Genomic DNA, 71,178 nt, shown 5'->3' on the forward strand with positions numbered 1-71,178 from the left:
TGACACGGGGACAACTCCTTTAAGGCGAAACTCCCTGAGACTCCCTTGCGCTCCTTTAGACCAAGGAAGTTCAAGGTAGTTCCGAGTCGGCTGTGTGACAGGGATATTAAGTAATGCGAAAGGACGGATGCTGCATTTGGTTATGCCCTAAATTGTGTTCGGTAGGACGCATAAGAAAACAACCTTTCCGCATGAGACAGGCTTCGTTCTTGGCATTTTCGTCGTGCCACACCAGCCACAACCCAAACACGGCATAAGGACAAAGTCTTTAGGATAAAGGTGCTTTGGTTTTCCTGTAACTGTGCCGTTGTGCTGCACTGGCGCCATTTGTGTTCCATGCGGCTGTCGGCTGTTTACTCGTCTGGCAACGCGAATGACGTGTTGCCACTTTTGAAACGTCCTTCCTGCGGTGCTTGCGGCGTGCCTTGTGCGGCAAATGCATTGTTGCGGAGGTACCCTTCGCAGTGGCAAAGTGATGCCTGCTCCCCGCGAAGTCATTGCGGGTACAACTTGGTTAGTTCTAGTGCTCGACGAGGCCTTGTGAACGATGAACATGACGTACTAAACCTCGTATTCTTTCGGCGAAGGTGTGGCGATAAGCGCCGGCGGCGGTGGTTCGCGCCTCTCCAGCATGGAGTACGCGTGGTGGCTTTCGTTGAGCGTGTTCATCGTGTCGGTGCTGCTTCTGTTCTACCTTTTCGTGTGCAACATTCGGCGTCTAAGGACGCGCAAGAACATCGGTGCTGCGGGTAGAGTGCTGCTCGTCATCGCCCATCCCGACGACGAGTGCATGTTTTTCGGCCCGACGGTGCTCGGTTTACTGCAGCGGAAATGTGACCTGTACGTCCTGTGCCTGTCGAACGGTGAGCGTGCGCACCGGTGTGCTGCGTTTTCTGTGCGCAGATTGTGCGCAAGTGTTCACCGCAGGGCAGTGCTTCTATTTCAGCCAAGGTTAAATGGCTGCCGATATCCGAAACCTGCGAGATCGGTATGACGGGCGCAGTGCACAACACCGCACAACCATGCTGAACTCGACACTTGCGCTAAAATGACAGGGAGTGTTTGTTTCCTGAATCGTATATTCTCTGTTTCGTGAATCGTAGTCTGCATTGAAGTAACCGCGCCGGCTGGCAGCCTGCAGCTCGGGTAGTTATAACGCTGACGAGCATAAAGCGCTCCTCACGTTCATAATTGTAAAACAGCGCGAACAACGGTAGACAAGAACGAGAGAGACACGGGACAGCGCTCGTTCCGTGTCTTTCTCGTTCTTGTCTACCGTTGTTCGCGCTGTTTTACAATTACGAACGTCTACCCACTTGCCCAAATGAACATTCTGCTCCTCACGTGCTCTCTGTTTGGTACGTAGCACATACGTTTGTGACATTCTTGAAAATTACACGGGGAATTTCAAATTTCAGTGACACGCTAAGTCTCTGACCGAGGTTAAAAAAAAAAAAAAATGAAAAGCGTTTCGACGCGGCATCTCCACCTCGCGGATGCCAAGTTTCGAAGCGTCTTATAACCTGCAGTGGTTTCAAATACCGGTGCCAGCGACGAGCACGTCGCTCGGGCCACGTAACGAATCGAGCTAGCAAGTTCGTTCACTCTCGCTGCTGCAGCAGTTTTCATCTCGCTACAGGCCCCTTCGTATTTCGCTACTGCACGTCACTGACGTAGCGTAAGCCAAATACGCGATGATTGTCGGTGATATACACAGCAGCTTCAATGAGATTTCACTTAGTTCTGAATTGGACTTCATAGTTGCTGTGAGAAAGTGTAATAATAGTACACATGGGAAGTGAAGTTGGCATTCTTTCCTTTATATTATTGCCATCCTCTCTTATGTGAAGGGTATGTTAATCACGCTTGTGATATATGTGGCAAAGAGCAATAGTCTGAGACTACCTTGAACGCCATTATCTCAGGTGAATGCCAGTGGCATTGCATTTGTAGAGCAAGCGTTTTTGTGAAAACCTTCCACTGAATATTCAGCCATGTTGCTGGAGCAACACTTTTATTTACTAGTTAATTTGTTGTTTGTAAAACATGCTTAGCATTATAATTTGGTTGGTAGTCAGTGATAGTATGTCTTAAGTGTTTCTTTTGGATTCTTTTGCACTATGTGTTCTGCACTCTCAGTATGTTACAGTAGGCTGGCAAAGGCGAGCACAAGTTTGGGGGATGCCTGTATACCCCTTGAAAAGCCAGTGAGTTCCTGACAGAAACCTTGGAACTTTCTGCATGCAACGTTAACAACAACAGCTTTCTCAACAAGTTACCTGAAATTTTGGGGTATTTTTCTAAAGTATAATACGTGCATGTGCAAAGCATGCATCTTCTAGTCCTTTCAGTTGCAGTGCTAGAACTTATATCTTGAACCCTTTGCAATCATGTATTTAGGCAGATGAAACCAATGCAGAAAACTGGTTTTAAAATCGATGCATCAACATTTTTACATAAGTGCCGACTTGTGGCTCTGGAGAAAGAGTTTTTGTACGCTTGTTTTGCGTGAATCGGTGCTTGGTGTGTATGTAGTGCGTATGTAGTCATTGGTGTGTATTTAGTCAGAAAAGCATTGACTGTTAAACAAAAAAGAATCAAAAGCAATTTGTTTGTATGTTAGGAATAGAAAATTGCAATTATTGAAAGCGTTCGATCCTAAAAACATGCTCCAAAGCAAAATTAGAATGCTCTGAAACTCTCCTTTTACTGCTCCAAAGCTGCTTCAAAACTGCATTATTACTGCTCCCTGAGCTGCTTCAAAGTTCTCTAGCCTGCTTCCACCCCTGCAATATTTTAAGTGTCTTCACTGATTAGCAGATTTTCATTGGCTACCGCAGTGATAAGGTTGAGTGTCACAAAAGTAAAGAATATGAGCATATATATATATATATTGCCCTAGGCTTACCTTGTGACTATGTTGTCAGCAGCTAAAGCTATTTATCCATTTCTGAGAAGCCCAGAAAACAAAATAGAAGGGGAAAAGAAATTTTGCAGTGTTCTTCAGTGCACCTTTAAAAAACCTCGTGTAAGCCTGTTTCCTCAGTGTCTATTTCTGCCATAAATGAGCCAAACGAAGCATAGTTCAGACCCTGAAAGCAGTGCAGCATTGAGACGTAGACTTATGATGAACTGACAAATGCATAAATTACTGATCTCAGGAATGGAACTTTCTTTTCCTGTTCCTTACAAAAACCTGAAATGTTACCTCCTCCCACTGGATAATTTGTGACTGAAGAGGATGAGAAAGATGATTTCAGTTTCTATTACATTTTTCAGGCAACTACTACCGGCAGGGAAGTGAAAGGAAGGAGGAACTCCGAAATAGCTGCTGTTCTTTGGGCATCCCAAGTGAAAACCTCTTCATTGTACAACACAGGTTTGTGGCATTGGTGGCATTTGCATGGCTTTTGCGAGGAAAAATGTCACAAAAGCTCCACTAAATAGGAACTGTGGTAGGACCAGCTCTAGGTTGGGAAGGGGTCTTGCCAGCTTCCCGCCTTCTGGTCACTAAGCCTGCGCCATGTGATCGTCAGAGAAAGAACACTAGCAGACTATGGAAAAGAATGAGGAGGACACACACATCCTTGTCCGTCGTCTGCTAGCGTTCTTTCTCTAACAATGGTTAACCAATTCGCCTAGCAACATACCTTGCCATGTAATTGCTTTTATTACCCTAATTAAAATAAAAGGTGGAAACCTGTTGCCAAGGCAAGAGTGAGTAGAGAGCTCATGGCATTTTACAGGACACATACAGGTGCCTGTAAAAGGTTTTGGAAAGCAGAAATCTCAGACACACACACAAAAATCAATAAAAAAAGACCCTGAGTGCTTGATACATTGGTCGGGCTGTGAGATGTGATTTTTATGATTTCTATGCTGTGCAAACCGTTATGGGCATTTATGCTTGCAAATAGCAGAATGAAGCATAAACCAGTAACTGTTCTGCTGTGTAGGTGCTCTCCCCCTTCCTCCTCTATTTTTATTTTTTGCATGAAGAAGTGCCCTGGCATAACGACTGAATGGTTTGGGTATTTGACTGCTAAGGTCAAGGGCGTGGCTTCAATCCTGACCACGGCGGCCGAATTTCGCTAAAGGCAAAACACAAGACACCTGTGTGCTGTGCAATGTCGGTGCACAATAAAAGGGTAGAGAGGCACATCAAATCTTTATTACTGCATTTCTGCTTTAGAGTTATGTAGAAGACATTAGTAAACACGCATCTTCATGTGAAATTCACCTACACACTGTAATTAATTTATAATTGCATTTCTTTTGCCACACAGTTTCAGTTCGAGGTTGCTGAACAAAGATTTCGATGTTACAGTCTGGTAGGAAATCGTAAAAGGCCCATAAAAACTGTAAAATAATAGCTCTTCGTCCAGTTGCCGTAATTCGGGTTTTTGGAGCAGCTTAGCATGGGATTCTGCATGAATTAAACCTATAAAGCAGTGAATATATCGAAGGTATTGTATGCGTATGCGATCCCATACTAGCTTGTGACGTCGGGAAACTCGTTCAACATCCTCAAAATGAAACTTAAACAGTGGGGCAGAAGAAATGTTTTTGTTATTTACTGAGCGTAGGCGAATTCCACGCAGTGACACATATTTACCAATGCCTTAAGCATCATTCTAAAGCAGAAATGCAGTAGGACAAATGTGATGTCTCTACCCTTTTAAAGAGCTCCAGACGGTTAAGATTCCTGAAGCCTCCACTGTGGCTTCACGCATAGCCGATGTCACTTTGGGACATATGGCCAGAAAATGGTTTTTGTTTGTTTTCATTGGTTGTGTGCCTCGTTTTCTATGCTGTACCGACGTTTCATAGCCGAAATCGACTGGGAAGTGCTCTGAAAAAAATAAGGTCTTAACCTGTAGCACACCAATAGAAATGCAATGAATGTGGAACCAGCCTTCTGCACAGGCTTTGTGCAAGAAATAGCATAGAAATGTATTGTAGAAAAAAAATTCTTGAGATATAACCATGAAACTTTGTAAGATTAGTCACAAACTTATTTCCAATAAACCTGAGGTTTGTGCGAATCAAACAAAAGCAGCAAAATTTTCCAAGAGCCGCATCTCTGCTTAAATCTCATTAACTATACTGTACCAGCATGAAGAAGTAGTATTTCTAGACATCTCTTGTACCGTGTTTTTTAGCTTTTTTTCATCTCATTTGCCACATGTGTGCTTTTACTAATTCTTTTTTTTTTAATCATTGAGATCAAAGGCTGCTTTACTTATGTGTGCAATGAATGCAGTAAAAACCTGCCCTGTTTCATATGAAGCATTTCCTCTGGTATAACCACATTATCTCCTGTCTTTACAACAGAAGAAGCTAAAGAAAGGCAAAGTGTAAATAGAACTAGAACACCTCCCCTCCACTCCCTCAAGAGAATTGCTCATGAATATGCCTGTGTTGTTTTCATTGGTTTTGTACTGATGTGTGTCTTTTGTTTTAGCAACATGCCAGACGATCCAGAATGCATGTGGAACTCGAACCTCGTGGGTAGGATTGTGCAGAAATACGTGAAGTGCCTCTGTGTGGACTCCGTAAGTGAAACTTGCTCATGGCAGAGGAAGTTATTTATCTCTGGCTGCATAAAACTTGTGTTTAACTATGTGTGCCTTTTTCTTTTCCTGCAGGTCATCACATTTGACCAGTCGGGAGTTAGTGGCCACCTGAATCACATAGCTATCCACAAGGGAGTTGTGTAGGTCGCATGTGCAACCTACATGTGCATGTGCAGAGTTTGTCCCACTACATGGTTGTAATGCCAGAAACTTTCTCTCCTCGCAGGGGCATACTCAAGAAGGACCTCGCTCCAGCCGGTACGTACCGAGAAGAGTACCATGTTGCTGGCTTGCGAGGGCAAACCGTTTGAGCTACTTTGTCTTAAGTTTTACTTTCTTTGTCCTTATGCGAAGGTTGCAGGCTGTTTGTACTCGAGTCGGTAAACAAGCTGCGGAAGTATGTCGGCTTGCTGGACGTGCCTCTAAGCTACCTTCTATCAGAGCACGCCTATGTGCTCCCATGGAGCATGGTGTCCCTTGTCAAGGTGAGTTTGTGTGCTGGCGAGGCGAGGAACACTGGATAAAAACCTTGCTAAAAAATTGTGTGTCTGTGTGTGCAGGGAAAAATTCTAAGAGGCATGACTGGGCCTTGCTGCACATGCGTAGCATACATATTTGTAGTGTGGGATTTTGCAATGGCTCGGCAACTATTAGTGCCAGAAAGTGTGATGTAATTAACAGAACGCAGCATGCCAGTTTCATCCCGAGGGTCGCCTTTGGCAGCGAGAAGAAGGGAGAGGAATCGTTTATTGAATAATTTTTATTCAGTTATGACACAAGCTGTTGCTTGTATTGTCAGGAAAAAAAAAAGTGGTGGCTTACCTACTTTTACATTTGGCAGTAGATCCCAAGTTTGCAGGTTTGACCACAACGACAGCAGCCATGTTTTGACGGAAGAAAAATACGAGAACTCTATATGCTCTGCAATGTCAATGCATATTAAAGAACCAACCGCAGGTGGTCTAGATTAATCCAGAGCTCGATAAATTTGTCACCCCTCATAGCCCATGTGGTGCATCAGGACTTAAATCCGACAATAAAAAACGTTTATTACTTCCTTCCCCCCCCCCCCCCCCTCTTCCCCCCTAAAAAAAAAATAATTCCATGCAAACACTTGTTCCATGTCTGCAGTTGCAGCCCACAGTGGTGGTTTTTGTCAGGAGATATGGTTTTGCAGCAAATTCGGCTGGTTCTCTCCACAGCGCTTGCTTGGACGTACAGTTTCCTTTCTTGTACTGAAAATAAGGCTACATTTTATGCACATATGCAAGTGGGGGTCATGTTATTGGACAAAAACCCAAACTGTCCAAATTTTGAAGCACTTTTTGGATGTGGAATGCAAGAACTGAGGAGAAACTTTTCCTCTATTTAGATTGCGCTACCGGAAAAGATAGCAGTCAGAAGTCCATCCTTTGTTGATGCCATTCTGTCCATTAAGATTGGCTAAACCCAAAAGAGAGGGATGTAGTGCAAAGGGTATTCCTTATCTTCCTGCCAGATAAAGAGAAAGAGGCATTCTGACCACATAAGAAGAATTCCAACATAAGCCGAAAAGGAAGACACTTTTTGTTGCTTTTCAAATGCAGAAGTATTTGGAGCAACATGAAAGTGAGAACTGTCCACTGTGTGTGGACGTTTGGCCTCTGCCACCTGCCCCGTGGCAAGAGCTGCCTGCCAACTACCCACGGTTGGCATGCAAAAGGGTCACCTGCCACAGACGACAGGGGTTGTAAAGGAGACAGTTATAGGTTTCCCCTCCTCCTCTTGTAGGGGAGAGGTAGGAGAGATGACTCGGATGTAACGAAAGTCTTCATTGTGCTCCTTATTGCTACATATGTGGAATCAAAAAGGCGTATGCTTTCACATTTCTTCTGCATCAGTCAAACTAAGTGCCCTAAATTTATTTGTATGCTTTAATGTTGTTTTTCTACAGCCTCATTTTCATTTTTTTTTTTTTTTGTGCCAACACCAAAGCAGAAAAATACCTAAACAGAGGTACAGTGATGTGCATTATCTGCACTTGTTGCACTGTTTTGCACTGTTCACTTTAGAACGCTAAACCTACATTTTATAGGACACTTTCAGTAGCTACATTGCATGACTGCCTTCTGCAGTACCCTTAGAAATGCCCTGCTCCACTTTAATGCTGTGCTCTGCCTTATACATACTAGCTGCTTCAGTCTCCCTAAATCGCAAGTGAGCACTTCCCCTGAGGAGACCTTAAGCAACAGGTTCTGAAAGAAGCGAGCAGATTTAATTAAGTTGGATTGAATTTAATGCGCTGCAGCATTACGGGGTGCCTTAGTGACACATTGCAGCTCATGCAGCTAAGGTTGCTGCTTTTTGTCAGATTTTGTCAGTTTTTTTACTTTACTTAATATTTATTTTTCTTGCATTTCATTTCTTTTTAGGTTGCGCTTTACAAGCACAAGAGTCAGATGCTGTGGTTTCGCCATCTGTACAGCTTTTTCTCGCGCTACATGGTCATAAACACGCTGTCTGAAGTTGTCGTTGAAGAGAGCAAGGACGACTGATTTGTGGACTTTCTCCTTCCGGCCAACCTGATCAAAAACGTTTTCCGTCCCTTTTACACCTTGGCCGTCTTTACTGCGGCAAATTACGACTGGATTGCATTGCAAGTCCAGCTAATTGTAGAAAATAGCTGCTCAAAGCGCTAAGTCATTATTGTGTTTTGTTTATCGGTGATGCTGCCACGCATTAGCATTACTTTAGTCTCTCCAGGTGCCCTACTTCTATATTTGGTTGGACATTTTGAAGAGACTTTTTTTTTTTTTTTAATAAAAAATTTGATGTTATTTGTACGTTTTGAATGTGTCTTTCCTTATTGTGTAAGTCTTGTAGAATGTGAATAAAGGAAGTTATGATAAGTTGACTGAAAAAAACTCTAGTTGTGTAGTTATGTGCATGTTGTATGACCACAGCTGTCACGCACGGAATTTTAAACACTGGAGAACTGCACACAAATATCTGCAGCTTACCATAAGCTAACCATAGAATATCTAAGAGGACTGCACAGTGGTCACAGTACAAGGGAAAAAGATCAAGAAAATGGGAATCAAAAAGACTGCGGAACAAGACGACCCAATTTCTCTTTCTTTTTTATACTAAGCACTATTCCTTTATAATCGCACTGTTAAAACTATAAGGGTTCGATGTAAAGCTTAAAAGAGAAAGTTTAATGCCCTGGTAAACTGGTGTGTTAAAAACTTTTAGTAGTGTCAAATATTGTGCACTCAATACTGAGACATGCCATTTATTGTGGAATTCAAAGCTTGAAACTGAAGCTCTGTAGTCAAAACTACAAAGTAGAAATAGTTTGGAGAGTATCCCTTGCACTATTCACAATTTTATTTTCTTTCTGGTGGACCACGTACAGACTTCATTCGGTTTGGTTGCCCCATTTCCTACCAGTCCATCCAGATCCTGACTAGTGCATAGCTTGGCCGCACAGCTGGATGGCACTACTTTTGATCAGCATAGTAACTGCAGTGTTGTACTTGGGAGAACGAATAAACGTTGAAGTGCAAATCTTATTCACAAGCCTATGCCGTATTGCTTGGCAGATTATTACGAGAAATAAGATGCGACATGGAACAAACCCTCGTCAATGCCACGGTTCATCAGTGTGGATGATGCCACCCTCCTCGCAAGAAAGAAATGCATCTGGCGCCGTACACATGTTCCTGTCTCAATGTGTGCCTTAGCCCTACCCTGCCATCTTGTCTGCGCAGCGCTGGAGCGCTTCGGAGCTTCCAGATCGAGTTTTCCCTCACTCCTGCTGTCACTAAGCCACGGCCTCAAATTTCGGCACTTGTATCCCTGCCCAGGGTGCTCTGCCTGCCATTCTGAAAACACTGAGGCAGGTATTGGCCACATGTTGTGGGTTTGCCCAGCACGGAAGCCAACAAGAATTCGGTATCTGGCAGCAGCAGGCCTCCCGCCAAACAATCTATCCTCCTATATTGCCTGGAAGCATGGGCCTCATTGCCGCTCCCTGCTTGACTTCATTCGATCAGCTAACCTTTTTTCTTTCATTTATTATTACCTCCTTTTTCTTCCTTTTTAGATATACCTTTATGCGCTGAGGCAGTAAACAGAGTTACAAAAAAGAAATGAAATGATTTGGCATCTGGAACTTATTGTAGAAGTATGAAAAGTGTTTGCAATGCATAACTATTTGCGTCCACATTTACCTGTGGTCTCTTCATCACTTTATATTGCCATCTGGCGGTTTGAGGCAGTGCTTGAAAGACGAAGAAGTGGTAGACTCTCGCGTGCTTCGGCTAGCTAAGATTGTGGACTCTTGAGCCTGTGTCTACGTTACCGTTTCCCGTGAACTCCTGTTTTGACTGTGTGTCTCTACCCCTGTTGCTGTTGCCCATAAATCCCTGTCTTCATGACAATATGTTATTCCTAAATGTGGTGACCTTGAACTTTAGGACACCACTAAAATATTGAAACATTTTTCTGGAGTCTGAAGATAGCAGAGTGAACATAACATGGAAAAGTGGCTACTGTGGCAGTTCACATATATTTGTACTGGACAGTAAAGGTAGGAAACCCCGCCGGGGTGGCGCAGTGGTTACGGCGCTCGACTACTGTTCCCAGGGATTCAATCCTGGCCAGATTGATTAGCTAGTCATTAAGTAGGTAATTAAATGATTGGTCATTAATTAGTCATTCATTCATTAATAATTAATTTGACATTAACTAGTAATTGATTATTGATTGGCATATGGCCATATAAGGCACGCATTCACACATACTGTGGTGGTGCTTTGTGATTGGTCAAGACCTTTATGACGTCATCCCGCCTCGCCCAATCAGAGTCGCCGCAAAAGCGGAACACATTTTGTCCACGACACCATCAGCCATTAAAGGCTTTCGCCTTAAAGTTGGATTCCAAGAGAAGGAAAGCGTAGCAAGGGGCAGCAGAAAATTAGGTGGGCGGATGAAGTTTGCAGGGGTCAAGTAGATGCAGCTGGCACAGGACCGGGTTGATTGGAGGAATATAGTAGAGGCTTTTGCTCTGCAGTGGGTATAGTCCGGCTCATGACGATGATTACGACTCGTTACATGGAGTTTGGATGCACATTCTTTCTGCACATTCTCGGCAGCTTGTGCTTTACAGGCAAATGTTTGGAATCTTTGTGAGCAAGCTGCATTGAAAGGCAGCACAAATTGAAGACTTCTAACCACAATACAACAATGTCTTATTTTCTGAAAAAATGAGAATACTAGGAGGACATTTGAAAAAATTTCAGAGGTTTAATGAGGCTAAGCCTAATATAACATGCAAGAACACTAATTTTGCACAGTTCATCTTGGTAGGCGTAGATGATGATGTTGCTGTATTCTCGGCACTGTTCATGCCGCTAAACTGGAGGGGCACTTACACTCCACTTGAGGGTACGACACAACAGCATTAATGGCTCCCATTCACCGGTTCCCTTTGTGGATCGACATTTCACGTACATGCACTTCGCTACTAATCTTTTATTTATGCCTCTAGTTCTACCACTCACATACTGAATGCAGTAGTAAGTTACCAGGTTATATGAAAGACCACCTGACGTAGTTACGTGTACAGGTAACGGCAAAACTTTAACCAAGCTATACAAACATGCCTGCATGGCTTATGTCCAACTTGGGACCCGAGGGTCCTGGAAGACTGCCTTTTGATGTCATCTTCTCAACTGAATGGCAAATCTAGAGTTGGCAGCACCTGCTAAAAGGGCAAGGCTTCACTAACACCCCCCATGAAGTAGTGCTTTCACACTAAAACAAATTTACTGCGTCTGGACGTCTTGAGTTTGAGACTTTCATCGGGGTCTTTCACATAACTCAGACTAGCTATCCCAAATTTGACTAAATTCTAGTCCTTGCTAAATCGATGACATACTCTCAGTTTTTTTATCACTAGCAATATTTTGACATTGGCTTATAAAATAAATAATGTAGCCAGATTAATATAGAGGCAACAATTTTTCCTTTTATTCCTTGATAATTTTGGCATTAAATGGTTAATTGGATGCCATGAGCTCCCCCTGAAATATGCGTTCCCTCTATTCCCTATGGGTCCAAACAGAGTGTGTGCTTGATATGCAGGAGATGCACGTTTTACAGGGCACTGTTTCTACCTACCACGTTGGATTTTTCTCAATGGCTTCTTTCATGTTGCGTTTTGTTCAGCTGCATTATGCAGAACCTGTAAATGTTCCTTTGGAATATATTAGTGCCTTCTTGCATTAAAAAAGTGAAAGCTGCAGAGGAGTGTGTTCAGCTTTCATTAGTGTTTCAAACGACACAAGCCAGTCTTTTACAAAAGCCACACAAAACATTTGTGTATGGCTTTACATAGAAAAAGAGGCGGACTAGGTCACTTCATACATTTATTCCTTTAGCAGCTCTCTGTTGTAAGCCTCAAATTTTTCCACGAGATGCTCGGGAATGTCAACGGCTTTGAGGTTTTCCATGCCAGGCTCCGGCTCGTCGCTAATAAGGATGTCGACGAGATTTTCGCATGCCACTACGACAGGGCGGCAGCTTTCTGTCTTGTGCAGCTCTCGCAGCACGTAATAGGCTCCTGAGTTCTTGATCCGTTGCCTGCACTGCTTGGTGGCACACAGCTGCAGTGCATAAAAAAGAGGCATTGCCACGGTGTGCTTTACCAAAAAAAAAACTGCAAAAATATTCTTTGCATTAGTGACCTTATGAGCCATAGTAAATATAAACTGCTGCTGCAAGACAAACATACTAGGGGTGTACAAATCAAATACAAATATGGGAAAAAAATGCTTCTGACTATCAAATCAAATATCTGATCATGGAAAAAAAAAGAAAGAAACTGGAAATTACTCATCTTGTTTATTTAAGAATGCGTATGGTACTTGCAGATAAAATTAAACAAGAAGTGTATATCCTAATAAAAGCTTCAGTATAAATTTTATACCGAATTCCATATGCCATATGCACAAGAAGGACCTGTGTGAAACCGGGTGGAGCTGACCAGAAAGAAATGTATGAATCAACCAAAAGCTCGAATTATCGAATGGACCTGAAAGACTGCCGGAAACTGTTTGCATTGCAGTAATTTTATTTGATGGACACGTGCACAATGTTTGTTTGCATCTGAGATGAAACCGAAGTGACGACAATGTTTTTCCTAGTTTCGTAAAGTTGCTTCGTCTTGCGTACACCGTAAGGAAGGCCCTTCTCACGAAATAGCCCCACTGTACAGTTACCATGGTCAAGCACTGCGATGAAACTGAGCTAAATTCAAAAATTTGCGGCGGTGTATTCCGTAATTTTCGAATATTAAAAAAATTTCGAATATCAGTCTTTTGAACAAGAATCGAATAACAAACATACCCGATCTGTATTCGAAATTTCGAATATTTACACACCCCTAAAACATGCACATCATTACGTAGACATACATATATACCCATTAAATTTTTTCTTACAGCTTTTCTCTGACTGAAACTTTTTAGGATTTGATAGTATATACTGCACGACTTCCGGCCACAGTGCTTCAATTTCACAATCATCTCCTTCACATGTAGTTCAACTCTGTCAAGGGTATTTTCAACAATGATAACATACTAAGTGTTCTTCTAGGAACTCGTGCCTGAAGTCATGAAAAGAAGCAGCAGAAGCAGAATTCAACAGCCTTGTTAATACTTACCAAATGTTAACTGAAAAGAGCCTTCTACAGCGTTCCAGCTGGAGATGGCACTTAGCTCTGCACTTAGAACGTTCTGCTTTTTGGTGCTTCAAACTCTTTCATAACCGCGAGAAAATGGCCGTTTTTCATAGGTCTCGGAAGATATTTTTTTGCCAATACAAATAATACTGCAGCACACATTGCAGCGTACATAACTGCACATAAAGGAATGCTCTTTCGAAAAACATAAGTTACAAAGCAAAAAGTTTATTAGGGAAGAGACAAAAAATGAGAAAATTTGCATTTTTGCAGAGAGTTGATAAAAATAAGATAGGCACGATATCTAAAGAAAATTTAGAATATACCTTTTGAAGATGAATGACCCAAGAATACTGTGTAAAAAAATAAACTATCTGTACAACGTCATTCTTCAGCTACATAAACTATTCGCCCCATGCACCCCCTATTCGGCTGCTCACGTGTTGCTGCGAGGAACGCAGTCACGTTCTGATATTAATAACCGAAGCGTAAATAAGTGCCCTGATGTTTGATGTTTAAAGCGTCCCTAACGGGAGCCAGGTCTGCACGAGCACCGTGCATCATTCTGGAGGTTTTTTTTCTTTTTCTTTTTTAGGTCAGGATAGACCATCTTGCGACTCGGACTTTGTTTTCTTTTCTTTTTATTGTTATTATTACTATTTTTATTTCACTATTTAAAAAAAAAATTTCTTTTTGTTTTAATCCTGAGCTTTTTTTCCCTTTTATTTATTTTTAATTGGCTTCAAGTCTGGCAAACTTTTGCAGGTACGGGCTCGCTTTTTTTTGTTTTTAGTTGTGCGAGACAACAAATAAAATGAGTAAAAGGGGCTTAGCCATAACGATGGATTGGATCGCGGCGATGACATGTTTTATAGCATAAACAGACGGGAATGCGTGAAACGCGACAAGAAGGACAAAAAAGAGCATTTACAATCTTTGCTTCATGAAGCTTCTGCACTTAGGTAAAAGGACAAAATGTTCTGAAATGCTGCTGTAAGCAAACACCGCTTATAGGCCATTAGATGCATGCACCGTGCGCTTGGAGCACTATGCTTAATTCATTAAATTTCGTACCTGACGCTCATCATATCAGTCTTTAGTTTGCACTCAGGAACTATTAATTGCTTCAAAAATTAAGTGCCATAAAAATATGCAGCACTGCACTAAGTAAATGAACTATTAAAGGTTTACTCAGTATCCAACATATATTATTTTTCTTGTACCTAAACGCAAATAATAGCAATGTTCAGAAAATTCACGATGCGCCGATATTGTTTGGATTGCTTTCATATCGAAGTATGAGACAGGGCTGACAAGCGACTTGTTAACGCGAAGTGAACTCGAATAGTACACTCTAGGCCGTATTGCTTGCCGAGCTGGGACGTGCAATACAATCTCCAGCGCATTTTTATAGCTTTCGGACATTTACCAAAGCAAAATATATCGCTGGAGATGCCCCGTAGTTAGTGTCGCGGTGCATTGGCAGCGAATGCTGTTGACGCAACAATGCAAGTACAGCGGAAAAAAAAAATTGGTGACGCTTAGACTGCATAGAAGCAGACGGCTAGCAGAAGACGCGGCTGGCTCCGCTCCCGGATTTACTTTCAACTTCGCCACCAGTGGTGTGGCTGTCGCTTTGCACGGGTCGTATAGATGTAAATAGCCTCATCTCTCATGCTATGCAGTGAAGCTGTTCCTGGTTTTCTTGGGGCACCAAGCCAAAACTTCTGCAAACTGGCTGTAAAGGCCGAGTATAGATGTTGGACACGCGGCGGACCTTCAGGAAAGCGTTTTCATGGAATAAAACCACCCAGACTCAGAGTCAAAACTCACCAGTGAATAGCTAGCGCCTTTTTTGGGTAATTAACACTCAACATCGTCAAATAACGAAGCCAAGAATATGATTCAATATTTAACTTGCTGGAAGTCTTTCGATCACAAAAATTTAATGTTAATATTGCATTACCATGAGTGGCAGGCTTGTTCTTTTTTTTTTCAAGCGCGGCTGCCACACCCTTTTTCACAGCAACACATGCACATTAGTTTTCAAAAAGGTCCATCAAAAATCAGAACATCACCAGAGCAAGAAAATCTAAACTGGTTCTACAAGTGCAGTGCACCTAGACTAACCTCTGGGTGGCGCTAGGTGCATGAGAAATGATTCCAACGTGTCGAAAGTGGCGCTTGAAAGCAACAATCACTAGTGATTGATTTGAATAGGCGTGGTAACGAACGAGTTAATGTGCCCGTGTTTCACGAGAGTATCCAGAAATCATTGGCCTCAGCAAGACCTGGATGAGGAATCCACGTGCCTCACCTACGATCAGTCATCTCCTGGTGCTGCTGTATGCCAGAGAGCTCTGTCTGCTCGATGAAGGTTTTCAACTGCGCACTGTGTCTCTGCTCAAAGCATGCATCTCATATCGCAGTCAAGTGTCAGCTACCTAGAAAGATGTAGTGCAATTCGCCATCACAACAGTGAAGGGCTCTGTACCTGAGTGATTGCTTCGATGAGCATCTGGCGAATTTCGGGGTTCCCTTCCCGCTGCTTGTCGCTGCCCAGATATTGGAGTTCCAGTGGCAATTTCTCCATCTCATCATCGTCTAGTTCCTCGGGACCCAAAAGGGGATACAGCAACCGAGGCAGGATGTCTACATCGGGACCCAAGAGCCACTCGTTGCTCTCTGCAAGGAGGGATTGCTTTCCATAAGGCTGTTTCCTGGGCTAGATGGTGCAGTTTGCTCATTTTAGCAAAGCCTGAAGCATAATAAAGACAGGGATGTGAGAGAGACACTGCGTCTGGAGAATGGAGGCATTTCAGAGTTACGGTGTTGATGCACTTGCCGGAGAGACAAGTACTGTTTCTAGTATTTCAAAGTAGCTTTCAGAGCATGACTCTGGTTTATAAAACCAAAGTTAACAATAACGGCGACGTGCAAAAGCTGTAATTTAAACTGTACAAAGGCTTTCTTTAATCCTTCAGGCATTTCTTTATTTTTCGTTTGCTACTGAGAAAACATTTAAAGCTTTTTACCCTCGTAATCCCACTGACTTATTATGAAAGCCTAAGAAAAAAACTAACTTCAAGTGCGTCCTGGGTAAGGTGGTCGTAAGAGCTGCATTTCAATGTAAGCAAAATGTAAAAATGTACCATATACAGTACATGCCAGTATGTACTGAATTCCAGACAGCTGAGATTAATCTGTAGTCCTCCACTACAACGATTCTTGTATCCCATGGTCTCAAACATCAAACAGAGCATGGTGCCATGGAACTTTATACAGTTGTACAGAGTTTATACAGAAGTGAAGTAAAGTATAATTTAAGCTAATAATTTAGTACTATGAAGTTTGCAGGCTTCTTACCATAACCAGTTGCACAGACTGTCTCCACATGGCCACTAAGAGCCAGGAAAGAGATGAAGCCACATGTGCAAGCATTATGCTGCAGGAAAGGCCCTTTTTTCCATCAGCACTTGGGTAAGTTCTAGCAGAACGCCATGAAGTTCACAACAAACATGAAATGCTAGACATAGCTTCGATCGCTTTCAAACAGAACAATTTCTACCTCTCAAAAACTGCAAAGATTTTAAATGTTTGCATAGCTGCCTAGCGTGTCTTGATTATACGGCCTTTATTCTGTGGTAGCATATTGGGCTTGTGGTGCCGAAAAGCCATCACCATACTCTAGCTTAAAGAAACACTTGAAAAACACGTCAGAAAAATGGCAGAGGTGTAATCCTACTGAAACCTGGTTTTAACGAGCAAAAGCACCTGTAGCAATGGCTGAGTGGTTAAGGCGCCTGGCTACTGCTGTTCATTGTAAGTAGAGGTGTTCGCCAAGACGTGACACCGATACTGCCTTCCTTTTCTCCAAAAGCCAAACCAACTAAAGACATTTAACACCTTGCCAACTCTCTGTCAATCTCATCTACTGTTAGGGCAAAGCTTATGTGTCATCCAATTTTGTTTTTGTTTTTTTCTGATGAAATACTAGCCCATTTCAATTTACTTTCATTTCAACCAGTAGAAAATGAACACCCTTATTACTGTAACAGGCTATTAATGTTCAAATACAGCCTTCCAGACTTCTTTAGTCATATTGTGCGAGCGTCAGCTGCAGATGAAGAAAAAAAGAATGCATTTAAAAGCCAAGGGCACGTCCACAATTCCTTCTACTGAAGTGAGTGCTGTCTGGCAGGCTGTTTTAATTAATGCAAAGCACCCCCTGCTAATCGTTAGATGTTATGCATCAAAGCCCCCAGTAGCAGCAACTGATTTTTTTTTTGCTGAACATAGTGCAGGTGACAACAAAAGAACAAATTTGTGATAAACAGCCTAGTATGCCCAAGGAATCACTTGCAATTGGCACTTGTGGATACTAATTGTGGAGGACCCTCAATATCGGAGCAACTAGCTATAAGGGAATGATTACTAATTAGCATCCACCCACATGCAGCCATTCAGCTACAAAGGTAAGCTGTATGGCTTTCACGCAAACTTCACACTTGAAGAAAAATTCGTCCTGTTGTGGGGTTCAAAACCAGGATCACCACCTATCCGCGGCAATCCTTCTACCAACTGAGCTGACCAGGAAGGCCAGTAGATCAGATGTTGTTGTGACCGCAAACTGACCAACAACTTGAAGTGGGAATGGTATTCCAAAGTTTAATAGAATCTACCCAGATAGAGCAGATTTGTAATAAGGAGTGATAAGTAACATTAAATAAAACAAAACTCTGTGGAGACTGCCCGTGAATATAACAAAAGCCTACCATTGTGCGTGCAATGCAACGTGCTTGCAAAGCTATGAGTTTCAACGAATCCACGAAAGCATGCTCTCAAAACTCTGCCATAAAATTTGCTTTTGCAGTGGTTGCTTCACAAAAGGAGAACAGCCAGGCATATGAAGCACCCTACAGCAGAATGACCGATGCACATGCAAGTTTTATCTCCCGATTTTCACTCTGCTTGAGCTCAGCACTGCTGCACCTGGAAATCAACGCTTGCGTAATTATTATTAAAAATTCTCTCCACGTTCACACCAATGTGGACGGAATGCTTGGACCCTGCTTGGACACTGAAAAGGGTCTGCAGTATGTACTAAATAAATAAATAAATAAATAAAACTGCACAGCAGTGCAGGGCAGATATGTGGTGGTGCTGCATTAAAGGTCTATTCACACTTGCGACTAGATGAGGTCGCGCGACTACCAGTCGTGCGACCAGAGGAGAGGAGCTCGCCACTACCGATGTTCACACTTGCGACTGTCGCCTTCTCGAAAAACGAGTTGGGAGTAGGAGAGCTGCTGGGCGATGACAGCAAACGTCGGTAGCACCCGCTTGCCAGACACTTCAGCTTTTTCAGGCGAGCCCGTGCGCATGCCGCGCTCTCGTGTTTCCAGGAGAACGCCGACGACGAATTGACTGTGTCAATATAAAATGTTGCGCCTGCGTGAAAAGCCCATTTCTCAAAAGTTCATGGTACTTACCGGATAGTTCGAATATCTTTCCAATCTCCTCCCAGGCCATATATCCTTCTCCCTGCCTTTAAATTCTGGGTGCCGTTTGTTGAAAAGGTAGGGGTACTCTTTAATTGCATTGAGATGGTGCTCGATCGAGTACTCCGGGACCTCGCTTCGCTGATTGGTGAAATGGCTTGCGACTAGTAGTCGCGCGACTGAAAATTCGAGCAGTGCCCGATCGGTCCGTGGCAGTCGCTTTTCGACCGATGCAACCATTTGCGACTGTCGCTTTTCGACCAAAACGGTCGCGCGACCACTGCTGGTCGCAAGTGTGAACGGGCCTTAACTCTGACAGCTAAAATCAATTCTTCACAAAAAGCAAGCCTTTCAGTATTTCATAATTTTAATGACACTTTGTTTACAAGGTGACTATCCCCCTTGTACTAATGACTCCCAAGAGTCACAAATACTACTAACAGCACTATTAACCAAATGGAGCCTGCTAGTATAAATCTACCCTTTTACATAAGAGCACAGCAAAAGTAAGCTGAAGTTGCCGTAGTGGATTAGTAGATGTACATTTTAGCAATGGCGGTGCTTCAGCAAAGAAAACTTTTTATTTCCTGTTCTATTGCATCATATACCAGATGTTTTATTGAAGGTGAACCAGAATTTTCGAAGGTAGCTTTTGAGGTATGAAGACTGCTTCTGTGGCACAATCGCACCAGTCTTAGTGGGCAATACATAGTAGGATACAATTTAAAGAAAACATCAGTTGATAACTACAGGCAATGGTACAGTGGTGTGTGTACAACACCGCTAAACATTGAAATCGGCAGAAATGTTTTAACAGAGAGAAATTACATGCAGTAGTTACTGCAGGCTTGAGTTGTATCGAACCACAGTTGCAATTACAGACTTGTAGCCAGCCATTAGAAACAGCCGTATCAGCTTTTCGAATCTTGAAAGCGCGATTTACCTCGGTATCATGTATTCACAAACTTTGGCTAGTTCATGCCAGAAACCATGCGCTTTCAAGAAACCTACGCTCTAAACACCGCCGCAGTGCCCTCACTTATGACACAAGTACGACATAGCCTTCCTTCCCAAGTGGGCTGGAGAAGCAGCAAGTAGCGGCACGTACCACAGTGCAGATGGCACCAAGAACTGGTACTGTGGTATCGCTCTCTCTAAAAAGTGGAGAGAAAACAGTGTGCGCCCCAGTACAATGACACTATATAGTGAATGCAAGGAAACATAACAAAAAAGAGAGGGAAATAACTAACCCTTGAAGACAATAAAGCCTGGAAATTAGTGCGCCAGCACTACTTCAATTGCACTGCTGCACAGGGACCTGTCACTTCTGGGGCAAAGGTAATCTATACCTTGCTCTTATCCTGAGCAATTTTTGTTGGGGTTGCTTTTTGTTCGCTCGCGGTGTTTGTGTTTCGCAGTCTAACAGGCACCATGCAATTAGACTCAATGACAGAGAAATAGAAGTTCAGTTGGTAGTCAGTGCTGTGTCCGTCTGTTTTTTTACCTTAAGTGCGTGTTCTAGTTTTGTGTTGTTCACATTCTCCACACACCTTTTCAGCTGCTTCCAGGATTCTGGCCGTACACTGTGTTTATGGTTGAATTCTGTGGTGACTGTCCATTTTTATGGCAGCCATGGGATCAGTTTGTTCGTCCTCAACAATGTAAGAAAACTTTGCAATGAGAGTATTCGGGCGAGTGTCCTCTCCAAAAATTAACCTTTCTTTTCTCCAACTTGTACAGTAATACAAATTCATGAATGGCAAATTACTACTAACAATAAAACAGATAATATTCCACAGACAGTGTTATACAAACAGTAAAACAGGAACCAATATTGCACAACTACAATAAAACTAGTTGTAAGAATGATGAGTGAAAAAAAAAGAAAGCAGCAAGCAGCAGAAGGATGCATGTAAGCGCAAAGAAATGATTGGACGGCAATAATAGTTATTCTACCAAGGCAGTGACTGCAGTTTTGCGCAGGTAAAAAAAAAAAAGAATATAGCTATTCAATAAAGGTTACCACATAAAGTTTTCTTGTTTCTCTCCTTGCTTTGTTCCTTTATGAATGCCGCAATGTATAATTCCAAAGCTGCACTGACATTTCCATTCTTTATCCGTGTAAATAATTATTTAATTATTGAATGTGAACGAATATTTTTCTAAGCCCATTCCCAAGGCACTTCCTTATCCTCAAAAGTGCCATTCTGACAAGGTAGCCCCAAGAAACTTCTGAACCACTTGCTCTCATTTTTAAGAAGCTTGTACTTTTCTCATGCTTTGAAACGTAATACCGAAACAAAACTTAAGTTTTGATCTTAAATACACTGATTACGCAGATAGCTCGATCCATGACTACGTATACCCACACGTGCTTGTAAAACCGGCAACTGCAATGCAGAACTGTGCACTCGTCCATGAAACCATGAGTAAACTTGAGAAGACACAGTTAATGATCCATGACCAAAGCCCATTAAGTGGCAGCTATATTTGTCCACACCATGTCAACGGTGCGAGTCTAAACGGGCACACTGTGAGACCAGGAGAGAGGGCCCTGAAGTGTTTTAGAACAGCTCTGCCCGCAAGCCACGCGAGCTCTAGTCCCCAAAGGTGAAAGCACAAGGCTGCCTGGGCTTCCCCTTTTCAGCTCTCCGACACGGGCAAATCAGGTCAGTCTCATCCTGTCTTTATAGAATCAGTGTATAACAATCACCTGTTTTTGTAGCAACAAGCAGCACAGCTCTATATCCCATTGTCCTTTTCGGAATAGTCATGAAGCATATATTGACAGCATAATAAGGACATTTTCCTTTTTTTTTTTCTTTTTAAGTACAATCATTGCCCACATAATTTAGCAGTGCTACATACTTTTCATGAATGCAATGCGATTTGTTCACCACACAGATAAAGTTTTGAGTATTCTCAAAATGACTCTACCAAAGCATTTTTGCAGTACTGAAGTTATGGTGGAACTTATTCTCGAGCATTTGCTATCTCATTAAGAGTCATGCTGTACATTGAAAGACCAAGTATCATGGGGTCAAGCTTGCCTCCACTGCAGGTTGCCTGCAAACACTTAGCGTGGCAGCTTTCATGGTCCTGAAACTTCATCAGATCCAACTCAGTGACCAGTGCATTGGTCTACAGGAAGTGCAAACAATATTATTTAAGACACTAAACAGATAGTTGGCAAGTAGAAAATGTAACTTATTAATCACCAAACTTAGTCCACATGTGTGAAGGTTATGAAGAGAATAAAAGGTCTGCTGAATGCAAGACATACATAAGCTCAAACAAACCTGTCTCAAAGCAGCAGTTGCGCAATACTCCAGCAGCACCATGCTTTCGGACTGTCGAAGCTTCCAGAGTGAGGAATGGAAAAACCTTCTGAATCCTTTTGGCTGCTTGATTCAGAAACCACCTTTAATAATCAAGACAATTTTTATTAATATCAGGACACAGTATTAAGAAGACACCACCAGGAATCACATAGACAGGTTAGAGCAAAACTCCTAGCAAGACAAGGATTTAATGCAAATTTTTAGCTTTATCTTGAAAAGTACCAATGTTTACCAGCTAACTACACTTCTTGGCAAACCACAGTATAAATTAGACAAAACTGAGCCCGAAAACGAGAAAACAACAAACTCATACTTGGTTCATTGCATTTTTATGTTTTTTTCCAAAGTCCACACAGCAAAAGTAACTCAACAGCTCTAGGTTTCATTTCCTCAATATTTTTCCACTTTAAAAATTACCGGATTGTACTTAAGCTTGCTTAACAGGGGAAATGGCAAAAGCTACTTTACAGGACTGTTTTCACTAAATGCACTGTCATTGTCATCGCTACTACCATCAATAATTTATTAACTGCAGCATCATTATCACCCTACATCCTTATCATTATCGCTAACTGCATAGTCACTGTTATTGTTACTATCATCCTCATGCTAGACAAAGAGAATTACGATCGGTTTCTCATGGATCTGGCGTGGTACAATGGTTAGCATGCCAAGCTGGGGATCAGAGCGATAGCGGTTTGATTCCTGGTACAGGTTTTCTTTTTTAATTTCAGTTTGTGCGAACATTTTCTGCGGACATTTCAGTAGCCCATGAGCCAAGAAAGGCTTTCACCTTAAATGTTTAAAGTTTATAGTGCTACGTGAACTGATACTGCACACTGTCAAAGCACAATCTGATTATTAATATTCCCGTTGCCAGTCAAATCCTCAACAGGCATGCATGGCTAAGAGTGAGGCATAGTCCCATGTGTTGTGTGAACGCAGGTTTATTTAGCAGCTGCAACTGCATAGCAAACATACTGAAACGTGCCATAAACAAATGGTTACATCTCCCAACATATTTGCATGCGAGGGCTGGAGTGACAACAATAAAGGGAAAGTAAAGAAGCTTGCAAAAAAAGATGCAGTCACTTCCTGCATTAAAAAGAAAATTGCAGAAAATAAGGTTCATGCCCCACATGCATGCAAGTGTTACTTTTCCCCAGCATCCTACATGACTGTGCCATTTTCTATGCAACAAAAATGTATATGTGTTTGTGCTGAACAAGTGTTGTATCCGTGCATTAACGTGGCCACCGTGCAGTCCTCCTCTCTTTCCCTATCTCTGGCCGCCACGTGCACCAGTGCACCTGGCTTTCTCTCAGTGTTGTCAAAAAAACACCTTTAAAAATAATCCCTTCCATTTGCAATGAATTATGTGCAAAGACAGTACTTGATGCAGGGCTGGTTGGTTCACCCTACAAAATTTTAACGGCGCAAAAGGCATGCACACAGGAAACGACAGAAAGATACTGTCCGTTTCTTTCAGTCGTTTCCTGTGTGTGTGCCTTTTGCCCCGTCAAAATTTTGCAAAGACAGCCACGTGCCGCTTTCTTTCTCTCTCGCTGCTCCTATTTCACTCTTTGCTTGCGCTCGAATGCATTTTCTTTGTATGGGTATTCAATCAAGCCATAAAAACGTGCCTGCGTGGCCTAAGGAGTAGCATGTCTGACTTGGGATTTAAGGGTCCCAGTGGGTGTGATTCCCAACTCACCATTCCATAAAGCTGCCCAAGTTAGCAGCCCTAACTTGACCATGACACAGTGCTTTGAATTTCTTGGATGAAGTGGTAACCATGGTCTACTAAAAATTGTGTTGATACTTAAGTCCCGGTGCTATAACAGCGTTGAGTGTGGAAACTGAAATGGAAACTACTCTACACCGAAAATTTCTGATTACTGCCAGGAAGGTGCGCTTTATATTAGTTTTCCATACATCATTTTTGCTGACTGTCACCATGCTCGCTGGTCATTGTTTCCAGCATCAGGATACATAGAGGTGAGCGCATGTGCTGATAGAAAAATTCTCCATAAAAGCCTTTCACAGCATTTGTAATAAAGCCATTTGAAAAAAAAAAAAAAAAAAAAAAGACCGCTTTAGACAGCAAGCTTTCTACTGCATCGAAAAAAAATTGGCTGCTTAAAATCTAGTGTTCGGCCCCCTTCCACATTGATTTGATCAAAATTTAGCGGCCCGATGAATTATCACAGTTGATTATACAATGTTAAGTGCACTCTTATTCAATTATATTGGTATTTTTCTCACTAGATAATCACCCAACCTGAACTAGGAAGACTCTTCTAAGTATCAATGGTTCAATACTAATGTACTCACTTTCTGACATTATCCAGTTGTGACAAGTTTGAAAACACAAAGCTGAGGTGGTCATATTTCTCGTCGGAACTTGAGGCAAGTATCTCCAAAAAGTCGTCAGACTTTTTGATCCTGTCCATCAGAGCCCAAATCTTTTCTGCACCACATCTGGTTCGGGTGAGGTTTGAAAGGATGGCGCAACAGTGAAGTGTCACTGGACTGGAAGTACTCAACAGCACTGTCTTCAGCAAGTGCTCTAGCAGGCCATCATAGTCATGTCCAAGGAGGTGCTCAGAAATGGAAGAGTCAGAGGTGAAGTTGGTCAAACACTTGTATGCTTTCAAGGCTGCCTCTGCATCTTCATCATGAATTAGTATAGCAACAGCTTTGACCAGGTCGTCCCGGTTTCTGTGGAGAATGGAGAGCCCATCATCTGTGTCTGTAAGTCCTGTAAACAGAAAAACACAGGTGGCAGGCTGAGCAGGGGGGTCAATATGTTCAGTCCTCAGCTGCTATTCTGTCAAACTTCTAACATCCCTTCTCCTCTTAAATATAAGCTGCTGATGTGTATTAAGTCAATTACTTTCCATACATTAACCACCCCATCTGGACTGGAAGAATGCCAGCATCAGACCCTGTGCTTATGTATGTGTCATAAAATGTGTTTTAGCTGGGTGCATAAGCCATAGTTTGTGATAGTCAATAAATATGTAATCTCTACACGTACACACAAAAAAAATAATCTTCAGCATCAAAAACACCCAGATTAAAGGTTACCAAGTTGAACCAACAATGAGTACAGCTAGTTAACTTGATTTGTGTGCAAGCTTGTTTAACCTTTCAATGGGCTCTGATGAGCCACTTATGAAGAGTCTAATTTGTCATGTGTTTTCCGACACTCTGTGGCCGGTTTAAGGCGAGTAGGGCAGATATGGTGGTACGGGCATTGAAAGGATGCTTGTTTGTTTTCTCTAAACAGTAAAAGTTTTCATTGCTCAAGAACCTGGCGGGTCACAAAAATGGTGATTCAAAAGCGTCCAGCGACAATGGTGGTGAATATTCTTGAGTGTTTTTCCGTGGCAGTCTGTAAGGACAGATATGGTTAGTTGCCAGCAGTCGAGGAGACTGGCACCTGATGCAAGTTGAAAGCCATTGTGTGTTTGTCTGTTTGTTTGCTTGTTACAACAGCACATAAGGGTATTTACTGGTTCTACTGTTTCTGAAAAAATCTTTCCATTACGTTTTGCTTTTTTATTTTTTCACTACACAAATGCACAAAACTAATCTGATGTATGGAACAGCAAAACAGTGTAAATGAGCTCTATATTGAGTTTCTAATGAAACCGTTCGTTTGCCATTGGAATACACGTATAGAATCATTTGCACTGGAAATTCAGTTCTTTTCCAAGACACAATGTACTGAACTATTTTGACAAGACGTACATCGGTGGTCTTGGAGAACAGGCTGGGTATGCATGGAGCATACCCAGCCTCTGGTATCGGGTGCACCTTTGACAGGCAGCCATACAATCACGTTGTTAAACCCAAACATTTTAACATCTCCGAAGTTGGTCTCAGCATACTCATGCAGACTTCGGAAGAAGGTACAAAATAAATCGTTTTAAATTTCCCAACCCCACAAGGAAAAAGAAAATAACGAGGAAAGAAAACGTGACTTGTTTATATCTCGAAAACAAACATCTGCACCCCAATTCTTGGCCGATCCACCTGTCAATATAGACGAGAACAATAACAACCAACCTGCAACGTAAGAGAGCGCCCGGTGTTTGACTGCAATCGGTGTGCTCTTGTCTAAAAACTGCACGAGTTCGCTCTCCGGAGTCATGCTGGCAGTCAGCCGAAGTTTCAAGACAAAAATCACGAAGTTCGAAAAGTACCACTGAGCTTGATGATACGATGCTGCTAAACACAGACCATGGATGCCACAGACGGCAATGAAACTATAGTCAGCAAGAATATATTCTGGTTTACTACAACGAAACTGACGAACGAAACTACGAAACACATGCAAGCACGTGCACGTGCTGAGCCGATCCCAGAAAGCAGTCTGGCAGAATTGCATCATTTCCTTTTGATCACTTCCGCTAAAAAAGAAAAGAACGTCAAACTGGTCAAACTACAATATATATATATATAAAAAAATCTTGTAGCAGCTTGTAGCGCAGAAAAAAAAAAGTAATTTTTTTTACATTTGTTTATTACTTTTATTAAAAAACAGAGGACAGGATGTACTATTGGTACTATTTTAATTCAAACAACTGTGCTTTTTAGTGCTTTCTGGCCATGTTTCTAGCGGGACGCTCCAAGGTAGATATATATACCTTGGACGCTCTTCGGCTTTTCCCATGCTCTTCCCTTCCCTTCACAGCTGTTCATCGCAGCACGCAGGAACAGCCGTCCAGTCGTGGCGTGTGTGTGCGTGTGGGGCGATAAGCGTACACTTTGGCGCGACCTTTGTCGCAAATAACGGTAGTTGTCTGCTGTATCGCCGATCGAACTGCCAGATAAATGTGGAAGCTGTGCTTGCCTTCACGACTTCTGCTTTTTTCCTTGTCGCAGTCCTCTGTCGCCTACCACGTAAGCACATGAACATGACAATGCTTGTCACAATGACAACAAAACGCTGTACGCATGTGATCGCGTGCTTAGTGTGACCCTGCTAGTTTGTCATGTGGCGTTGAAAAGCGGATGTTTTGCGCTCTTTCCCCGATTCCTGGGATGGTGTTTGGAGCAGCAGTGGTCGTGACGCTACTGTGTGGCCGGTATCTATCGCAGTCTGCAAACCAATTTCGTCTTTAACGGCTTTCAGGATGTGTCTTCTTTTCGTCTACATTAATCCTGATCCTGAAGATGACGGATTCAGCTTGGTGCTCGTCAACGTCAGAGATGAATTCTTCCATCGCCCGACGAAGCCGGCACATTTCTGGGAGGACGATCCCAACATTATTGGAGGTATTTGCGAACAAATAACATATTTTTGCTCGCCTCATGTGGTTGTTCGCTAGTGCCCAAATAAACCTGCTGCTGCCGCAAGGTGCCGGCATCTTATTTTGTTCAAAATGTGTTATACAAGCGCCTGGTGACAAAAGCGTTGGTTCGACCGAAATTTGGGCGTACACTCTCTTTTTTAAGCAAGGTATTACCTACTTTAATTTAAAGTGCCCCGTAGGCAAAACTTTTCATTTTTCCAACTGATAGGTCGCCGCAGCTTTTAGGTGCAACCGTGGCTTAAAAAAAAAAAAAAAAAAAAAAAAAAAAATAGCCAGAGAAACAAAAAAGCTGCATTGTCAATTTAAACAAATGCTGGTGTGCGACATGTCCATTTCCTTGCTGCTTATCTTAGCATATACAGTGTTCTGCAACTTTATCGGAACTGTCTTGAAAAATTTTCCCACCGGTCGAGGCGGGAAAATTTTCCAAGACCGCTCTGATAAAGTTGCAGAACACTGTATATGGGAAACAGAACAGTGTGTGTTTGGCCACAATGCACAAGCTTTTGTGCATAAATTATCTCCCAGGTCGGGACCAGGAGAAAGGCCGTGAGGGAGGCACGTGGATGGCTGTTTCCAAGAGTGGCCGGATCGCTGCTCTGCTCAACATCCTCCAGCCTGCCAATATCATGGATCCGACAAAGCGTGGTCGAGGTAAGACACTATTCTTGCCACGCCTAATGTCTACCATACTGGTCATTACCACATCCATGTCTTCCCTTGCATTACATATTTTAATCAGATTATTCACCCTGTTATAAAAATCTGTTCCATATTATGCAGAGACCATGTAGTAAAGATTGTGTTAATTCAGTTGTTTTAATTGCAATATGTTTGGTTCATTATGCTTTGTCACGTGGTAATCATCATTCTTACGCATTGGTCTAGTTTTAAATGAACATAGTGTACCTCCTTATGCGGTCATGGGACTTTGAAATGGACGTGGTGTAGTGTGTATTTATATAGACGGTCATAGGTGGTTTATGCTGGCTGTGAGACCTGTCTGATTTCTCTGGCAGTAATGGCATGTGAACTGTTTCTTGCACAGGTTCTTCCATCTGCCCAGCAACTTAATAAAGAGACCTATGAAATATAACATTATGATACCTGTGTGATGTTGCAGAAAACTCCATGGCTGTGTATCATGACACCGGGGGCTTCAGTTATATATATATACATATATAATGTTGCAGATAAAACTCGGGAAGTCAGTGCTGGTATAATGTATAAAACAAATTTTGCAAGACGTTCCAGATTACTGCTTGCGACATAGTGTCATGATCACCTCCGTTATTATGATTCACATTTGACTGATGAAGCTATCCACTGTACTAAGGTGATGTGTACACAAGTTCATAGTGTAACTGAAGCAGATTTGACCTTTGGTCAGTTCGTACGTGACAGAGAAATGATTTGCAGCTCGGAGGCACCAGGGCAGTATAGGAGAACTAATATGACATGCACAGTGACTGCCAGTCATAGCTAACCTTTTCTAAAAACTGACTGCAAGAGTAACCTAGTAGTTTGAGCATCTGCCTTTATGTGGTAGGTGATGTGCTCAATCCTCAGTGTTGACAAGAACCCACCAGTTTTACAATGTATATAGTCTTTCCGCTGGTCTGGTACTTAGCTTATGCAAGGTCAAATGCTTGGTGGAAATGAATCCATAGTTTACCCACTGCTGACTAAGCGTGATAGCCATGGTTTCCTCTGGCCAAAATGCCCTTGCACTATTCAAACCTAATTATAATCCTTTCTTAAGCTTTATAAATTTTGAGCAATGCTTAGTTTGCTCTACTGTACAAGCATTTTGTTCATACATGTTAATGTTATTGTGATCCTGTGCATCGGCTAACACTGAAATCGACATCTCCTGGCACTTGAATATTATGTTAACCTCCTTTGTGTTTATTGTTCTCTGAGACCTGTTTTTTATTCATTGTTTTAATTTGGCTTAGCTTGAATACATAGCTTGGCATTAAACACAAAAATCTGGGATCGGTAATAGCACGCAAGGCAAAAATTAATTGATTCATTTGCACAGAATTATTTGTGGCAGTGGTGGTGGTGGTGGCAACTCAGACTGCAATTCCTATTTCACATTTGATTCATTTTTCACTTCAATTTCATACTTCCACACGCAGTTTTGACTCTTTCCCCACTACCTTTCCTTTAAAATTCTTTAGAGACTTGCAACATCGTCACCAATGACAGTGCAATAACTTCGATAGGCGAGCTCATTAAGGGTATTCACTCTGTAAAAAGCAGGAACCATTTTCTTAACCTGACTTTATCACTCAACTTTAATCACAGCATTTGGCCACTGATTGGGTCTGCGTGACCAGTCTTATATCCAAGATGCAATATGCACTGGTATTTTGATATTTTATGCTGCGTGTTATGTGACAGGAGTCATGCGCTGTGATAATGCATGGCCTTACAAGCTTACCTGAAAGGTATCATGATAGATTTATTAGCTTATTTTATGCTCTATAGGGGATGTCCATTTCAATAGCATGACCCATTATTTTATCACCCTTTATTCATCCGGTGGATACAAGCCATAGTTCCAGCAGATGCAATGTCAGGCCCTATCAGCTCAATGTTGTGGTTTCTGCAATGTTTGGGCATTATGGTATTATTTTGGAGGACAGCTTTTGGTGGCCATTCCTGTATTGCACATTTTCAGCATTGACATTGTCAGCAGCAGGTAGCAGGTGGCAGAACCATATGTATGGGCTCAATACCTGAAAAATGTCTGTCACTTCTTTGTACGTGTGCACACGTGTGCATTTGTGTCGAGCTTCCTGAGTCTCTCTCTCTCTCTATATATATATATATATATATATTACAGGATGCACTTCAAATTGAGCACCCTAGCCACTGCACATGTCATCACTGAACGTGGAATATATATATATATATATATATATATATATATATATAGAGAGAGAGAGAGAGAGAGACGCAGATGCGACATTCAGTGATGACATGTGCAGTAGCTACGGTGCTCAATTTGAACTGCATCTGGTATTGGACTAGGTCATGTATATTCTTTTTCCTTGCAGCTTGGTGCAAAGAAAAAGCCAGCTGTTGCCAACTGTGTGGTCGTTATTTTTTTCAGTGATGGAGTGAAATAAAATATACATCACATGTCGTAGTAAAGCAATCAGTTTAATCATGGCACCGTAGCACTGCGTCACGTCGTCACTGGACATCGTGTTTTTGCCAATCTTCCTTCACATCTTTTGGGCTCAATTTGGTGCACAAAAGAGCATCTTAATTTCTTGTGCTGCAGAGCTTTAGAAAATGAGTTTTGCTTCCTTTCAAAAGCTGATATGGCATCGTCTGGTTCACAGCTTCGAACTCTTTTTACTAACCACCCAACTACTATAATTAAAAAGATGGTTAGGGGTTTTTGTTTAATTAGCTGCATAATAAGAAGAGTTTTGCAGCATACTGTGTCTGTCATGCCTGAAAAGTTGTTTGGGTAAATTTTTTTTTCTGTTTCAAACTTGCTATTTTTAGAAAATTTTGGAAGTGCTCGCTGAAGCACCCAGCATGTGTGTGTATATATATATATATAATGTCTTTCTCAAATTCCTTACCTCATCATGTAGCAAAAACTTAAATACCTGAAGAGCTGCACTCAAATTTTGCTTTAGCAGGCACTGTAATCATCTGCCGACTGCTGTAATAAATGTTTTTGTCAAACAAAGAAGCAAACAATCAAAATTGTGTAGGTTTGCTTAGAATGAGTGCAAAAAGCACCCTCTGAGTTGCACTATTTAAACAAAGAAGGAAAGACCATGTTCTTAACAATGCTAATTTCCCCACGTTGCTGCCCTTAGCATGGAATAAGAAGGAGAGAGGAAACAGCTTTACTCTTTACTCTCCTTTTGTCTCTCACATTTAGCTAAATGAGACCACCTCTGAACTTTGAGCAAAACACCTTAATATCTTCAAACAGGACCTTTGCAAGGAGTTCTGCACCCTGTGTACCAGTACAAATGTGCCATTTCCGAGGAGATGAGGTTGCTTCAGTTTTCTGTGTGCTTACTTCATTCAATGCCGAGCACTTTGACGTGTACTCAAGTGTGAACAAACATCGGTCGTGGCCTGGAGGAGAACACTCCTGGGGGATTGATAAGCCATAGATAAGGACCTCTCTTGAACAATGTGCCTCATCAAGTGGGGCTGTTATCAGCGATATACTTAGAATGCTTACAGGGACCAGCCGGAAATGTAAAGTGTGCGCTGATGGGGAAGCTAAGGAGAAGAGAGCTGCTTTGCATGCAGCTGTTCACTATGCAAGCGCTTGGGATGGCCTACCTTATGTGCAAGCACAGTGTTAATTCTCTTAGTAAGGTGTGGGTTTGGGCTAGTTGTTAAAACATAGCGAACACCAAAAGCACTAAAGACGAGGACAAGAAGTTCAAATTCTTGTCCCCATCTTCAGCGCTTTTTTGTTCGCTATGTGATCTCTCTTGGGGCAGCTTTTTATGAGGAGCGCAGAAGTTTTGCTTTGACCAGCATCGCTTGCTTGTGTGCAAAGTTCTGTCACGAGTTTGGTTTTAGTATAAACTACTTTTGAGAATCGCTTTCTGCAGTCAGGTGCCATATGCAAAAACTAAAAGTAATTTGGCCATTTCTCAAAGCCCCAAGACAGTTTACTAATTTCATCTGTCTGCCACACTGAGCTGCCTATCACGATTTATTTTCCCCTTGAAATTCTGCTTCATTATCAGACTACCAGTTATCTGTCCTTTGCATTACATTTCCTGGCAAAGTACTCTTTCTCTTCCTACCTAATTTTGACTAAGATGATATCACTATTATCAGTTCCATGTAAACTTCTATCTCACCGCTACCAAGCTTGAGCTAGCAGAGGGAAAATACTTTCCTGGGAGGAGGTCTAGTATGGCAATGCATGACCTCATTGACGCACATGAATGTATGAAAGGAGCAGTGCAGATGTTTGTTCCCATTTTCTTGTTCTGGATGCTTGTGCAAATTTACTCTCGGGGACAGTCTCTGGGATGCTGAAGAAAGCAATCTTAGCGCATGGGTGTTTTGCTTGCCAGTGACCGCCTTATTTCACTACTACATATTGCGGTGTATGTGTTTGGCTTTTATCTCAAAAAACGTGCTATGAGGTACCAACTAAAAGCAGAGCTGTCAGCTTCAGTTGTTGTTTGAATGTCCTCGGATGCTTTTTTTGGTGTAATTTGCATGCACACTTATTCTCGCATAGTGTAGTCTTGCAATGTTGGGAATTGCGTCACTTCATTTCTCGTTGTCCAGCCTATGAGAGTGCTTCCAGCACCTGGGAGTTCCGATAAAATATATCCTTTTACTTGTAGCCCATGCAACTGCAGTGACGTGCTAACATGCCATGCGTACTATCTCTAGGGGGCTTGAAGCCTGAAGTCCTAGTCAAACATTTTGCTAATTGGTTTTGTGCAGGCTTCCTGGTTGTGGATTTCATAAAGTCGGCAGTGGACGGGAACACATACCTGACCAAACTCATGAATGAAAAGGATGAGTTCAATGGATTCCTTTTCATTGCCATTGAGGCAAAGTAAGTTGCAATGTTTTAATTACCATAGTATGCACTTCTGTGCAAGTTCATTGCATAAACATGCAGCTTAAATTATTTACCTCGGTAATTTATCTTTCTGGTCGCAGGCCCTGTCAGAAGGAAATCTCTATGAGCTACTACAGCAACCTTCAAGACGGTGGTCCAGTAAAAGCAGAGCCAGGTGAGAGATTGCATTGCTACAGTTAAGGTTATCTCCGCTTATGTCCTAGCCCGGTGCCTAACTAGTTTATTAGACTTCTTAGTTAACACAAATTTGACTTAATGATTGATGCTGCTATTGCCTGAGAGCATTGAACCTTGGTATTTTTTTAGCTTGTGAAGACTGATATGGTATTAAGGGGAAGTACGGCTTTCAGCAACATGGCTGTCAGCAAAGATTTGTTTCATAATCTATTTACATTAAAAAATTTTTTAGTATGTGATATAATTGTATGACTACTGTTACAAAATTTCAGTGTTAAACCTGTTAAACTGTGTTGTCTGTTATTTACTTTTCCCTTGTACCTTGTGGAAAGCCTGTACAGTTAGCAAAATGTGGTAGAAAGTTGATTTAGCATTCATTGCAATTCTACTGACATACTACGGGTATTGCAGGCATTTTTAATCTTTTCTTTTTTTTTCTTTTTTTGCAGAACAAATATTTTTAGCTTTGAATTTTTTAGATAACCTGAAGCGAAAATTTAATAAAAGAATTTTAAAATTAACAAACTTGAACTACAAAGAATTTCTTGACCCATTGCATGATCCTTGGAGTGCAGCAAAATAAATGGAGTCAAACTCGATAAAACTACCAAGACGAACTATTCTGCATAAAGCAGGTGTCTAGTGAGAAAATTGATTATGGAGAGAGACACAATGTTTGAGTGTTTCCCCAATATCCAGACTCCAAGTCACCGTGGTTCATCAAACGATTTTCTTTACAGTAATTCCTGGTGAGTTTTAGGAATAAAACTTTGGGATAGCTCAGAAAACAAGTTCGAAAACAAATTTCAAAGCATAATTTCTTTTTTGCCATTTTTCGTGATTCTAAAATCGCATCCTCTATCAAGAGAGCAGGATTGGAGGTAGTGCTTCAATGACTGGTGCCATGTTGCATAGATGCATACAAATGTTTGCAGAACATGAAAGCTGCTTTTAAAAATGCTTAGTTGCTTGGAATTCCAAGTGTGCGCATCAAAATTCCACACAGCTTGCAATCTGCAACTTTCATTGTATGATGCTATGCCTACAGTTGGCACTGAAGTTCAGCTCTTTTCATGGCTTTTGTGTTTCATTATGGACTGCTGTGCATTTCATTTCATTTATAATTCCGGGGCAGTGCTTGAGCTAGAAGCGTTATTTATGGACTGATGTCACTGGCATCAGTAAAAATATTTTTCTCATTGTATTAGCAATGATGTAAAGTATGAACACTGAAGTGCGACAGTCAAAGCCCGATCAAGCTGCAGTTTGCTGGCTTTGATATCTGGTTACTCGAAATTTAAGGATTATATAAATGGACAGAGTAATGAAGGGCACTTTAGCAGGTTTTGAGCATAAGTAGTGGGTAACATACACCAACTTTGTCATCTGTATGTTAATATCTGCCTTCAATGAGAATGACATAAAATTAGTATGAAAAAGATGCAGAGGACATAACCATGCTTCTTGCATGTTGGCTGATTCATTGAACTGCATAGCTCGCATTTTGATTGGTGATAAGCCATTTTTTCCACACAATTTTCTTGGAGACTTTGGCATTCCTAAGGGGACACTCGGGACAAATAGAATTTAGCCTGTATTGATAGAGTACTGCATTCTAAGGGTGCGTACAGTTCCTTGAAATCATTTGAATTTGAAAACCCCATTTTCAGTGCCCTTAAAAGGGCTTCACATTTTTTTTTTTTAATCCTTGAAAGATATTGAAAAATCTTGCTCCATAAATGAAAGTTATGACTCTTCAAGAAAATTTCACTATACCCGTGAGCAAGAACATTTATTTTCATTGCTTAGGGCATATATTTCTACAGATATGCTTAACTTATCATTATTCATTATTATTTCATTATCATTATTTCGCAAGATTTTTGGATGGAAGTTCCACAGGTGGCCATAATGAAGCCATTGCTGTTTTAGACTTTCATGTTTCTGGAAATCTTGGTACTGGCTGCCGGTACGCAGACATCAGTATCACATCATTAGCATAGTTTCCTCTATGGGGGTGCAACTGCACTGCAATATAAAGGAGTGCCTGGATAGTAAATTTCCAAATGTGTGGTTCGGTAACGGTGGTTGCAAGCACCTCGTGATGCTGAATACTACAAATCCACATCAAGCGAAATTAAAAGCTGCTTTGGCATTGCTGCGCTGGCCAAGTATGCTTTAAGAAACTGCGCGAAAAATGCAAGAGCTTAAATGTGCTTACTGGCCCTCGTGAAGGTGTTAGCAATGCTCACTGCTGCAGGAAGGTGAGACACTGCTCGCAGAGAACACCTCTCTTTCTGTTTCTCTTTTCAGTGTGTTTTGTTCACCGCTCTGTTGTTTACCAAGAATCTTTATCAACTTGCCCAACTTTCTTTGCTACTTGAAGGTTGTGGGGCTGTTCCAATAACAAAACGTCAGCTGTGATGTTATGAGAAAGCTGCAAGTCTAGACGCATTCCTTTTGTTTTTGTTTGTTTGTGTGGGTTTTCGTCATCTATAGCAGACCTGTGGAGTACTCTTAAGATTGTTGCTTGCAGCTACTGAAGGCGGATTCAGTGTTCAAATATAGAGGATTCAATATTAACTTTTGACAAATGAACTGGCTTTTTCTCATTGAGAGCGGTAAAAAAAATAAAATCTTAATTGTGCAGTTGTTTATGCCTCACAAAAATTAAATGTAGCTCCGTAGTAGGTCTTTGAAAATAATCGAGAATGGCCTGAAAAGTACTCAGTTTTTCTTATAGTGCCTGTATGAACCCTAATTCTAAATGCAGAGGAAGAACTTTGACCAAAAATAGAGAGCTTTTACAGGATGCACCAAAAAAAAAAAAAAAAAAAAGAGAACAAAGAAAAAAAAAACAAAAAACAAAGTGGAGATGTTATCGCTGCTTAGTCAATATCACTAGTAAATATGTGCATAGACACCAATTTTTATATGCAGATTCCATAGGCTGCACTGCACCACCATTTACATCTCAACGGTGGCAGCCCTGCCTTTTCAAAGCAAGGATGTTGCGGATTTGAAATTCTGGTGGGAATATATCTAGATTCAATCCCTTGGTGATATAAATGCGTCTTTTGCTGCTAAACGAGATTTAGCTTAGCCATGAAGTTCCAGTGAATAAATTTTTACTAAGAACAATAATTGTGTGAAGTATTTCTTTAGGGCAGTTTCAAAATAACTTTATTTTGCAGCCTTTTTGCTTTTTGCAGCTTTCCTTCTACAGTACCCTTCGAACGTTCTTTTAAATTCAAGAAGTTTCTTTTCATAGATGTTTGACCACAGCTAGTTGCGATAATAACCACCCTTTGTTGACTTCCGTCGCATGCACCCCCTTATTTGGTACATTCATCTTTCTTTCTTTCATCTTTATTTTCACTGTGAGGTACATGTGCATGGATTATCAGTATTACAGAAGGAGGTCCCGAAGTATAAACTGTCCGGGGGACCTCCTATGACAGAATGGATAAGATTAGCAGGTAACATACTAGGCAGTGAAGAAAAGAATATACAGGCGTGTAGAGAAAAACTATAATACAATACTAACGAGAAACAGTGCAAATAAATTCTGAATAAACAGGAACTTCAAACAAAAAATGCACGAATTGCAGAAATTAGCGCATTATTAGTACAAGAATAAATAAAATGTAAACACTGAAACTATGATCCAGACAAACATCTTTAGTCGGTGGAACAAAACAAGGTAGAAAATAAATAGGTCTTTAATGAATGATGAATGAATAGTATGCTGTGCTTTAATTTCAGGAGGCAGTGAATTCCAAACAGATATGCCTGAGAAGTATGCAGTTTGTTTCCCATAATTGGTCCTGATTTTCGGCAGTAGTAGATTATGATGTTCAGCAAATCTGGTTTCACGTTATGTTTAAAAATCCCCGGTTTGCCATTAATCTAGTAAGGATGCGGTAGCTATCTCACTTTTTGGTCAGCACATTAACTGTGCTGCAAGATGAAATGGAGGAGAGGGCTAAAGAAGAAAAATAGAAAGATTCCATTGTAGTCTGCTGCAGGATAAGTTGAGCCATTCGGTGGTCTTTAACATGCGGCAGTATCGCACAGGTGCCTTTCGTCTCACCGCGACGAAAACGTGGCAGCTCTGTTCAGGACCCCGTCTCGATGCCACACATCATCTTTCACCTTTAATTTTGCCAGTATACTTTTAATATTTGTTTTCTTCTATTTTCAGGCTTCTACGCATTTGGCAACAGTGTTCCTCCGAAGTTCTGGGCCAAGGTCAAATGCGGCAAAAAGAAGTTTGAGGAGCTTATTAAGCAAAATGGCCAGTTCTCCCAACGGGACCAACTTCTTACGAAGATATTTGACTTCCTGGATGATTCTACTTCGTAAGGCTCTTTATCCATCTTTCCATAACGTGATCAGCTACTGCCTGTGCAAGTACATGCATGCATGCTTCCTGGAATATGCACACTGTGTCTGTACTGCGTGCGCAGCCTTTTATGTCTGCCAAAAACTGATTCATGCTGAAATCTTGCCAGGGGAAGTTGCTTAAAACAGGAAGCTGCAGTGGTACGAAGAGTTGAAGCTTTTTATTTTATTTATTTTTTTCAGACGAAATAGTTCAAGCTTACGGTTGCACATTGAGCACGTTGAGCCGTGCAAGAGTTCTCGGTGTTATTGGTTTGAGGTGCTAATTTTCTTGTTAAAGCTATCTTATTTTGCAAATTAATGCACCCTTAGCGTTTGATAAAACTGGTAGTCATGGAGCCCAGGAGGGCATAACATGTGTCAGCTGGGCCTTTTTTTAAGCATATGTTGTGCTAGGAACACTTTCAGTAATTAATGCACCTCCAGAAAAGGCGTTTATGGTGGTCATTTTCGTGGGGCTGTTCATGAGCAAGGCAGTTGTTTGCTTTGCTAAATGTTGCCATTTCTACACAATGGTAGAGTGCCTTTTGTAGTCTGAAACCTAAGGGTTTTACACTGCACAGGACGTGGACTTGACTAAGATGCATTTGTAAGTATGATGGATGGCAGACTCTCTCCTCTTCATGCGCTTAGAAAAGTTAAAAAAGAAGTCCTCAGTGACCTCTCAAGTTAATCGTAATAGCTGCATCAGTAGCTAGGTAGACTGCAAAAACTTGGCGATGAGTCATGGTCCTGCATGCCTCATAGCACTCCCGAATGAAAAACATATTCACAGGGACACCTGATGATACTGTATCAGCAATGCAATACCATTAGAAGGTGTCTTTACGTTGAGTTTGGCTTCATTCTTTCATGCTTATATTTGCAGACCCCTCCACTTCTGTTTGCACCCAGCCAGACATCTCTTCGTGTAATCCAGCTGGTAGCTAGATATCTTCCTGAAGGTGTCTAGAGGTGGCGACCTGGACATAGTGAAGATAAATAGAAATTTATATTTGTCACTTCCAATCTAGTGACATCACTTTGTCTCAGCAGGTGACCTTAAACAGCTATAGAAAAGCCACCAATGTGATACGGAACCAGCATTAATCTGTCTGGCTGCTTGCACTGGTTTTCGGTACAGCGGCAAAAGCAGGGTTGCTGTGGGCAGCAAAGGCTGGACATATTTGTGATTGAATGCGTAGCACTCCCTCATGTGCGGGTCGAAGGAAAAGAGTGATAGAGTTCAAGTTCGTCGAAACTACAAAAGCTAAAGCTGGGGAAAGTCTTGTTATTAGCGTGCCACTTATGAGGTCTACTGGTCGATTCCAAGGCATTGGCTTAATGAATGGGGGTTTCAAGGCTACTTCAAAAATTATCATTGTGCCTGCAACATTAAACATGCTGAAGAACACATTTCATACTGAAGTAACGGATGATAGTAGATGCACTATTCTTTGCCAGGCTATGCACAAAATCCAGGCTGCAACAGCACTGTGAGTAGATGGGTTTGTTGATGCATTACATGTGCGAATAGCTTTGTTCCATGTGGTTTGATTATTTATTGACTCATGCATTGCCATGTTTACTCACGTAATTAACACGTTGACATGATGGATGCACCCTGTAATTTGGCTGTCAGAAAATATACTTTTCGCGCTCGTTTAATAAAAGTACTCCATTGTTTTCATATGCAGTCTGCTGCTAATTATAGTGAATGCTAGCCGATGCCATTTTCCAATGCCAAAACTTCAATAACAAGGCATCATTTGCCAAATGTGAAGACTAGTATATTTCGTGCTATGGGGCAGCTGACACAACCAAAACATTCTTGGCTGCAAAGAGTTTCTTTGTTTGACCTGCCATATTGGGTTGTTTAAACTAGCACTAGTTTGGCTTCATGCTGAATGCTTACCGAGAGCTAGGCTAGAGTGAACTCTAGTTGGCTTTTTTTTTTAAACTTCATTAGGAGCCGCTAAGCAACATAGTGCGAAACACTGATATTGAGTGTTATTTTTAGTGCAGAATCCATAAGCCTTTAAGTGCCTCCCTATTTGGCAAATGCTGCCAACTTGAGCTTCGCCATTAAGTTGGGAAGTTGAGACTAGAATGCATCCTTCTAGAGCCCTTCAATCCTGAGTTAAGCACATTACCCCTAGACCGCACAGACACGTTCATATGGCTTGGTTATTGCGGAGCTTTATATCTATATTGCTTTTGACATCTCCGGCAGCGTGCATCACGATCCCCCTCATGACCGTGCCTCCGGCAGGTGGTAGCTGGTCAGTGCTTGTTTCCGTGACGTCACAAGGCCACATGCTGAAGTGACAGGCATTGCCAACTCAGGAGTCGCCTTGAAGATGAGAGGAAGAGATTGGAATCAAGCGAGGCTTTTTAGCGATAGCTTTATAGTTATAGGCTTTATAGTTATAGCTTTATAGCTTACAGCACAATTCTCCTCATGAGGAACATTGCACCTAGCATTAAGGAAAGCTGTAAAAATTAATCTTGCATTCGTAACATCATCACAAAGGTAAAAACACAGCTAAACCGTGCAAGGTCATGCTTCCCACGATAAAACCCGTTTAACTGTAGTTTAAACCCCACTTCACTCTTTTATTGCAGGTCATATATAGTCTATGAGCAATTCTTAATAAGATGCAGTATTTACTATGTTTTACAAAGGCATGTAGTGATCTAAATAATGCCTCTTTGGCACCAACCTTCCGCCAGTCTGTTGTGTCCCAAGACGCTTTAGGATTTGAAAGTAAAGAATGCGTTATTGCATGCTTGCTGTCTTTGTTTTTGGGTTACTATCTTTGTCTTCAAATGAACCTTTGTTCCATCCCTAGTAACGAGTCTGTTACAGAAAACACCATGTTATCATTCAAAGTGCCATGCTATCACTTCACTGACCTCAGCAAGCGGCCCTCACAGCCCTGCTATCAGCTGCCAGGGTACCTTATCTTGCTGGCACTTTCTGTAAAAAGAGGGAACTACTGTTAGCAGTGACTGTAACATGCTAAACGATAACTAAAACTCACAGGGGTGGGAACTTGATCCAGAGTGACTATTCAGTTTTCTAATAAATATACACAATCACTGTACGTTTACTCGTCAAAAAACTTAAGAGCACAGTTCATCTGTAGTGGTCGGCCATATTTACACCATTGCTGTGGCGACACTGCTTCATCTACACTCTTCTGCCACCTGCTCGACAGTCCTTACGCCTGTGGCAACAATAATAGAAACTTACAGGACAGTAGTGAGAAATTTTGAATGTTTGTGACCAGTTAATGGCTTTCGTGTGATTTACCCTTATTTTTTTATTTAAAACCGTTGCATGGAATCCACGAGTGCATCAGGCAGATTTATTTTGATTTTAGTCCTACTCTTCAAAATTCTTTCAAATCCAAAAAAAAAATAATATGCTAGTTACTGTAAGTTTTCAACACTGATACAGTGTTCTAAGTGCTGAATTCTGAAAAGATAGAATTACATTCATTTTAGTTTAGTGGCATGCATATACCATTCTCTGCACTGGATTGCAACTAGACCTACCATCTCTTAAATGCCTCTTTCGGCACCTTGAGTTTTCTTTCAAGGTGTCTAGTTTTGGTCCAACCACAGGTGATCTAGTGATGGCTCTTCTTTGCACGATTATGCAAACAATTCACGACTACTTTTCGCGCATTTGTGAAACGATGTTAAGCTTGTGCGTTTGACTGTCTTCTTTATCACTCATTGCAGCCTGCTCAAATTTCATTTCATAAGGGTGGCGTAACTATACATATATACCTCTATCTGCTTCATATTATTCATGGGTGGGATGTCATTCTTAACACTACTGATATTTGCACATCTGCAAATGCTTCATTTCTGTATTACTGTATCCAGGTAGCTGGAAAGTTACGTATGTTCCAGCTTTTCAGGAAGCCTCCAAATATACAAGTGGCTCTTACACAACAGACTGGTTCAGCATGCATAAATATTGCATATCAGGCAACATGCTGCAGGTCGAAAAATGTTTTTCTTTTGCCTCAACAAGAGCTTGCATTTGAGCCGCACTGTGAGGGAAGCAGTAACACAGTTTCGCTGGTCGCTGAGCTACAGATTATGCTCTCCCATGAACTAATGCTTCATAGTTTGCAAGCTGGCCTGCCTTCTAATCTAAATTTGCATGAAACTGTGCTACAAGTCTATTCTTGGTGTGCTTTCTTTTCTGAGGGTGATGCAGTTAGGCTTGTTGAATTGTTGATGTTTTATTGTTTCCTTTTCCTTTCTGAACCTTTTTATTAAAGGCACCCTGTGGATGATGATATGAGAAAGCAGTCTCTAGAACCAGAGTGCAACTTGAAGCTGATGAACCAGATGAAGTATGTCTTGCCCAGCTGGAACTACGGCACGAGGTAATGCGGCCCGTTATAGTCGAGTAACATTCAGTGAAATGCTTTCTACAGAGTTCATTTCACGTTCAGAAAGCAGTGCATACTGAGTTGCTGCCCTACATGCCTCAGTATCTGTGCTAGCTGCTTGTACTGGCAAAAACACTAGAATGTCATTATAGGCAGAAATAAAACGACTTTCCGTGGCTATGCAGTGCAAGTAAGTATGAATGCTCCATTGTTCAGCCTTGTATGGTTGGTTTATTAGCATGTGACAACAGCACACTTGTGCAGACCATTTCCTAACACTTGTGACTCCAGTTGCATAGCCACGGAATATTGTTCGCAAGTATAACCGACCATTCAAGCCATTTTCTAAGTTTGAATTGAAATGTCTTTTTTTTTTTTTTTTTTTTTTTTTTTTTCAATGGATTGCTTTGAATGCTTCTAGAAATCTGGAGTGGAAGCATCCGGTCTATGCACCGATTCATGAAAAGTTGGGCAGTCTGACTGCCAGGAATAGTTTCCTCATCGATAAATAGTCAGGAACAGTTTAAACATTAGAAAGGAGAAGGAACACTATACGGCTAGCCTTTTACTTGGTCCCTAAACTTGAACTTTGCATCATTCCAGTGTTCTGTTCTGTCGAGTTCAAACTTTCATTTTTGAAGTGCCTTTTATGGTTTACCTAGTTAGAAGTTGTGCATATAGGTCTGACCATTTGGGAGGGCTACAAGCATTTATTCCACTTCCTACAGAGGCAGCATATACTGGTTTATTTTGTGTTTGTAACGGCTTTACTTGAATTGGGTGGGAGTGGTAATCGAGGTAACAGCGGCATGGTGGTAATGAAACGGTCTTACCCTTTTTTATTATTCATGTTGCCTTTAATAGGTAAAAAAGTTTTAACTTTAATTTAGCTTGCAAAAGGTCAGGTTGGAAAGCAGCATTATATCTGTGTGCCACAGAATTGAGATGGAGATGAGCAGCAACCTCTGTAGTATGGTGGTGTACGTAAGGGCTTTTGCATGCATATGTACACAGCAATGAGCCTACAAACACATACAAGGACCAAAGAAAATAATATAGATAAGCAGGCTTTGTAATTTGCCTGGTAGGGGTGGAGCACAAACACCTTTGGAGCCATCAAGATTGTGCTCAACAAACAAAAAATTACCTCAGCACTTTTTCATTTCTCGTGCTGTCCATGCTTTGGCGTGCAATCAACGTTGGGCCATGATGGGACTGCTGAAGTGTAGAATATGTTCCTCTTTGCACTACAGTGTTATCAGAGCTGCATTTGCAAGAAGTGTGTCTGCCGTTTAATTTCCCTTGCCATGCCTAGCATGATTGGTTCAGCTATTTATTATATGCCGTAGTACTCACAAATTTGCCATTTGTGTATATGATGCCATTTGTAGCATATGAAATTGTTATATACAGTCGAGCCCGTTTACAACGAACCTGAGCGTCACGCGGCGTCCGTTCGTTATATCCCGAAGTTCGTAGTAACTGGACCACAAACTAAAAAAAGAGAAAAAAAAAAGTTGGCGGTCAAAACACGAAATTTATTTCTTAGCAAAAAAGTCTGTGATGCTCGTCTGTTTCTGCAGTGCAGATGCGATGAGGGCGGTCTCCAGTTTATTTAAAGCACTAGCGTGCTCTTCGCCGAGTCCCTTGGCATAGACAAGTTGTCTGAGGCCCTCTATATAGCCCATTGCTACAGATGTGCTTACGGGTGCTGGCTCAGACGTTTCATCTTCACATCTGATTCTTCCGCGTCGCTCTCGGCCCGCACTTTAGAAACGATGCCTTCGTCTGTGCACGGTTCCGCAATATCCGCGTCTTCATCCGCAGAAATAAAATCCTGCCAACCAATGCCAGGGCCTCCCATGTCGGAGTCGACGACGCGCTGCCACAAATCGCCGCCGGAATCATCATCATCCGAGGCATCAGGTCCGACGTCCGGTACTGCGTCGACGAAGCCGGCCTTGCGGAAACAGTTTCGCACGCAAGCGCTCGTCACCGAACGCGCCTCACCGACAATCGATTTAAAAACAATCCCATGCCGCACTTTGAACCGATGTAGCCAGCCATTGCCTGGGCAGAAGTCGGGAAAATCTAGTAGGAATGCGAAGTCTTTGGCTTTCCCCAGCATCATTGGTCCACTTATCGGAATGTTGCGAGCCCGTGTGTCGACGAGCCACTTCAGCAGCGCATACTCTACGTCCGCATAGGTGGCCTTCCGCAGGCGCTTTCTGTCCGCTGTGTTGGCGTCGGAGCTGGCGATCTTTTCCTTATTAATTTTTAGCACCTTGAGACAGTTCCGTCACAATTGCTCGCTTCGTTGCCATGTCCAGCGCTTTTCGTTTCATGACCGCTGGAGGCAGGCAATTCCCGTCCGCCATCCCGAATTATACGACTCAGGCCCGACAGACAAAGCGCTCACACCACACACACTAAAATGACAACAAAGCACCGCAACTGACGGAGCACGTGCGCACGTGCGACAATCACGCGAGGCAAGCGAGGAAGTGCCTAAGGAATGGAATGGAACGGAACGGACACACAGCGGGGCATGGTATGCAGCGGGAAGGAAGATTTCTTTGATAACTCAAGAGGCAGTGCCCTACTTTTTGAAGCTAGATCAGGGTGCCTTAGAACACGCAGCTACAAAAAGAAATTTAACAATGGAGATGACGCATGTGCTGTATGTGGAAACTCCAGTGAAACAATTGACCATATTATACTCGAATGTAATGGTATCCATCCGGAAGTTGGTGCAGGCGCAATCACTGTTCCTGAAGCTCTGGGGTTTAGAGATAACAGTGGCCGGGTGAATAAACTGGCGGTGGAAACTAGCAAAAAACGACCGGAAGATTGGTGGCTTAAAAGCAGAGAAGTGACATAATGTTAGTAATGTAGGAATAAAATTTAATAAATAGAATGATGGTTTAGTTAACCATTCTAAATCAATAATTAAAATATATGGAGAAAAATGAGCATGATAGCTACTGCTACCACCCCGTTTCAAAGGGGACGCTCCTATATTCCATCCATCCATCCAGACCAATGAGAGGCATCCCTGAGCCCCCGCCCCTGGCACGGCCGCTCAATGGAACAGCCAGGAAACGAAACGACGAAACTTCGAAGACTATGCCGGCGGCCGGCGCCGTGGAGACAGGCGAAGATGAGGGAATGGCGAGAGGAGAGGGGAGTGGAGTTGCGAGGAAGGGCGGCAGCGTGGCCTTGGAGGCCACACCACGCGCCGACACTCATAGGCAGCGCGCGTCGGCGAGCAAAGGGTAGCTCGCTTGCGAGGAGGATTGCGAAAACAGACCAAAAGGGATGGGAGCCCATCGTTATCTCGTATCGGGGCGCCGGGTTTACGCCGTCCGTTCGCTGTAACCGATCGGCAGCGCTCATGGACGTTCGTTATACGTGCGATCTTGTGCCATTGAAGTAATGTATATTTTGGCGGTCGCTCTGGTCTCGTTCGTTATAAGCGAAAGTTCATCTTAAGTGGGGCCGTTATAAGTGGGCTCGACTGTATTGAATTTGCTGCAAAATTGTGCTGCTGTATGAGTAGTCTGTCTGCATTTTTCTCCCCAGGACGCACACCGTTCTATTCGTGAATGGTGCTGGCAAGGCAGAATTCATTGAGAAGACCATGAAAGAGCCAATCAACATTAAGTCCACTGTCGTATGGGAGACAAGGACCTTCAGCTTTGACATAGCATGATTGCCGGGTGTTTATTAGTCACAAAATCTGGTCATTTTTTTGTTGAAGAAATGTTCCAGTGCGTATAGTTTAGTGTATTGTATTTTAATTTTTGATGAACACGCTGTCTCAGTTTAGATCTTATTGATGACTGTGACAAAAATTACAAAATGTGTTGTGCACAAAGTGTGGACTCTTTGTTTAGGTGTACACTGACTGCTGTTGCGCCAGTAATTAAGATTTTATAAATAAATTTGAATTGTCGAAACTGAAAAATTATTCGACTTTGCTCGGTGCTGTTCTGTGCAAGGACGTGGCATCGAGTCAAGTGTTTCATTTTGTGCCATCTGGAAGCTAGCATGCTCCAGGTTAACTTTATGTAGTGGACTATCAATAAATAAAACTCCAGAAGAGTGGAAACTTTTCTCGATTTATCGAGTTGGGTTCAAAGTAAAGGCACCTTTTTAGTACACATTATGTAGTTCAAATAAACAGGCAGCTGTGTACTCTCACTCGTCTTTTATGACAGCTGTTCATAGATAGAAACCGTCATCAAGTGCTGCTTCGAACGCTTGCACACAGAGACACCCTAAGTTGAGCGTCTGTGCAAGCCATTGGGACTACCGAAGGAGACAGCACGCTGCCATTCATGGAGGCGGCGATTTTCATGGAAGGGAAGAGTGCATGTAATCATGAGTATTTCATTTTCTGCTTGCCCTTGTGCCCTTCACAGACATGACTATGTTTTCAGTGTCTAGACTAAATGGTAGCAAGATACCGAATGATAATATGGTCAACTGTTCTATCACAAAGGTAGCTGAAGCACCATAAAAAAACGAGGAAACGAAAAGAATGTGCAGCGTATTTCATGTGTGAGCATGAAAGCAAAAATATTTCTTGACAAAAGGTTCTACAGCAGTGTTCGCGAAGTTGGCGTTGACTGCACTCACTGATTGCAGGTGTATCAGCATAAACAGGAGCATGCTCTATATTGAGGCCGAGGTCATGCGAAAAGATGATATGCTGCATTTCAATGCAGCATATCATCTGCAGTCATGCTGGGAGCAGAAAGAAATGGGATATAAGTAGGTCATAGGTCCTGCCATGGAAAAGAAAAAAAAAATTGGGAAGCAGAGGCAAACAAAAGTTGAATACATTGCTAATGTCCCAGGAAGCTGCACTGGCAACGATCACAGTGGCTGGCGCAGACACTTATAGTTCCTCAGTATGCGAGCTATCGAAGCGGCACCTGATGCCAGTTCCTATCAATGCACGATACGCACAGGATATGGGTAAAGGTATAGAGCTGCCTGCAATATACAAGAGAGGAGGCGCATTCGATGAGGTAGTGTGGAATACAGCTTTGCCATGCACTCCCACATCCCACAATATTGCTATCATGACAGTACAATATGTAGGTCATTTAAACTTTGACAAGCTGGCCACTATTAGAAGTCCTGTGGGTCGCTTAATTTTATGGAATAATGAGAACAGAAAGAATTGCTCCATTATAGATAAAATATGTTGTGGAAAATATAAACAGGGCATCTCTAATCATTGCCTCTTCTGTAGAGGATGCAGTGCTCTAATCTCCGCCCTTCAAGTCCGCACCGCAACTACTGTTTAGACTGACAGCACTGGGTACTGAGTTAACATCAAACTGTTTATTAAAGCTTTGGAGAGGTCTGGTAGATCTGCGAAGTGCTGCCTAGATGTTGGCGTGTCTCATCTCGCCCGTGTATAGACTGGTATAGACCAACACCGTGTTTACAAACAAAGGGGGCGCTCGCGGCGCCGCAGCCGACTGGGGGTGAAAAATAGGGTTAGCGTCCATAGGGATACATGGAACCGAAATATTTTTAAGCAGTTTTTTTAACTTCACGAGACACCTATGGTGTCCTTATTCGGCGCAGAGTAACCGTGCACATCCTAGAACAGATCGTGAAAGTATGAAATCTCATGACCGAGGCGAAGCATTTTTAAAACACTGCGAAACGTATGGGGGTGCAAGTTGGGAGGGCGACTCATAAAAACACAAGTAAACGCAACTTACCGCAACATTTTTCTCGTTTCACAGAGTACCAGAAGTGGTGGCCGGTCGTTAAACATTGGCCAGCGCTTTGAAGAAGTATGCTGCGTCATTGCGGAGGCGGTCTACTTTTAAAACTCCCCGAATAATCTATGTTGTGAATCCGGACACCCCCAAAATGCTCATGTAGCGAAACACGTAGTTTTGTTTACAGTCTGATATGGTGCCGCACAGAGTAAATTAGCTTGATAATACTGACCCTCAAGTGATACATCCTAGACAGAATTACATTTAAAAGGCAGTTCTCAAACGCCGTACGACAATAAGGACCGAACGAGAGTGGCGCATTACAGCAGACGACAGCGCAGCAGGCGATACCCACCGCGGCCGCCTCCAGCTCCGAAGCGTCTGCTAGCGACAACGCCGGTGGTGCATTGCCGTCTGCAACTGTGCGCGGTCAGTTTATCGTGCTGTGAACTGTCCCAAAACATAAGTCGTCAGACTAGCAGTACTTGCAGGGGAATATAGTGTGGCAAGCAACATGATGTCGGGGCGTGATGCAAGACGTTCACCAAAAAATGAGAAGGATTCAACGCTGCTGAACTGAGTAAAATGTTGTGGTAAGTTGTGTTTACATGTGCTTCTATGGGTCGCCCTCCCAACTCGCACCCACATACGTTTCGCGGTATTTTAAAAATACTTCACCTCGTTAGTGAGATTTCATATTTTCGTGATCTGTTCTAGGATGCTCATGGTTGCTCTGTACCGAGTAACGTGATCATAGGTGCGCCGTGAAATTAGAAAATTGCTTCGAAATTTTTCTGGTCCATGTATTCCTATGGGCGCTAAGCCTAGTTTTCACCCCCAACCAGCTCATGGATGGATGGATGGAATATAGGAGCGTCCCCTTTGAAACGGGATGGTAGCAGTAGCTATCATGCTCGTTTTTCTATCTATATCTTAGTTATTGTTTTATATTGGTTAGCTATACCATTATTTTATTTATTAAATTTTTGTTTCTGCATTACTAACATTATGTCACTTCTCTGCTTTTAAGCCACCAATCATCCAGTCGTTTTTTGCTAGCTTCCACCGCCGGTTTATTCACCTGGGGCCCTATTCTCGACAATTCGCCATTTTGTCGATTTTGTTCAAATTGTGACGTACGCGTGACGTGTGCATCAGGGCGATGCCAGGTTACGTAAGCACACAATCGGGTTACGCATTCTGAAGAAAAAGAGAAATAAAATGACAGAAAAAAGCGCGCTGTCGTCTGCTACTATATATTGGCGCCAAGTATGGAAAATGACGGTGCTCCTGCAGGAACCGACACTCTGCAGCGTATTCCGTGATTCGGAAGCCTCGGGTTGCAGTGAGGCGAGTGAAGTATGTTGTGGCGTTGCGGTATTAGTGTGTCATGACATACCTGCGGTCGAACATTCGGCATCAGCTACGCATGACATCAACAACGCATCAGCTACGCGCGAGTTTCAGTTGAAGAGCAAGAACAGCAATGGAATATTCGCAGTGGGTTGGTGCAAAATGGGAGCGGAAAGTAGCATTGCTGTTCATAAGCGCCAATGACCTCCCACATTCACTTAGCGGCTTTGAAATGCAGGAACTAAAACGTGTAAGGACTTGGTCGTAAACAGAAGGAATCGACAGATTTCCAAAGTAGCTCCAGCACTGATGAAGAGGCGCCGGCGCAGACAGTAATGTCCATCTCTGAGGGCAACGTTCGCAGTCTCGAAGTATCAATTACTGTTAGATACTGGCTGGGCTACCCACCTTTTTCGAAAAGGCAGGTTATGACCAGGTACCGTCAAGTCACCAAGTCTGCTTTACATATTTATTTTATTTATCACATACTGCGGACCAAACATGGTCCAAGCAGGACCATATGTTTGTGTCGGCTTGAGTTGTGTAGAGCGCGGAAAGAAGCGCAGAGAGAGAAAGAGATGTTCCACACACACACACGATGTGGAAGGCATAAGCTGGGCTTCACACCTAGTCGGTTAAATTTTCATGCGCTGACGTGCGATAAGCTCTTGCGAAACGCAAAAGATGTCCGAGAAAGAGAACGAAACAGATGAACAGAATAGCAGGAAGGTTAATTAGGCGATTCTCAGATTACCGTACACGTGCAGGGGGGGATAAACGGACAATAAGGTTGGTTGGTTGGTTGGTTGGTTGGTTCATAGGAAGGGAAAGGCGCAGTATCTGTCACACTTGCTCTGTGGACACCTGAACCGCGCCGTAAGGGAAGGGATGAAGGTGGGAGTGAAAGTGGATAGAGAGAAAGGGGGGCCGTAGTGGAGGGCTACGGAGTAATTTCGACCACCTGGGGATCTTTAACGTGCGCTGACATCGCACAGCACACGGACGCCACTTCGTTTCGCCTCCATCGAAACGCAGCCGCCGAGGCCGGGATTCGATCCCGGGAACTCCGGCACAGTAGTCGGGCGTCTTACCACTGCACCACCCCGGGGACAATAAGGAAAGAAAGCGAAAGATGACTGAGGAAATCATGTAGGAAAGAAAGCGAAAGATGACTGAGGAAATCATGGTATGAAGCTAGGGCGGCGCCGCGCGCGCGTATTCCTTAGTGTTCCTGTATATGCTATATACAGGAACACTAGTATTCCTTACTGTCGAAACGGTAAAATGCAAATAAAAAAAAGGGAGAATATTTTCATGCTGTATTAAAAAAAAAGGAATCAACACAAAATGTCACTCAACTACATCATATGATTAGAGCGTACCGTCATAACGTGCTCCGGAGTACTTATTTTTTTCTAAAAAGTAAGCAAATGGTGAGCCCGCATGCATATTAAAAGAAAACTTTATATATGAAACACATCTCATGTGGCAAGCAAACATGTACCATGTACATGAAACATACATTCCTTTAATAAAATAGAAGCTGTGAGTATGTTTGCTTGTTTTGCCCATCGTGGAAAGGCTGTTCAATTCATTAACATTGCAGTGAGTGCATAGTGCAGGGCAGAAAAGGCAGTGTTTAGGGCCGACGTTTAAGAAAGTAATTGGTGATCCCTCGCTGCATGTCGCGCGAAGTTCCTGCACAACCATCGAATCATATGACCCCTCAGGTTGTACTCACGAACCGATCAGACCGATAATTAGAAAGCATCGCGGTGCTCTCCGAAATTCATGATGGTTTGATGGACGCTGTTTAACACAGAGACAAAGAGAAGAAAACGCAGAACTGGTGCCTTTATTTCTCTTCTTTCTTTTTTTTTTTGTCTCTGTGTTAAAGAGCGCCCACGAAACCATCATGAACAACCTACAACTCGTCCAACTTCCCCTTCCGTTGCTCTCAAAAATGCCTCGTCTCGCGCAGATCAAGCGCTTCAGTTAGCGGGCTGCATTGCTGAGCTAGGCAACGACAGCGCAGATCGATGGTTTCTCTATGAGAACAAAGCATATGCGACGGGAGGGTAGGTACGACCCTCGTGCGGCTGTAAATCTGCGTCTTCATTATTAATCCTCTAAAAGTTTAGTGCTTTCTTCAATTATAACAAGATGTGTCAGCTTAGTTCACCACCCACCAAACTCTGTACCAAACTGCGGTGAGCGAACAGCCGCCTTCACTGCACGTCGAATTCGCCAAGCTTTTTTCGCGGCCGCCTGAATTGGTTCAAAATGTGGCGCCCAACTTAGGTCATTTACAGCAATGGCAGCACATCCTTTACGTAATGAAACGTCATTTTGACGTCATTAAATGTTTATGCATGACGTATTTCCCGCCACACAACGTGAGCCAATCAGATTTCAGTAGTCTGCTCTTGACAGTGGGCGGTTCATTTCAGCCCATTCGTAATGCAAGCGTAAGTGCTTCCCTTTCTATCATGTATACCTCTGTTTTCCCTCCACAGTTACTTATATATACCCTCCATGCATCATGAATACCGCTGCTAAAGATCCGTTTTTACGCTCATGTCATTTTTACGTCACCGCAAAAAGCCATTTCGACGCACCGAAATTTCGCGCCACAAATTTGAAACACGTGACTGTTCTGAGAACCAATCAGAGAAAAAAATTGGCGCCGAACGGCAGCCTTGTGTGTCGAAAATAGTGCTCCCGGCTATGGTGGATACTACCCCGGCCACTGGTATCTCTAAACCCCAGAGCTTCAGGAAGAGTGACTGCGCCTGCATCGACTTCCGGATGGATACCATTATATTCGAGTATAATATGGTGAATTGTTGCACTGGAGTTACCACATACAGCACATGCGTCATCTTCATTGTTAAATTTCTTTTTGTAGCTGCGTGTTCTAAGGCACCCTGATATAGCTTCAGAAAGTAGGGCACTGCCTCTCGAGTTATCAAAAAAAAAGCTTCGTTCCTGATCTGCATTTTCCACTTTCGGTATAATTCCACACTCTGTTTCTTTTCCATCGAATTTATCCAATTTTTACCTTCTGTGTTTTTCACCTTTGCTTAATGCTCTTTATTTCTCCGTCCTTGTGACTAGCATACACTAGTTAGTTTCCTAGTTCTTTTCCTCCATTGTGTGTCAACGCTTTTTAAGTACAGGTATTTAAATACTTTAGCTGTCCATTGTCCAATTTCCTCAGGCATTCCTCATATAATATTTTACTCTGAGCTTCCCGTACTTCGAAAGATGCCCAGCCCATATCTCCCTGTACCGCCTCATTTGTGGTTTTGCCGTGGACACCTAGTGCTAATCGTCCAACGGCTCTCTGATTTATTTCTAATGTCGACTGTACCTCTAATTTTAGGCACAAAACCGCATTTCCGAAAGTAAGTCCGGGCACCATAATACCTTTCCAAATACCCCTCAAAACATCATACCTGTTGTATCCCCACAATGCCCTATGCTTCATTATCCCGGCATTCCTTCGCCCTTTGGCCTTAAGTGATTGCTCATGCTTTCCAATGTACGCCAATCCTTCGTTTACCCATACCCCCAGATATTTATATTCTGCTACTCTGGGTATTTCATGGCCTTGTATAGGCTGGCGACAGAAGCGCCACCGCATCGTGCTTACGTCACAGATCAGTGTTGTCTCGGCTTCCGAATGGCGTCGCTGGAACCTTCCAACATCTGTGTTTGGGTAATCGTGTAGTGTCGGTCCATGTTCGTTTACGCCTTTCGCAGTCGAGCGTGTGACCTCCCGAGTGCGAGAGGAAGGGATCACATAACTCGGCGGGATTTCTTGTGCTGGGTAACCTCCGCGCCAGTTTATATATATATATATATATATATATATATATATATATATATATATATATATTGGTGCTGGTGCACGCTCACATGTCTAAACCGGTTAGTGAACATATAAACCCAAAGACAACCGTCGGCGTAGCTCAGTTGGAAGAGCACTGGACGCGACATTCGGTTCGATTGGCGCGTTGTTTTTCCTTCCGCTTTGCATTTAATGTTCTTTATCCCAATAATCACCATCAGACAAATTCCTGTAAATGCCAACAGTACAAAAAAAAAAAAAAAAAAAAACCCTACGTTTGCCTTGCACTCGTAGACTGCTTGCTCCTTTAAATAGAATATATATATATATAAACAGGATGTCACACAACTTTCCCGATTATCTATTTTATTCCAACAGTTTCGGACGGTGGACCGTCCTTCTTCAAGGTAGAATTGAGAAGGACGGTCCACCGTCCGAAACTGTTGGAATAAAATAGATAATCGGGAAAGTTGTGTGACATCCTGTTTGAATTTAACTCTGGCCCATTAGTAACAAGCAATCCATGTGTATATATATATATATATATATATTGTCATGGTGTTGGCGACTGGGGCTAGGTTAACAGAGCCGGTACAGGTGGAATTGCACGGTCTGAGTTTTAGGAACGTCCTGCGAGTCCGGAGCCGATTCACTTCAACGTCATTTTCACTCCGAGCGCCCCCTGGCATTCCTCCCTCCTTAAGCGTAACGTACACAGTCACACGTGCACACAAGCGGACAAGAGTACCCCCCCCCCCCCCCCCAAAAAAAAAAAAAAAAAAGTTTGCAGATGCAGTTTGTCAGTCAGCGCGCAAAGTACGGCTTCAATCGAAAGACAAACTGCCTCTGGACGAGGTAGCCGACGGCCTGTGTGCTCTGATCCATCCGGGAGCACCTCGCTATTGATGTTGCTGATGCGCCGCACGATTTTATATGGTCCGAAGTAGCGGCAAATTAGCTTGTCTGACAGGCCGCGGCGTCGAACAGGAGTCCACACCCAAACCTGGTCCCCGCGGTGTTGCAGGAAGCTTGCCTGTGGCGGAGGTTGTACCGGCGTGAATCCTTGTCCTGTTGCTGGGTGATGTGGACGCGTGCTAGTTGGCGTGCTTGCTCAGCGTCTTGGGCAAACCGCTCGGTGTCAGAACAAAGTACGGTATCTGTTTGGCAAGGGAACATTGCGTCCAGCATCGTTCGAACCTCCCTGCCGTAAACGAGGCGAAACGGCGTGAAACGTGTAGTTTCTTGGACTGCCGTACTGTATGCGAATGTCACATATGGTACGATCGCATCCCAAGTCTTGTGCTGGTCGTTGGCATACATCGCCAGCATATCCGCGATGGTCTTAATAAGCCTTTCCGTCAGCCCATTGGTCTGCGGATGGTAAGCAGTAGCTTTTCGATTCGCCGTACCGCTAAGATGAAAGACTTCGGCCATCATTTGTGAAGTAAAGGCAGATCCTCTATCAGTAATAATACAGATAGGAGCACCGTGCCACCCTTTGTAAAGTGCATATTAAAAGCCGTTTTGAATAAATTCTTGGCAAACCCAAGAAATGAAAAAAAAAAAAAAAGAAAGGCTACTTGTGGTTATATAGTGTAATGCAATCAATCCACGAGGTGGTATTTAAGTGAAATTTGAAAGCTTTCTCGTGATCCGCTCGCAACTTATATGTGCAACACGTCCGCGCGCAACCCCCCCCCCCCCCCCCTCTCATCTTACATCATTCGGGCTTCCTAGGCGTGTTCGTTCATTGTACGCTCTCAAGTTACGCGGGCCGGACAGGGCGTGGGACTTGTTTTTGTAGCGAAAGCTACACCCTTGGAGAAACCGGTTTGACAGGTTGTGAAAACTTTCCTCCTGTGCTACAAGAGCAGCCCAAAGAGAGAGTGAGAGGGAGAGAGAGCGTATACGGCGCTTGTTGATGCCGGCATCGGTGAAACAACTCGTACTCTGGCTCCACTGCTGGACGGTGCTGCAATGCAAAGCACCTCAAGTGTCTGACGAGCGAGCGGCGCAATGTTGGGAGGAGTCGAATCCCTTCTAGCGGCATGCATAACGGCGAGACGCGTCGCCTCTTCCCCACGTCATCTGCAGGCCGTGGTGCACCTTTAGAGGCCAGTTTATAGCTCTGACTCAATCCCAATTCCGCGACCTGCTCCCAGAACTGTGGCAGCAGTCCGCATATGATCGCCGCACAAAATCCCCCCCCCCCCCCTCCTTCCCACCCTCTTCCCGGTCTCAAGGGGTCCCCCCACCACTTCTACTGGTCCACAAGGGGTCTCGACACATCCATGGCTGAGAAGCACTGCTCCAGCAATCGAGTTGCACAATGCTCGCTTATCACGAGCTGCTAGATGATATCGCATCCTTACGTGGACGCCGCTAATGGCTCCACCGCTACCGCGTCGCACCTGTCAAGGAGGCCGCTTACTATGTTGGAGCAGTTCTGCTTTGATTCCGGATTGCGGACTCCGCCCAACATTCCCCTCCTGAATTCTTCTTGCCTCGAGGACATGGCACGTACCTAGAGTGGGGGATTGGTCAGGTTTTGGTGCAGATACAGCGATTTGTGAGGCGAAAGCCTTACATGTCTCACGAGAGAAAAAAAGCCTTCACTTGAACTGTCCGCAGAGTGTGGCCTATATTCCCAAGGCGACGCCGTACGAAGGTGTATGTCGTGTCATCAGTCATATATCATCGTTAGTCGTGTAATGCTAAGCCTATAATAGCGTGATACTCAGTCATGCGACGTTATAGCAAATCGTGTAATTGTGAATAGTCATGTTATGTCACGAGAACAGAAGATAAATGTGGAAAGCGGTTTATGTGCTGTCACTGACCAAGTCATAAAAGAAGTTCTGCGTGGTTAAAGATGACAAAGGAGTGTCCCGTGATCCAGGATTACTTGGAAAAGTGGTGACGTCACAACACAGTAACGTGGCAAAGAACTGTCACGTGATTCAGGATTACTTGCTAAAATTGGGGACGCCATACCGGAGTTACTGACAAGGAAGAATCGCGTGATTCAGGATGACTTGCAAAATGTGAGGACGTCACACTGCATTCTTGTGACAAAAAGCCATGTGAGTTATCAGCAGGCACAGCCGCTAATGCTTTCGCATTTCTTCACTGAAGCAGCCCTCGAAAGTTTTCACCCTAATTCTGGTTGTACCTAACATGAATTTGGAATTTGGAATCAATGTTGGTGAAGAATGTTTAATTCGGCGAACATTTTGAAGTGGTAGGGATAATAATGAAGGAAAAACAGATTAATACGAGTTGAAAGTATAATCAAAAGATTGAAAAGCAAACAAGGAAATCTTCCATTTGCGATATTATACATGTGAAGTAACTCAGCAGCATCATGAAATATCATGCAGCATTCATTTAACGGCACTGCCGTTCTAGATAACACCATTCAGTGATGCGCCTCTATCTGCACTTGTAATCAAGAGTAAGATGATATCTGGATACCTGTGCATTTGTCATGGCCCAGTGATATATGCATTCTTTTTTTTTTTACCCCATTGTATTTGAATATTTTGACATAACATTTGAATTGAATCGCAAGCTGGGGTGAGGAAGCTGTTAGCACACAAAAGAGACAGCTCGTAGGGAAAAGAAAATTGCAGAAGAAATGGCCAACGTACACTAGTCGAGCCAAAGAGATCAATATGACTGCTCTTTTTAATTGCATGCCATTATACTCCCATTTGTCAGAGTCACCCTTTTCTGTCGAGAGAAACTGCGCGAACGGTACTGACTACACACTTCGAAGCTCAACTTACTGTAGTGCGCCAAGCTTGGTTGCCAAAGTCAATCACTCTCCGTTTCCAGCTGCAGTCACGTTTCTTTTCGTTACCTTGTCCCGCAAGTCTCGCAGCCTTTTAAGCAACATCTCATAGTGCTTTGATCCAGTCCAGCCACTAAACAGACTACACAAGTAGGAACCGTGCAGGTTCTTGACTGCTTTTTCGTACTTGCTATAGTTCTCGGTGAAGGTCTCCAGTAAGACATGCCTTAGAGGTGGCGGACACTCAGTCTTTCCCTGTAAACAGGCTTCTACCGCGTCACAAACGGCTACGCTGATCGTCTCGTACCGTGCGATGGCATTCTGACCGCTGATCTTTCCAAACCACCTTCCCAGCAGGTGTCTGTTGCCAGGCTCTTTGCAGAAAGGTTGTTTGCTTAGCAGTGACCTGATGGACATCAGCACCGTCCCGATGGTCATTGCAGGGCTCCAGGTGGGTCCGGGTGAGGTACCTAGGATGCCGAGGCGGACCATTCCGTCAGCGCAGAGGCTTGGGCTGAAGCAGACCCGGCCTGCGTCTGTGGTCATGAGGCGTACCCTCGGAGGTCTGTCTGGGTAGTCAGGGGGGCACTTTATCAGGAAATGGAAGAAGCCGCCCTCGTACGGCGTACCCGAGGGTCCCACGATGATGGCGTGAATACTGGTGATGTTGTTCTCCTCCGGTTCGACGAACACGCCCGGAGGCGGATCGTCAAAGATGTATACAAGGTCGCGGTGTACTCTTAGCAGACAGGGTGTCGATGGCACCTCGTCCTTGCAGGGGATGGGATCCCAGGGGTCCAGATTCAGCGCATCTGACTGCTCGTCTGAAGTCACGGCAGCTACAAATGGGTCCTCCATTGATTTTGCGCTGCTAGCTGTCGAAAACGCTGGCCGGTGTTTTAGACAGTGCTGCAAGTGGGGGTCCGAAGCATGCATTCGTCAAGGGACCCGTGAGGCGCGAGCCACGTCTTCTTTATCTGCTTCCAAGCTCAGATCGCAAGCGGCAATTCAAATGCAGCTGGTTGTGTCTGACCACGAAATTCGTTCTGAGGACATAAAAAATGGCGCAGTAGCTGTCTCTCCACTTTGTGGACGCCCGAACCACGCCGTTAAGGAAGGGAGGGAGAGAGAAACTTGCAAAAGCTTTTAAACAGCGATGATAGAGCAAAAAAAAGAAGAAAAAATGTTTGGACAGGGTAACAAATATTATGTCACCTACAACGAATTCTGGCCAATCCCCCACTGTGGGTATGTGCCATTACAACGAGGGAGAAGAAGAAGAAGAAGAAAACCCTGCGCTTACTACTGGCCTTTTTTGCTCAGAAATGTACTCATAGATAACATTCCGTCGACGGTGCGTGGTCTATACGCCATTAAGATACGCATTCTCACTTGGAGATTTGTGAGCGATTTTCTTGCCCCAAGAACCCCATCTCGGTCTTAGTAATGATACGGGTGCCTTGTTTGCGCATGCAACTGCTTGCTCCTTGGTAGATATGATATGTATAGATATGATATATGGCTGTGCGTGATTCGGAAAGCCAAGCATTTCGCGACAGTTTCCAAGAAGACACTCCTCTTCTTGCTTACGAGCGTGGCCATTTCAGAAGCGATTTCGACATTCAGGGCCAAGGACGTGATAGATAAGCGAGGGGAAAAGACCGTCCGACTCGCCGCACACATTCTGGCACCTGGGCTCTGTGTTATTTATGCTCCGTCTCCCTTCCCTCAGTTCCCTGATCCTCATTCCGGTGAACTATTTTCGCCGACCATACCCAGAGGACACTCATTCAACAACGGGATGGACTGTGGGGACAATAACGAAGTGCAATGCTAGCATCTTCTAGGTCATTGCAGATGCACGTGAAGTCCCCGCATGCATGACCTCGAGCGAAACGACATGGTGAGGTTCACCAGCGTCTCTCATAGCCAAGTACTACACGTATTACGTCGAACGCGCAACTATGTGTCCGCAAATGGCCCATACCTATTTGCTGTGGATAGGTGAAACATGCAGCTTGTAAAAAAAAAAAAAAAAAAAAAAAAAAAAAGTCTATACGACTCTTCTCTCCAGCTTTAATTTATTTCCCTCCCGCTCTTAAACACGTAACCCTCAAACTACAGCCATGAACCGGTGTCACACTGTCGGTTTTATTTGGAGGGAAGAGTGAGGGAATTTTCTTATTTGCCTTGTCTGCGACCATGAAAATATATTTACTATAAGGCTAGAAAACGCGCACGAATGATCGTGTCCCATCACTCACTCCCGCGGCGCTGGTGTTTTTAAGCAAGTTTCACCAATGTCAACGATACTGATGATCAAAAACAATGATCCTCCTCTCCTCTTCTACTCAACAGATGCCGAAGCGCGATTAAAAAACAAAGAAAACAGGTTGCGACTACGCTCCACCTCACCCCGTCTCGCCCGCGTCACTCAGCAGCACTATAGTGAGAGAGAACACCCAGTCTTGACCTGAGCGCACAACTCCGTGACACTCGGTCTTTTTGTGTTATCGCACCATTGTGAAGCTCGAGTGTCGCTCTCGTTGTTGTCCCTTGCAACTTGCTTGCAAAGTTGTGACAATTTTGAACAAAGTGAGTTTGCACGCGAGACAGGCATTGACGCCAAAATGTGACCTCCCTGACCCTGCTGTCCCTCTCCCCTGAATAGGCCTTCGTGCCAGCTCCACTTCCTCACTCACTCACCTTCGTAAATGCCGCGGCTGCATGCTCGCGCGGCTAGGTTACTTTACTCTTTATAGAATGGTCGATTATTTTGCTTAAATATTTCATATTAGGGAACTGTTATCCAAAGGGACATTACACAAGCATTAGTAACCTTCAATTAACATTTGACCAAAACAAAAAGTAATGATCGTAATGTTCATGTTTATTTGTTTTCGTGCGATAATGGGTCCCACAGGTATTTCTGGATGCACACGGACGTACCCTGAAGAAAGCTACCCTCGTTCATTTAAAAGACGTATCCTCGTTCATTTATAAGTATACAAAGGCAATGGTTCGATGCGAGATCTACAGCTCGATAATGGAGAGCACCGTCAATGCAAATCTTTTCCTGTCTTATACGCACAAATCACAGGGTCATAGCAACATGCGGCGGCAACCGTAATATGTAAACTGTAATTGGAGGGAGAGTATTTAAGTAGCCGATGTGATTAAATCTCATGTAAAAATTTAACGAAGATTGAGAACAAGCGGTAAAAGTTTAGTTTATTGTTTGAAAGTAAGTAAGCGAGCAAAAACAAACCCGTTCCGCATTCAGTGGAGTTTTGCAGTGGAGGTTGCAAAAACTCAGGGGAGTTTTCGCAACCTGTTTATTTGGCCGGCAAAAGGTACATTTATCCGTGCATTTATCTTCCTTGTCATTCTGCTTCAGTAGGAATTCTCCCGTACCTAGCCATCGCACTAAGTGCAGCCTTTAGTTGGAACACAGATGGCCAGTCACCGGGCTCGAACAAGCTCCAGCAAACATCATTTAAGCAGTCCACTTCCAGCATGTTCGGCGCAGAGTTATGCGCTTCTAATGAGCGACAGTATGGTTTCTCGCCATGCACGTCTCACGCAAGCCCTTCAGCCGTTCTAGCAAGGTTGCGTACTTGTACGTGGCCACGCCGCCTTCGAATGCGTCGTTCATGAACGCACCGCTGAGATGCAGTCGCTCTTTTACCACACTCTCGTATTCTCCGTAAAACTGAGGGAAGTGCTTCAGCACGACGTCCCTCAAAGCCGGCGGCAATGGAGAAGTGCCCAGGAGACAGGCCTCGACCGTGTCGCACACGGCTACCCTGATGGTCTCGTGCTGGAGCACCGTGTTGTAGCAGATGCTGTTGTTCAACCAGGTCCCTACGGTAGGAAGGACTCCGAAAGCCTGTCCGCTGGAAATGGGATTTTCGTTGAGGAGCGACCTTATGGACACTAACAAGCTTCCGATGCTGTGGTGTGGTGTCCAGGATGGTCCAGTCCAGGTACCCAGGAGGCCCAAGCATATCTTGCCGTTCTCGTAGAAGTTCGGTCCGAAGCGCACCCTCCCGGCATCCGTGGTCATGAGGCGTACGCGAGGTGGATTGACTGGGTAACGCGGTGGACACTTGATCAGGAAGTGAAAGAAGCCGCCCTCGTACGGAGTCCCGGGAGGCCCTAATATGATGGCATTTATCTTTGATATGTCTCTCTCGTCCTGTTCGATGAACAATCCCGGAAGTCGAAACTCGTCCATATCATCGATGGCATCCTGAACGGCAAGTACACATTGCTTTCTGGGTTTCTCGTTCAGGAAACGTAGTGGGTCCCATACGTCTGAGATGTCAGATGAAAAGGTTGCAGCTGCTCGAGTCTTCTTCACTTTGGCCATAATTTTTACAGGAGGGCGGTTTACTAATTATTGTTAACGATCGACCGGTGCCACTCTAACGGAGCACTGTGCTGCAGCGTCATGGTCGCTCCATATCGTCGTCGGCTTCTTTCACGCGAAGATGCTGACTGGTATCCCCCATTCGGCAGTATGCGGAGCATGCATGGGACGCTTGCAGCTTTTATCTGTCCCCTCCCCCCCCCACCCCCCCCCCCGTCTTTTTTTTTTTTTCACTACTAACCGCAGTCAGGGATTTCGCCGATGTCTGTCGGAATCATGACAGTTACAAAGCCGGTCATGGTCGGAATATGTTATTTCTCTTTTCGTAGACTTGAAACGTGAAAGAGAATGTGGCGACACACGTGTCACGCGGCTTATCTCTGTAATGACGATCAAAATTCTAATCTCTGTTCTACAGAATGGAATCTCAGAAACTGTAATCACCACCTGGTGGTAGCCAATTCCCCCTGTTGGTATGCGCCATATTATGAGAACAACAACAATTTACCCGCTACTGCTTACTGCGCCCATCTACCACTACCGCGCGCCGTCAGCATAACACGCGCTGATTGGTCCCTGCATGAGGACTCCGGCGGAAACGTGGTGCCATCTGTCGCCCTCGTAGTGATTTGCGCATGCATACTGACGCTCGCGCGGTAGCGGTAGACGGTAGCGGCAAGCGGTAGCGCTAAAATAAAAGTCTCTAATGATAGTGTGGCGCTTGTCATGCGGCATGTAGCGGGCAGTGTTGTACAAGCACATGTACGTGTCCAACGATATATGTATTGATGCTTTATCGTAAGGTGCAATTAGCTCGATGTAACCGAGCAGTGGCGTGTCGCTTGCGCACCGCCAACTTCGGCATCTTACCCCTCACATCTGTCGCCCCTCATGTTTCACAGACAGATGTGCAGACAGTGCACGCGCCGCTTCAAGCGCGCTTCATTGCTCTTCGATTACCGACCTTCGTCGTGGGGACCTTCTTTCACTGCTCAATAGATGTGGTGATTCCAAGAAAACTGTAGCAGGGGTAAAGCAGTGCTAGCGCACCTACTCCGGATTTGATTAAATATATGCAAATCGGCTGTAATTTTGTATTTATTAACCATGAAGTGGTTCATCTCTAATTCTTCGCAAACCCAGGCGAACATCGCCCGAACCAGAGGACCTTGAGATCGGACCTGAAGATGTAGTACCGAATATATCGGAGACATTCCGAACTTTTCCTTCCTGAGGCAGCAGAAAAAAAGAAAAGAAAGAAACTATAATACATCACATGGCTACTAAATGCATTTCTAAAATGCTCACAAATTAAGCTGGCTGCTGATCGTGCTTCAGTCATCGCGTTTCAGTTTTTCGAGTGCGTGGTGTTCGCGGTCTCCCTGGATGGTTTCACGTCCTGACGAGCTTCCGAGATTAACATTAGCGAACCTGCTTTCTTTTGTCGTGTTTTCTGTTTAGCGCACTGGTCAGCTTCTGTTTTTATGTGCAGTAATGGGCGCTTTAGCTGCTTTAGATATTGTTACTGGTCTGGAATGGCACATACCCACTGTGAAGGTTTGACCATCGTTTAACGGAGACCCACGCAGAATAATAGCCCGCCCTCATCTATGTTCTACAATACGTAAATTATCACTTTGGCAGTTAGTGTTGATCAGAATTATATTTGGAAAAAAATTTGACTTGAGGCAGAGATTAAGAAAATGAAACGTTAAGGCGAAAATCTTCCGGCCGCAATAATGTACCTGAAGCAACTCACACATCGGCTTTATAGGGCATGCCCTTTGACTGTTGCACTGAAGATGAATAAGAAGAGGGCGGAAAATTGCATACGGCAGCCGTAATTGAGCGAACAGAATTTTCAAATATGTTATTCTCTGGTGCGCAGACCACCGACATGACAATATGTAATCATCAAGAGGTTCAACGTCAACATGTCAACGTGCTGACGCACTCTCGCTCACTGCCGCAGATCTGCTGGTAGAGCGGGCTGGCAAGCGCTTTTGTCCTACTTTTGTCCAGTTCGACAACCGCTCGCGTGCTCCGTCTTTTGGATGCATCTGCACAAAGATGCGACAGCGTGAACAATAGAGAGCTTTAGCTTACCGTGATCCGCGAACCGCTACCGTGATCCGCTGCCGCGCGTTCCAATGCGTATGCCCAGATCCGTTGACACCGATAGATGGCGCCACATACTGGATGTCGGCACATAGACCTGCCGCGTCGGGGCCAATCAGCTTGTGCGCCCCGCCCACGCACGGTAGCGGGTCACGGTGGCGGATCGCGGATCACGGTAAGCTAAATCTCTCTAATGCTTGAGACGCACTATTCTGCAGCGCTAGAGGGTCATGGAAATCTGGCATTGTCTTGAGCTGCAAGAACTTATGTTTCATGTGAAATTAAATGTTCCCATTCCGCCGTATACGGGCTCATGGCTCAGGCTGTGAGATAGTTTAAAATGTTCAACACAGGTCAGATAAACAGGATAATCTTAAAAGCGAAGGAGGCTACAGACCATGGAAATATGCATTCGCTAAAAAAAAACAAAAAAAAAACAGTCGGTCACCTTAGTTGTAATACAGCAATGCCACAAAATTCACCGAAGACGCACTTTTTGATATGAAGTGGAAGAAAAATGGCAGTGGCTCAGCTGTGCCAGGATATACGTAGCGAGAGATAGTACGTTTCCTTGGCTGAGCTTGTTGTGGTCATGTATGTTAATTGAGCAATGAGTGACATTGGGCGTACAGATCTTTTAATCATTTTACTTGACAGAGACGATGACTGCCCGATGATCTGTGAAGTAGTATGCAGTGGTCTCAATTTTGTCTATACATTATTTAGATTTGGCAGAGTTTCCAAACGCAGTCTCATACATTGGATTACTCACCGGTGTCAAGTCCATTGGGTGCCACAGTCTCTTGTACACACTATACGCGTATATGTAAAAACGGATTGTTCGCAAAGCCTGCTTCAAATGTTTGGGTAGCAGAAGTACTTTCGGAAATTCGAATGGAGTGATCAGACACACGATGTGCCTTCAGATCCTCTTTTGTTAGTTTCCATTGACTGAACTCGTCCATAGGCCTCATATCGGCGGTTATGCTCCGTCTAGCTGATCCTGATGGGGCTGGGACAGGTAGGTCACCGCCTCGTGCGGTGGAGGCTAGCCTGCCACCGAATTTTTATCTGTTGTAGGCCGTCATTGCACCCGCTACCGTTTTGGTGGTGGACGACGTTGTTGTTGTGGCTGTAGGAAGAAGGAAAAGAAAAAATTACCGACGATTACGTTACTTCCTAATGCGAAATTTGAGCGCAGCAAATAAGCTGTTTCACCTTTTCGATAGATTGAGGCAAAGGAATCGAGCAACACATGTATGCGCTATCACAGATTTTTTTTTTTTTTTTTTCACACGTATTCCTTTATCAAAGACTCCACTAACAGTTCTTGACAGTCATGAAGGAAGCTTTGTGGTCGGAGAAATAGACTGATATATGTTCGACTTGGTACACCAATGCTGGATTCTCAAAGACGATTGTCACAGCCGTGGAACGCGTTACGAGCGAGAGGAACGGGATACGAAGAGGCGTCCGTGTGCTGTGCGATGTCAGTGCACGTTAAAGATCCCCAGGTGGTCGAAATTACTCCGTAGCTCTCCACTACGACTCCTCTTTCTCTCTTTCCACTTTCACTCTCGCCTTCCTCCCTTCCCTTACGGCTTGGTTGCGGTGTCCACAGAAAACAAGTGAGACAGTTACCGCGCCTTTCCCTTCCTATAAAAAATAAATCAGTTTTTCTACGCGGTCATGCCCCGCCGGGCTGGTACAGTGGTAAGACGCCCGACTACTGTCCGGAATACCCGGGTTCGAACCCGACCTCGGCGGCTGCGTTTCGATGGAGGCGAAACGAAGAGGCGTCCGTGTGCTGTGCGATGTCAGCGCACGTTAAAGATCCCCAAGTGGTCGAAATTACTCCGTAGCCCTCCACTACGGCTCCTCTTTCTCTCTTTACACTTTAACTCCCACCTTCCTCCCTTCCCTTACGGCGCGGTTCAGGTGTCCACAAACTCGTGTGACAGATACTGCGCCTTTCCCTTCCTGTGAACTAATTATTATTATTATCTACGCGGTCACGTTGTCTTGACTGGCTAGCGGCGGCAGCGGCATCAGACAGTCGCTGCTAGCGCTTCCTCCGGCGACCCCTCCCCCCCCCCCCCCAAACCCCCTTCCTTTCCTTGTGTTCTCCGGCTGCTCCGCGCTTCCTGCGAGGCTTCGGTTGCCAAGCGCCGGCTCGAACTGGGGGGATCAAAGTGGGGAGGCGCTGTTTACGAGGCCGACGCCGACGCGAAACCCAGGAACGAGCGCCAAAGAGCTGCGCTCTAAAATGCACGGGCCTGCTCTGAGCCACCTCCGCTGCCTCGCGAAGACAGAAAATAGGGAAGAAAGAAAAGGAAGAGGGAGAGAAGGACGCGCGCCGCAACAACAGCCGTCGTCCACCACCGAAACGGTGGCTGATGCAATGACGGCCCACAACGAACAAAAATTCTGCGACAGGCCAGCCCCCGCCGCAAGTGGCGGCGACCCACCTATTCCAGCCCCATCAGGGGAGTACCCGTAGACGACGGCTGTTGTTGCGGCGCATGTCTTTCTTTCCCTCTTCTTTTTCCTTTCTTCTCTTTTTTTCTCGTCGTTCCGCACGAGGCAGCGGAGGTGGCTCAGCTACAGAGCCAGTAGCAGGCCCGTGCATTTTCTTTTCCTTCTTTCTTCTGGGTTTATCGAGATCACTTTCGGCAGGAAGCGCGTTCCCCGGCAAGTTATTTATTGGAACTGTCTGTACGCTATGATCCCGTATAGAGAGTTAGTCGAGACCTGCTATAACTGCAGACGAGTGGGACATCGGGCGGACGTTTGCTATCGTCCGAAGACTAATCTGTGTCGCCGTTGCGGGAAGGAACATCCTGCACCACCGGACGGAGAGTCGCTGACCTGCACGCCGGACTGCATCGTGTGCCATGGGGCGCACAGCACGGGAAGCCGCAACTGCAAGTTTCGTCTAGCCCGTCAGCAGCCGACGGGTCTGCAGCACAGCAACGAGGACAAGAGCCAAACTGGCAAGGAAGAGCGGCGTTCGCAGCACAGCAACGAGGACAAGAGCCAAACTGGCAAGGAAGAGCGGCGTTCGAAGCCCAGGAAGCGGTCATCTAGCGGTGCGAGAGGCGATAGCAAAAGAAGGGACCGGTCAGCTTCCTTCCCGTCACTGCCCGGACCCGAGCCTGGCAAAGGAGGAGGGAAAGGTTCCGGTCATGGAAGAAGTCCAAGTGCCACAAGGAAAAAGGTGAGCTGGCCAAACGCGGGCTCCCAAAATGAGACTGCTCGAGAGAAGGAGCTACAAAGGCAGGTGTTGTAGCAAGCCGAAACTATCAAAAAGATGGAAGCTAGGATGGCAGAGATGGAACGCGCGCTTAAAACCGGCAGAGTAGAAAGGGTACAGACGCCGCTGGCCCAGGCCCCACAGAAAGCGGCGCAGGCGAACGTGGACGATAACTGTACAGCTATGGAAGTGGAGAATCGGGGGACGGTCAAAAGGCCGCCGCCGGCAGATGAGGGAGCTCATGCAAAGAGAATAGCAGAAACTTCGGCGGCGGACACGCCGCAGCCAGTAGTTAAAGTCACTAGTCTTAGGAGGGACATGCTTACCCTTGCGGAGAGTAGGAAAACTGGAAGACAGGATAGGTTGGAAGGTCGGGTCGACAAGATCGAAGCCAGACTAGGCAAGATTGAGGAGCGTCTTGACGCCTTCACCAATGACTTAAGGGGTTTCCAGACCCAAGTAATGGGTATACTTTTAAACACCTAAATGCTATGCTAGAGGCTAGATTGCCTCCCGTAGTCGGCCAGGAGCCGATGTTAGTGAACCTAGTGCCTCACCATGGCCCCTCGCCAGCAAATTGAGGTTTGGCAGTGGAACTGCAGGGGCTTCCGTCGCAAGCGGGGGACCTGCAGTTGCACATACAAAATCTAGATAGTAAGCCGGACATTATAGCTTTGCAGGAGGCTAGCGGCTCGGTTAAATTACCGGGATTTAAGACATTTACACCACCAGAGATTGATCGAGGGGGCGTATCGAGCGTCTTTACGGCCATGCTAGTTCATCGTAACACCACAGTGATTCAGCATACCATAGATAGCAGCAGGGAGGACTACGTCCTGCTGGAGATTTTACCCAAAAGAAAAGGCGATAAGAGTCTCTTTGCTCTTAATGTATACTCTTCTCCAAAAGATAAGGGGGTGGCCTTGCCAGACCTCCCGATAAAGACGCAACGGCTAGCGGCTAGGTCTCAACTCATCGTGGTGGGGGACTTCAATGCGCCTCATCCGGGGTGGGGCTACATCCGAGCCAGCCCGAAGGGAAATAAACTTTGGCAGGTTGCCCAGGACCTGCGATGGACGATCTTGAACAACCCGCTAGATCATACAAGGATAGGCAACAGCGTTAGCATAGACACCTCTCTAGACCTCACATTTGTGAATGGTATTAGGGATGCAAAGTGGGTAAACACGGGACAGCCACTGGGAAGTGATCACTATATCCTTTCCACAATATTTAGTGCTGCTAAGCACAAAGACAAGGTGAACGGAACTCGAGTGACGGACTGGGACCGATTTCGGGAAGTCAGGAATAATACAGTGACCGGGGAAATCGAGAACTTAGGAGCCTGGGTTGAGGCACTCAAGCAGGCCGTGAAGAGTACCACAAAAGAGGTTCCAGCGGAGGAGGAGGGCTCTACGGATGACTCCAGATTGTTACACATGTGGGAAGCACATGCGAGTCTCCTTCGGAGGTGGAGGAAACAAGGGCATAATGGTGTGCTCCGTAGAAAGATGGCCAAGTTAGAACGAAAAATCGAAACGTACACATTGGAGTTGCAGTGCAAACAGTGGGGGCAGATTTGTGACCGGATGAATGGGCAATTCGGATGCAAAAAAACATGGCAGTTGTTGAGGCACCTTTTAGACCCGACGGCAACCAAATCTGCGCAGAAGGGGCAAATGGCTAGGTTAGTGCATCGGTATCAAGGCACGACTGGGGAGTTTATACATGAACTCCGAAGACGTTACATAAACGCAGAGGCGGGCGGTTGCTTGCCGGATTACTCGGGAGAGGAAAACCTTGAATTAGATGCAGACTTTACGGTGGCGGAGGTGGAGTTTGCAATGGGTCAGCTTCGTACCACGTCAGCAGCGGGTCCGGGCGGGGTTACTAATAAGATGCTGAGGAACCTGGATTTCAAGTCAGTAGGGGCACTCACGAATTTAATGAATAAATTTTGGGTGGCCGGGGAGATTCCGCCAGAGTGGAAGCATGCTAGGATTACATTTATTCCTAAAGCAGGGAAGAAGCTCTGCATTGAGAATCTGCGTCCCATCTCGCTAACGTCGTGTTTAGCCAAATTGATGGAGCATGTGGTCCTGAACAGGCTTCAGGGTTATGTAGAGGACAAGGAGTTGATACCTGAAACAATGATTGGTTTCAGGGCTAATTTATCAACGCAAGACGTCATGATACAGCTAAAAAAAGACGTGGTTGATCCTGGGTACTGCACGGGCGCCAAGGCTATCTTGGGGTTCGACCTAACTAAGGCCTTTGACAATGTTACCCATGAGGCGATATTGAGGAACCTATCGGACATAAGACCGGGGGGGGGGGGGGGGGGTAGAACCTTCCGGTACATCAGATCGTTTCTGGAGGGTAGGACTGCGGAGATTATAGTCGGAGAAACGAAATCGGATCCCTTCCCATTGGGGGGCAGGGAGACACCGCAAGGGTCGGTATTATCGCCGTTCCTATTTAATCTCGCCTTGATCAAGATACCACCCAGGCTGCAAGGGATATCGGGACTTAAACATACATTTTATGCGGATGACATTACTCTTTGGGTAACAAGAGTCAGTGACGCACATTTGGAAGAAACTCTACAGCACGCGGTGGATATTGTTGAGGAGCTAGCAGGGGAAGCAGGACTCTCGTGCTCTCAGCCCAAGTCCGAGCTTTTTGTGCTGAGGGACAAACCAAGAGGGATACATGCGAGGCACTATGTGCCGCCACCGTCTTTAGAGGTGGGGGGCGTACCGGTCGCTGAGGTCCAAACGATCAGGATGTATGTGTCTGCAGACTAACAGGAAAAATAGCGAGTCCTTGAAAAGGCTTAAAAATACGGTCAATGCTACCGTGAGGCTAATCAGGAGAATCGCTAATCGTAAGAGAGGTGTTAAGGAAAAGGACTTGTGTAAGCTGGTGCAGGCGTTTGTGCTCAGTAGAATAGTGTATGCGACGCCTTATTTGAAGTTGGACGCGACGGAAAAAGGCAAGGTGGAGGCTATGATTAGACAGGCATATAAAGCGGCCCTTGGGTTGCCTCACATTAATGCGTCTACCGAAAGGCTGCTGGGATTAGGGGTGCACAACATCCTAGAAGAACTACGGGAGGCGCACTTGGTGATGCAGCTCGGTAGGCTTTCAAAAACAAAAGCAGGAAGGGACATATTGGAAAGGATCGGCATTGGAGTTGACGCTCCAGCTGGGGACACTAAAATTCAGATTAGGCGGGAAATGCACAAGGGCTTGTACATAAAACCTTTGCCCAAGAACATGCATCCAATACATCACGAGGACCGCAGGAAGGCAAGAGCCAAAGCTTTACATGTTAAGTACGGGAAGTACAACGGGGCAGTCTATGTAGATGTCGCCGAGTATAGGGACAAGGACGCATTTGCAATTGCGGTGGTGGACGGGCGGGGACGCTTGATCTCCTCCGGATCAGTCAAAACCCGCTCCATAGTTGATGAGCAGGTAGCGCGTGTCGTTTACCACCTGGTCGAAGTTGGACGGGTTCAAGTTGAAAACCTTTTGCTCGACGATGACCCCCATGTTGGTAATTTCCATTTCGGTCAGCATGAACGCTGTGTCTGGCACGAACTAGACTCCTTGGGCTTGTCCTCATCCTCTTTTTCACCCTCCTTGCTCGACGACGAGTCATCAATCTTGGACTCGACATTCACGGACTCATCATCCTACTCGTCCTTGCCGCTGCCGCCCTCCTCAGTCTTGACGTCGCTCTTGGTCTCTTTGTCGGTCTTCGGCTTTCGTGGGCTCCTATAGCTCAGGCACAAGATTGTACTTTTGTACGTTCAGGGTTAGTTCTTTCTGCCTGGCATCTTCATCGAGTGCCTGGTCTATGTCACTGCATGAAACCTTCCCTGCAACCACGAGAGCGAAACCCAAAACCGCTATCTCAGCCTTAACTTGAGCACTTCGACTTTTTTCGACGCTTCGCTCTGCAGACAAATCTGTCTAGTCAAGTGTTGGCATCGGTGAGCTGCTGCGGATGCTCCACACCTGCAGCGGAGGAACCGTTGCTTTCATGTGTGCACGAGGTGGCCACCCATATCATGTTGCAGCTGTTGCTTCATGGGCCTTTCTCGCAGCTCCCTTTCAAAGCACACCATTCTTTACGTGCATTGTCATCGCACAGCACACCGGCGCCTTGCTTTTCGCCTCCATCGAAAAGCGACCGCCGTGCCCGGGATTTCATCCAGCGTCCTTGGGCACAGTAGTCGAGCGCCCTAACCACTGCACCACCACGGTGAGTCCATGCAACTTGTGTACGGAGCTTTTTGTATGAGGCGAAAATAAGCAGCGGCTTGCTCGCTCGCTCACTCACTCACTCACTCACTCACTCACTCACTCACTCACTCACTCACTCACTCACTCACTCACTCACTCACTCACTCACTCACTCACTCACTCACTCACTCACTCACTCACTCACTCACTCACTCACTCACTCACTCACTCACTCACTCACTCACTCACTCACTCACTCACTCACTCACTCACTCACTCACTCACTCACTCACTCACTCACTCACTCACTCACTCACTCACTCACTCACTCACTCACTCACTCACTCACTCACTCACTCACTCACTCACTCACTCACTCACTCA

At 44.3% G+C, this 71,178-nt stretch overlaps 4 protein-coding genes across 5 annotated transcripts; 2 read left to right on the plus strand and 2 right to left on the minus strand.

The window, feature by feature from the left end:
* The first annotated feature begins 356 nt into the window (after positions 1-356).
* PIG-L (phosphatidylinositol glycan anchor biosynthesis class L) lies at positions 357-8,479 on the plus strand. Its single transcript, XM_084598924.1, has 7 exons — positions 357-863; positions 3,280-3,379; positions 5,465-5,555; positions 5,649-5,716; positions 5,803-5,834; positions 5,931-6,061; positions 7,988-8,479. Exons 1-7 carry the CDS (start codon positions 632-634, stop codon positions 8,108-8,110), a joined length of 777 nt encoding a protein of 258 aa, XP_084455050.1. The 5' UTR covers positions 357-631; the 3' UTR covers positions 8,111-8,479.
* Positions 8,480-11,975: 3,496 nt separating this feature from the next.
* LOC146197154 (co-chaperone protein HGH1 homolog) lies at positions 11,976-26,536 on the minus strand. The gene is made up of 5 exons (XM_084598925.1): positions 26,219-26,536; positions 24,479-24,905; positions 22,103-22,224; positions 15,797-15,987; positions 11,976-12,226 (listed from the first exon to the last, which is right to left on the minus strand). Exons 1-5 carry the CDS (start codon positions 26,301-26,303, stop codon positions 11,990-11,992), a joined length of 1,062 nt encoding a protein of 353 aa, XP_084455051.1. The 5' UTR covers positions 26,304-26,536; the 3' UTR covers positions 11,976-11,989.
* Positions 26,537-26,709: 173 nt separating this feature from the next.
* On the plus strand, positions 26,710-46,021 carry LOC146197155 (transport and Golgi organization 2 homolog). Of its 2 annotated transcripts, none has more exons than XM_084598927.1 (8): positions 26,710-26,785; positions 27,288-27,430; positions 27,997-28,122; positions 32,935-33,049; positions 33,157-33,230; positions 37,458-37,614; positions 41,938-42,045; positions 45,634-46,021. In XM_084598927.1, exons 2-8 carry the CDS (start codon positions 27,289-27,291, stop codon positions 45,761-45,763), a joined length of 852 nt encoding a protein of 283 aa, XP_084455053.1. In that variant the 5' UTR covers positions 26,710-26,785; position 27,288; the 3' UTR covers positions 45,764-46,021. The 2 variants fall into 2 exon arrangements, with proteins under 2 accessions (XP_084455053.1, XP_084455052.1); XM_084598926.1 differs by lacking the exon at positions 26,710-26,785 and adding an exon at positions 26,812-27,055.
* A 10,803-nt stretch (positions 46,022-56,824) lies between these two features.
* Positions 56,825-61,169, minus strand: LOC146197156 (uncharacterized). The gene is made up of 2 exons (XM_084597133.1): positions 60,366-61,169; positions 56,825-57,706 (listed from the first exon to the last, which is right to left on the minus strand). The coding sequence occupies exons 1-2, from the start codon at positions 61,167-61,169 to the stop codon at positions 56,825-56,827; spliced, it is 1,686 nt and encodes a 561-aa protein (XP_084453259.1).
* Positions 61,170-71,178: the final 10,009 nt, after the last annotated feature.

This window comes from Amblyomma maculatum, chromosome 3 (genome assembly GCF_055883805.1).
Source record: "Amblyomma maculatum isolate TAMU_Amacu chromosome 3, ASM5588380v1, whole genome shotgun sequence".
In the NCBI taxonomy this organism is placed as follows: domain Eukaryota; kingdom Metazoa; phylum Arthropoda; class Arachnida; order Ixodida; family Ixodidae; genus Amblyomma; species Amblyomma maculatum.

Bases quoted from the DNA above. Each gene is read 5' to 3' on its own strand.
- PIG-L (XM_084598924.1), top strand. From the start codon at position 632: ATGGAGTACGCGTGGTGGCTTTCGTTGAGCGTGTTCATCGTGTCGGTG. The intron at 5,717-5,802 runs GTAGGTCGCATG...CTCTCCTCGCAG, and splicing joins GCTATCCACAAGGGAGTTGT to GGGCATACTCAAGAAGGACC. The intron at 5,835-5,930 runs GTACGTACCGAG...CCTTATGCGAAG, and splicing joins GAAGGACCTCGCTCCAGCCG to GTTGCAGGCTGTTTGTACTC.
- LOC146197154 (XM_084598925.1), bottom strand. From the start codon at position 26,303: ATGACTCCGGAGAGCGAACTCGTGCAGTTTTTAGACAAGAGCACACCG. The intron at 24,906-26,218 runs GTTGGTTGTTAT...TTCTGTTTACAG, and splicing joins GGCGCTCTCTTACGTTGCAG to GACTTACAGACACAGATGAT. The intron at 22,225-24,478 runs GTGAGTACATTA...TGATTATTAAAG, and splicing joins CAACTGGATAATGTCAGAAA to GTGGTTTCTGAATCAAGCAG.
- LOC146197155 (XM_084598927.1), top strand. From the start codon at position 27,289: ATGTGTCTTCTTTTCGTCTACATTAATCCTGATCCTGAAGATGACGGA. The intron at 28,123-32,934 runs GTAAGACACTAT...GGTTTTGTGCAG, and splicing joins TCCGACAAAGCGTGGTCGAG to GCTTCCTGGTTGTGGATTTC. The intron at 37,615-41,937 runs GTAAGGCTCTTT...TTTTTATTAAAG, and splicing joins TTCCTGGATGATTCTACTTC to GCACCCTGTGGATGATGATA.
- LOC146197156 (XM_084597133.1), bottom strand. From the start codon at position 61,169: ATGGCCAAAGTGAAGAAGACTCGAGCAGCTGCAACCTTTTCATCTGAC. The intron at 57,707-60,365 runs GCGAGAAACCAT...CCCCACTTGCAG, and splicing joins GCTTGCGTGAGACGTGCATG to CACTGTCTAAAACACCGGCC.